Here is a 70,379-nt window from a genome sequence, read left to right on the forward strand (position 1 = left end):
GAATGCACGGGCTAGCTTCCTTATTCTTTCTAATTCCCTTATTCATTAAACAACATTATTGATGATTCTACTTTAATTTTGCAATTTTTTTCTATGAATTAATCATCAATAATCTACAATAATTCCTTGAATGTGAGTTACTTGTTATCCAAATTTGTGCAATTTTAGTTAATTGGAAACCATAAACACCTTTTTAACCCCTTTTTAACTCTTAACTACTTTAACCTTCTAACTTTTCTATTAGCTTCCAACTAACCACTTTGACACCACTTTAAGGCATGGTTACTATTTTTTTCTGATTAATAAAGAATTCTGCATATCATAAGATTTTGGATTGCGATTTTTACTCTCTAACTTTTCACTTGCATACAATCCAAAATCTTACAATTCCTTAACTCACTTCATACTTCTCTTGCTCTTTTGCCACTCTGTGCGTATATTGCTAAAATTCTATTTGCCTACCTATCTTCCTGCTTTACTTCTTAAATTATATCCTGAAATTTCTGCTTTTCAGGATGTCTGACTCTAAAAACAAAGGTAAAGGCAAAGCAACCACTGGCAAAAGGAAACGAGGAGAATTCTCTACCTCTATTTTTGATATCCTCTATGACAATTCCTGGCGGGAAAAAAACTTTATCCCGCAGGAAAAGGCTGATCAGTTGGTACTTGCCACTGACCCAGAAAAATTTGTAAACAAATACTGTGAGCTGAAGTACCCAGTTTTTGCCACCTCCAGGAACCTATACCTGGAAAGGACACTCAAAATTCCAGAAGAACTCAAACAATACACTTCAGACCAAATCAAACATAGAGTCTAGTTCTTTTTGGAGAGAAACTTGACTGAGATCAACTCATCCTGGGTTAGAGAATTATACTGTAACTACTTTAAAACATCCCTGGATGCAGTACAGCACAGAGGCAAACAAATTCTGGTCATTGAGGAAGCAATAGAAGAAATCCTTCAGCTCCTACCTAAGTCAGATCAACCGGATGGTTACCAAAAGGCTGAAGAGGATATGAGATTCATGAGATTTGATTGGGACGTAGTAAAGCAAACTATAGCTCTTGATCCTACTGTCCCATGGGTCATGGGCAAGTCCACAATAAACCCAAAGGGAATAAAGATTATTTATCTGAATGATGAGGCTCGGCTTTGGCAGTAGATTTTGAGTAACTACGTGATGCCGATCACTCATGAGACAGAGGTGCCAGCTGCTATGATTACCCTCACCTGGTATGTGATAGAGGGAAAGGACTTATATCTACTCTGCTTCATCCGGTATTACATGGCCAGAGTCCATGTCAGAGGCACCCTCCTTTTTCCATACTTGATTACTCAGTTGGGCCGCCACGCTGAGGTGCCCTGGGAGATTGTTGATGAAAAGTCAACCACCGCAGACTACAAGAAGATCATCCCTCACGGCAGAAAGTTTCAGGCTTTGGGCTACTGACCTCCCTTTCTCACTGACTATGCTGAGGCAGCCACATCCTCTACTGCTCCTTCTACCCCTGCTGCACCAGCCACTACCACAGCACCTCCACCTGCTTCAGAGCCCGTCTACCACCTTGTGCACCACCTATTTGAGCGCCTCGACCAAATGGGGCGCCGCAACAAGCGGTGATACGAGAGGACTGAGCGTCGCAGCAAGCGTCGCTATGAGCACTTAAAGTTGATGATCTGATCCGGCAGTGACATCCCCTCCAAGTATGACACACCATCAGAGCCATCTAATGCAGAGGTGGACGATCATGAGGAGGAGGCACATGCAGAGACTGAGCAGGGAGGACCTAAGCAGGCTGCACCACATCATGAGGAGCCACATCAGATACAGTCCACAGATCAAGAGGTTTTCCTACAGATAGAGCCTCTGCTTCAGCAGGCAGCTCCTCCGACACTCATAAAGACTGCAGACCCTCAGTTTACCACCAAGACACCAGCAGCACATCCTTCCGGAGATGACACTTCTTCACACCCAGCTTGATTGAGCATCGATGACGATGCTATAATTTAAGTGTGGGGAGGTCGCCATCTCTGGCGAATCTTTGTGGTGAACCACTACACACTCTTCTATCTTATTTGTTTATTTTTCTGTATTTTATTTTATTTTATTTTTATTTTATCTTATCTTATTTTTGTCTTTTAGTACTTGCACATTTTTCTTTTGCTTTTGCTATATTTTTATTTTATTTTTGTATTTTTTACTTTGGGCTATATATATCTTAGATATTTAGTTTAATTTGAACTTTTAGCTTATTAGTTATAGAATATGTGGATTAATTTGTATAGTTTACCCTTTTAGCATATGATAAGTTGGTTTAATTAAAAATACAAAAGTAAACTAGAAGCTTTAGCGTAACAGAATCAAAATAATACACAGACCTTGTATATATATAGCAATACATGTTGGTTAGTTAACAACATTTCTTCAAGGAAGAACACTAAATTTTACAAAGAGCCATCCTAAGATTCACATTGAGAATAATGTGAACTTTTGGTTTCTACTTGCATGACATACATAACTGATATATGATTTTTGAGCCAAAAAACACACAACCCGTGAGTTTTTGAGCTAATTGTATGGTTACATTCAACCATAAATTTCATTCTTGTGTGTTTTGCCATTCTTTTCTATGCTTGCAATCTTTACTTTGTTTTAACCTATATGTCCAATATAGAATGTAGATACATACCCGCATATGATTGAGACCATCATTTGAATTTTTGCTCACTTATCCCAAATAAGCTTACTTTTTACGTCACCCTTGTTAGCCCCCTTGAGCCTTTTAAATCCCCTTTTGTTCTATAACCACATCACTAGCCTTAAGCAAAAAAACAAATTAAAAACCCCAAGTTGAATCCTTGGTTAGCTTCAGATAGAGATTGTGTATCAACTAAGTGTGGAAAAACATGGGAACATGGGTTGACAAGAAAAGATTAAATTAATAAAATAATCAGAAATTTGGGAGCATGCTCGTGTGAAACCAAATTAAACTAAAATGCCATGTGCATTGATATATGTTATTTTTGCTTTAAAAAAATCTTTTTAATTAAATAAATAAATAAGGGGACAAAATTACCCCAATAATGATTTTAGTAGAGAAATCAATGCACACGAAAATAAAATCAAAAATAAAAATTGGTACATAGGTATGCAAAACAAAAGTGGGAAAATTGGGAAGACCAAGATAATTTTAAATTTTTTATAGAGTATGTATATGTTAGGTGAGATCTTAGACTAATCAAGGATTCAATTTATAGCTCACTTAGCCTTATATATATACCCTTACCTTTATCTTGGTCCCATTACAACCTTCAAAAAGACCTCATGATGTTTGTATATACACATTATATATTTGTTGATTGGTTAGATGAAGAACAAAGTTTTAGAAAGCATGAATAGAAAATAATAGAGTGATTAACCCCAAACACTGAGTGACTAGAGAGTAAACACAAAATCCAGTGAGGGTTAAATAGCTCATTCCCATATATCCATGTTTAAATTGTTAATTGTCTTGCAAGATTGTGAAATATTTTAACCCAACTCAATTGTGAACATGTTTTAATATGGTTTGGCCTTAATTGTACATATATGATTCCTTGAAAATATGAAGCAAATTAACCACATGTAAGCTTTATATATATAGGTGGATAATAATTAGAATTGCATGATTCATTTAGGTAGATTGTATTTAGAATAGATTGCATTGCATAAGATTCCACCATTTTACCTTTACTCTTTCTCTTGGATTTAGCATGAGGACATGCTATTGTTTAAGTGTGGGGAGGTTGAAAAATCCCTATTTTATGACTTATCTTGTGCTTAAATTGAGTATTTTTATCAAATCTTCACCCACTTATTCATGTAAATGGCATGGTTTTATTATTCCTTCCTTATTTTATGATATATGAGAAAACATGTTTCCTATGCTTTAAAAATATTAAATTTAATTATCCTTTATTACCATTCGATGCCGTGATTTGTGTGTTAAGTATTTTCAGATTTCATAGGGCAGGAATGACTTAGAGGACAGAAAAGAAACACGCAAAAATGGAAGAAACGCACAAAATGGAATTTTGGAAGAATCGGTAGCGACGCGAACGCATGGACGACGCGACCGCGTGCCTTGCGCAAAATTGCATCGACGCGAACGCGTGAATGACGCGGATGCGTGACTAGCGCAAAACACAACTGATGCGAATGCGTGACTTACGCAAAAGCGTGGAAGAGAAAAACTCCAAATGATGCAGACGTGTGACCCACGCGAACGCGTGACGGACTCCACGTGCAGAAAATTACAGAAGTTGGCCCCAGCGATTTCTGGACCCTTTTCGGTCCAGATCCAAGCCCAGAAAACACAGATTAGAGGCTATAAAGTGGGAGAATCCATCCATTCATTTAACAATTCATACACAACATTCATCATTCATAATTCTAGGTTTTTAGATGTAGTTTTTAGAGAGAGAGGTTCTCTCCTCTCTCTTAGGATTAGGATTTAGGATTTCTATTATGTTTAAGTTACTTCTTTTCAAATTACAGGTTCAATGTTCCTTTTTTTATTTTCTCAATTTGATTTATGAACTCTTTATGTTTAGATTGATTTCCTATTTAATACAATTTGAGGTATTTCATATTTATGATTTTAATTTAGCTTTTTACACTCTTAGCTTTGGTTGAGTATTTGGTGACACTTGAGTTATCAAACTCAGCTGATGATTGAAAATTGGAATTCTTTGCTGATTGATTTGAATTCCCCAAACTCTAGTCTTTTCTTAGGAATTGACCAGGACTTGAGGAATCAAATTGATTTATCTACTTACCATACCTTCATAGTTAGAGGTTGACCAAGCGGGAGCAAAAGCCAATTCTCATCACAATTGATAAGGATAACTAGGATAGGACTTCCAGTTCTCATACCTTGCTAAGAGCTTTATTAGTTATTAATTTAATTTCTTGCAATTTACTTTTCTTGTTCAACCTATTTAAAAACCCCAAAAAGATACTTTTTCTATAACCAATAATAAATCATACTTCCATGCAATTCCTTGAGAAGACGACGCGAGGTTTGAATACTTCAGTTATTTATTTTTATTGGGTTTGCTTAAGTGACAAACAAAACTTTTGTATGAAAGAATTCTCTGTTGGTTTAGAAACTATACTTACAATGCGATTATATTTTTAAATTTCTTTACCGATAGAAATCAGATCGTCAAACACCATTCTCTTGAAAGATGATTCCCACCAGCTTTGTAAACTCCAACTAGAATAGCAATCCTCTAAAGTAATTGTTCCGGGGGTTACCTGAAACGTGCAGCTCGGTCGTCTGGAGATGCCCGAGGTGGGGGTCAGGGACCCGAGCTTGATGTGCCGAGCGGTTGATGGTTGTACCTGCAATGACACTCCGATGCTTAAGTTAGCATGGGTCCAAGCAGATATGTGTAGAATATGGAATGTGTCTCATACCTGGGTGTTCCAGTGTATTTATAGTAGTTGGCTGTGATCTTCCCTGGATAAGATATTCTTATCTTTATCTTATCTTTCGGGAGTTTTATCCCTATCTTTGTGGAACCACCTTCCTTAGGCCTTTTCGGCCTTTAGGTTTTGGGCTGCGTTCCTTCTGATGTGCCCTCCTTGCCTTTAATGTCCGAGGTCCGACCTTTAGGCGTGGGTTTTAGGACGAGGTCGGACCTTTCATGGATTTACCGAGTTGGGGGAGCCCGGTCAGGGTATGAACAGTGCCCCTGCCCGAGTTCGTCCTTTTTGGGAGGTCGAGCTCGGGCATAGTAGTTTTTCAAATTTTCAAAAAATGGCCGTTTCTGCATTTATTGTTTGTTACCGTTTTTCCTCGATTTTCGTTCCGGCTTTCGTGAAGGCTTTATTTATTTGCTCCCTTTCCTTTTTCTTCGTTTATTCTGTTCCTTTCTTGTTTTTCTAAGTTTTCGCCATCTCTTTTTCGAGCGCCGCTTCTTCTTTTTCTTTGTTCTTCTTCCCTGATTCTTTCCGTGCATTTTTCCGGGGTTTCCTCTGCGACGTCGTTTCGTGCTTCTTGCTTCCGGAGTTTGCCGCCTTCGTTTCTTTGCCTCGGAGCTCCTCGCCTTCGTTTCTACTTTTCAGGTTTGTTTTCCATGTTTTTACTTTCTTGTGATCATATGCTTCTGTTCTTTGTGTGGCTTTTTGTTTTGTCTCTTTATGCCTGGGTTGCCCCGAAAAAGAGGCGCCGCCATTGCTGTTGTTTGTATATGGGGGGGCTCTTTTTTGTTCTCTGGTGTTCTTCGGTCCGGGTTGCTGCATTTTCTTCGCGGGGTTTTTGTTTTCTTGCATTGCTGAATGGGTTTTTGCTTTCTGTTGTATTCTTCTTTGTAGGTAGGAATTTATGTCTCGAAAGGTTCTTCAAGCGGTGTCGACCAAGATTCCGAGTGGTCTTGGTTGGGTAGATCCTCTTCCTTTGAGAATCCCTTCTGTGGTAGATTCTGAATATTTAGCTAGGTTCCGTAGGCACAGTAGCATATGTGAAAATAGAGAGTCTGAGAGGGATTATGAATTAGTGGCCCCAGATTCCGAGGAGAGAGTGTGCTTCCCGCCTTTAGAGAGTTCCGAGAAGCTCTTCTTTTATGCTTATGATTGTTTTTTCTCTAAGCTGGGTGTCCGACTTCCTTTTACCGACCTGGAGTCCGAGGTGTTGTGGTCTTGTAACCTTGCCCCTACGCAGCTCCATCCAAATTCTTGGGCGTTTTTGAAGTTGTTTCAACTTTTGTGTCAGTTTTTGGGGGTCCCTCCCTCTATTTCTCTTTTTTCCTATTTGTTTGTGTTGACGAAGCCGGGGTCGGGTGGAGGGAAGGTATCTTGGGTTTCTTTTAGGGCTAACCAGGGAAGGAAGTTTTGTACCCTTTATGATGAGTCTTTTCATGATTTCAAGAACTTTTATTTCAAGGTCCGGGCTACTGGAGACGTCCGACCTTTCTTTCTAGATGAGAGTGGGGAGCCTTCTTTTCCTCTTTGTTGGCAGGAGAATGTAGTGTCTGTTAAATATACCTTTGAGAGTCTAGATGAGGTTGAGCAGGCTTTTGTGGGTGTGGTGAGCAGTTTATGGGGTCGGGCACCTCACTTGGATACGAAGAAAATGTTGGGAGATCCAAGCCTTCTCCGTTCCGAGTTAGGTAGTTCCCGGCCTCTTTCGAGATTCATCTTTTTCTTAGTATTTTGGTCTTGTTTGTTTTGGTGGATTTTCTGTTGTGGTAACTCCTTTTCTTTTATTTCTGCAGAGATGTCTTCTCAGGCGGATTCCATGAAGTATCTTCGTCGGACGAAGAAGTCTGTGGCCGCTCGGAATATTGAAGCTGGGGGGGCTTCTGCCCGATCTTCTCCGGAGAAGTCTACTGTGGGTGTTCAGACTCGGTCGAAGACTATTCCGACTCCCCAGTTCCGAGCTATAACTCAAGACCCTCCGACCTCCGGGCCTGCTACCTCTTCTCCTCCCCCGTTCTCGGGTCCTCCTCCCAAGAAGCAGAAGACCTCTCAAGAGCCTGCGGGTTTTAATGACAAGGATTTCGATGCTCTTGGTTGGATTGAACAGCATATTCTTCCTCAGACCTTTATTTCTACTGATGATGTGTCTATGGAGCACCATTTTCAGTATATGGCGCGGAGTTGTGTTCGGATGGCTAGTCTTCATGCTGCTATTGCCCGAGAGTTCAAGAAATCTCCCCTTGGCGCGACCAGTTCCCGACTTGAGAAGGCTCAGTCTGAGCTCGAGAAGATTAGTGAGCTGAAGGCTGCTAGGATTGCTGAGTTGGAAGCATCTTTAGAGAAGGAGAAAGCTAAGGCTACCGCGGCTGTGGCGGCAGCGAATGCATCTGAGGGGATGGCGAAGGCAGCGAAGGAAAATTGTACTCGGGCACTTGCCGAGCTTGTGGAGACGAAGGAGAAGTTGCAATCTGCTCAGAATGACTTTTACGAGCTAGAAGGGCATGTGGCGAAGGGTATGGATGCTATGTATGAAAATTTGAAGGCTCAGGTCCGGGTTCTTGCTCCTGACCTGGATCTGAGCTTATTTAGTATGGATAACGTTGTTGTGGAGGGAGAGATTGTTCCTGCTCCCAACGAGGATGAGGTTCCGGTGTCCGACCCCAAGGTTCCGGTGTCCGACCCCAAGGTTCCGGTGTCCGTCCCCGAGGTTCCGGTTGCGAACCCGACTTCACCTTTGGTCGGGGATGGGTCTGGTGCGGAGGTTTTGAACCGGGATGATGGTGCTGTCGATGCTGTCCCGATTTCTATGTTTCTTCCGCAGCCTTCTGTTGATGCGGCGACCGGAAAGGATCTTGATCCTCTGTAATCCCTTTATCTTTTGGGTTTTTGCCCGGCCTGTGGGCTCTTTTGTTTTTTGGATGGTTTCTGTGGATGCTTTGGACACCTTTTTTTGCTTTTAGCCACTTGCAGTGACTTTTTTAGCTTATCATGCGGTGTTTTTGTTCGCGTTTTGACTTGTTTGTTCCGCTTTTATGCTTTTTAGTTGTTTTTGGATAACAACTTTTTAGCTAGCGTTTGATCTCGTTTTTTCGCTCGTACTTTTTTAGTTGTTTTTGTATAGCAACTTTTTAGTAAGCGTTTTCGAAATCTTTGTCTTCGCCGTTTAGACTTTTTGTTCCGCTTTTATGCTTTTTAGTTGTTTTTTGGATAACAACCTTTTAGCTAGCGCTTGATTTCGTTTTTTCGCTCGTACTTTTTTAGTTGTTTTTGTATAGCAACTTTTTAGTAAGCGTTTTCGAAATCTTTGTCTTCGCCGTTTAGACTTTTTGTTCCGCTTTTATGCTTTTTAGTTGTTTTTTGGATAACAACCTTTTAGCTAGCGCTTGATTTCGTTTTTTCGCTCGTACTTTTTTAGTTGTTTTTGTATAGCAACTTTTTAGTAGGCGTTTTCGAAATCTTTGTCTTCGCCGTTTTAAGGCTTCCTTCTCGGGTCCGAGCTTTTTATCGGACCTCGGGTGGCGCGGTCGAGTACACCCTTTGTTGGTCCGACCTTGTCTTTGGTCGGCCTTTTAAGTTATTTTTGTAATCTCTTTTTATTTGGCTTTTTTGAGCCTTTTTCAGAGTTACTTTTATAACTTCTCACATTAATTTGAACCTCGTCGCTTTATCTTTGCCGACCTTGTGTGGTCTCTTGGCAAATGATTTTTTGCGTTTTGTCGAGCATAAATTAATGCGCCTTGACGGGGTACTTTTCAGGATTTGTTTTATCACGAGAAGGAACAAAAGAAAATAGAAAAATTTGATTAGTATTAAAAAAGAAAGAATATTTACAAAGTGTTTACCCTTGACTAGGTCGGGTGCCTTATCTGACCGGGTGTCTCATTAAAAAACCCCTGTAGGGAAAAAGAGTACACCTCGGGTCAGATTTTTCTAGCTGTAGTACCGTTTTAGGTTACAGGCGTGCCAGGCCCTGGGCAGCTCATTGCCTTCTAGGTCGGATATCTTGTAATAGCCTGTTCCTAAGACTTCAGTTACTTTGTAGGGTCCTTTCCAATTTGCGGCTAGCTTTCCTTCTCCCGACTTTTGTGTTCCGATGTCATTTCGGATTAGAATTAGGTCGTGAGTGGAGAAGCTTCGTTTTATTACTTTCTGATTGTATCTGAGGGCCGTTCGCCGTTTTAAGGCTTCTTCTCGGATTCGGGCCCTTTCTCGGACCTCGGGTAGGAGGTCGAGTTCTTCCTTTTGTGCCTGCGGGTTACCTTCTTCGTTGTAGAAGATGACTCTGGGTGACCTTTCATCTATTTCGATAGGAATCATTGCCTCCATCCCATAGGCTAGTCGAAATGGCGATTCTCCCGTTGTAGAGTGTGGAGTTGTCCGATATGCCCATAATACCTGGGGGAGCTCCTCGGCCCATGCCCCTTTGGCCTCTTGGAGTCTTCGTTTTAACCCGGCCAAGATGACTTTATTTGCGGCCTCTGCTTGTCCGTTGGCTTGTGGGTGCTCGACTGAGGTGAATTGCTGTTTGATTTTTAGTTCGGCCACCAAGTTCTGAAAACTTGTGTCCGTGAACTGTGTTCCATTGTCTGTGGTAATGGAGTAGGGGACTCCGAACCTTGTGACAATGTTTTTGTATAGGAATTTCCGGCTTTTCTGAGCCGTAATGGTGGCTAAAGGTTCAGCTTCGATCCACTTCGTGAAATAGTCGACCCCTACTATGAGGTATTTGACTTGCCCCGGTCCTTGGGGGAATGGGCCGAGTAGGTCGAGTCCCCATTTTGCGAAGGGCCATGGTGCGGTGATGCTGATAAGGTCTTCGGGTGGTGCCTTGTGAAAATTGGCGTGTTTTTGGCAGGGGGGGCATATTTTCACAAACTCCGTTGCGTCTCTTTACAAAGTTGGCCAGTAGAACCCGGCTCGGACTACTTTCTTGGATAATGCCCGAGCTCCGAGGTGGTTCCCACACATGCCTCCGTGGACTTCTTCGAGGACGCTCTTTGTTTCTGAGGTCGGGACGCACCTAAGGAGGGGGCTTGCGAATCCTCTTCTGTATAATACGTCGTGAATTAGTGTGTAATTCTGGGCGTCTTTCGTGAGTCTTTTGGCTTCCTTTCTTTCGGCGGGGAGAGTTCCCGACTTCAGGTAGCTGAGTATGGGGGTCATCCATCCTTGCTGCTGGTCTGATATATTTAGCGTTTCTTCCTCTCTTAGCACGGAGGGAGATTGTAAGGTTTCCTGGAGGAGACTTCTGTTGTTGCCTCCTGGTTTGGTGCTGGCAAGTTTTGAGAGGGCGTCTGCCCGGGCGTTTTGTTCCCGAGGTATGTGCTGGATCTGTATCTCTGGAAAGTGGCGTAATTGTGCCTGTGTTTGGTTCAGGTATTTTTTCATAGTTGGGTCTTTGGCCTGGTAGCTTCCATTTACTTGTGATGTGACGACCTGGGAGTCGCTGAAGATTGTGATTTTCCGGGCTCCGACCTCTTCGGCTAGCTTTAGACCTGCTAGTAGGGCTTCGTATTCGGCTTGATTGTTTGAAGCTTGGAACTCGAATTTTAGGGATAGTTCTATCCGCGTTCCTTGGTCGCTTTCGAGTATAACCCCGGCTCCACTTCCAGTTTTGTTTGAGGACCCGTCGACATATAGGTTCCATGAGAGTGGGGTTCCAGGGGTCTCAGTGTATTCTGCGATGAAGTCGGCTAGATACTGAGACTTTATGGCAGTCCGGGTTTCATAGTGGAGGTCGAACTCGGACAGTTCCACCGCCCATTGCAGTATTCGTCCTGCCAGGTCTGTCTTTTGGAGGATGTGTCTCATGGGTTGGTTTGTCCGGACTTTGATGGTGTGGGCTTGAAAGTAGGGACGGAGCCTCCGAGCTGTGAACACTAGGGCGTAGGCGAACTTTTCTATCTTCTGATAGTTTAATTCGGCCCCTTGTAGTGCCTTGCTTACAAAGTATATGGGGTGTTGTCCTTGGTCATTTTCTCGTATTAATGCTGAAGCGACTGCTCGATGTCCAACCGAGAGGTATAGTACGAGTTCTTCTCCTTTTAGAGGTCGGGTTAGGATTGGTGGCTGCCCGAGGAATTCCTTGAATTCTTGGAAGGCCTTTTCGCATTCTGGAGTCCATGAGAAGGGTTTCCCTTTCTTTAGGAGTGAGTAGAGAGGCAGTGACTTTATTGCTGATCCTGCCAAGAATCTTGATAGTGCGGCTAGCCTTCCATTCAGTTGTTGTACTTCCTTGACACATGTCGGGCTCTTCATATTGAGTATCGCTTGGCATTTGTCCGGGTTCGCTTCGATGCCCCTTTGAGTCAGCATGAAGCCTAAGAACTTTCCGGCTTCTGCGGCGAAGGTGCACTTCGTCGGGTTAAGTCTCATGTTGTGTTTTCTGAGGGTGCCGAAGATGCTGGTGAGGTCGGTCAGTAAGTTTTTGTCCTCTTGTGTCTTTACCAGCATGTCGTCGACGTACACCTCTAGCTGTAGTCCGATGTGCTCTGAGAACACTTTGTTCATTAGCCTCTGGTAGGTTGCCCCTGCGTTCTTCAGCCCGAAGGGCATTACTACGTAGCAGTAGTTTGCCCTTGGGGTTATGAACGAGTTCTTTTCTTGGTCGGGTCCGTACATCGGGATTTGATTGTATCCCGAGTATGCGTCCATGAAGGAGAGATATCTGTAGCATGAGGCTGCGTCTACTAAGGCGTCGATGTTTGGTAGTGGATATGGGTCTTTGGGGCAGGCTTTGTTGAGATCTGTGTAATCGACGCACATCCTCCATTTTCCGTTGGGCTTTTTTACCAGGACCACGTTTGCAAGCCATAGGGGATATTTTACTTCCCTAATGAATCCTGCATCTAGTAGTGCTTGTACTTCTTCTCCTATTGCTTGCATACGCTCGGGTCCGAGCTTCCAACGCCTTTGTTGGACAGGTCGGGATCCCGGGTAAACTGATAGCTTATGGCACATCAGGTCGGGATTTATTCCTGGCATGTCGGAGGCTTTCCAGGCGAAGAGGTCGGAGTTTTCCTTTAAGAGGTTTATGAGTTCCTCTTTTAGGCCCGTTTTGAGGTTTGCTCCTATGTTTGTGATTTTTTCAGGTGTGTTCCCAATCTGGACTTGTTCGGTTTCTCCCTCTGGTTGTGGTCGTAGATCTTCTCGGGACTGAACTCGTCCGAGTTCTATCGTGTTGACCTCTTTCCCTTTCAGGCTCAGGCTTTCGTTATAGCATCGCCGCGCTAATTTTTGGTCGCCTTTTAGAGTAGCGATTCCCTTTGCGGTAGGGAACTTCATACAGAGGTGTGGGGTCGAGACTATAGCCCCCAGCCTGTTTAGGGTTGGTCGCCCAATGAGGGCATTGTATGCCGAAGTGACGTCGACTATAATGTAGTCGATGCTTAATGTTTTAGATTGTTCGCCTTTTCCAAAGGTAGTGTGTAGCGAGATGTATCCTAAGGGATGGATCGGGGTATCCCCTAGCCCAAATAGGTCGGTAGGATAGGCCTTTAGTTCTTTTTCTTCAAGTTCGAGCTTGTCGAATGCCGATTTGAACAGGATATCTGCTGAGCTTCCCTGGTCAATCAGGGTTCGATGTAAGTTGGCGTTTGCTAGGATAATGGTGACTACCATCGGATCGTCGTGCCCGGGAATTATCCCTTGAGCATCTTCTCGGGTAAATGAGATAGTAGGTAACTCGGGCAGGGGATTGTCTTCTCGGACATGATAGACTTCCTTGAGGTGTCTTTTTCGCGAGGATCTGGATGTTCCTCCGCCTGCAAAACCTCCATTTATCATGTGAACGTGTCTATCAGGAGTTCGTGGGTTTTGTTCGGCCCGACCTTCGTTATCTCCCCGCCTTCTCTTTCTGGTCTCTTCTCCTTTCTCTGCTATGTATCTGTCGAGCTTTCCTTCTCTCGCCAGCTTTTCTATAACATTTTTTAGGTCGTAGCAGTCGTTAGTAGAATGACCGTAGAGTTTGTGATATTCACAGTATTCAGACCGATCTCTTCCCGCTCTCTTGTGTTTTAGAGGTCGGGGCGGTGGGATCTTTTCGGTGTGGCATACTTCTCTGTAGACGTCTACCAGGGAGACTCGGAGGGGGGTGTAGTTGTGGTACTTCCGGGGCTTGTCCGAGTTGGATTCTTCTTTCTTTTTCTGTTCCCGATCTCGATCTCGGAGTGGGTAGGTTGCTTCCTTCCTAGAAGAGTCTCTTAGCTGGGAGGTTTCCTCCATGTTGATATATTTTTCTGCCCGCTCCTGCACCTCGTATAAGGAGGTCGGGTATCGTTTGGATAGGGATTGGCTAAACGGTCCCTCTTTTAGACCGTTTGCTAGTCCCATGATGGCTGCTTCAGTGGGCAAGTGTTGTATTTCCAGGCAGGCTTTGTTGAATCGCTCCATGTATTCTCGGAGAGTTTCTTGGTTACCCTGTTTGATCCCGAGTAGACTGGGGGCATGTTTTGCCTTGTCCTTTTGAATAGAGAACCTTGTTAGGAATTTTTTGGTTAGGTCTTCGAAGCTGGTGATTGATCTTGGTGGCAGGTTGTCGAACCACTTCATGGCCGACTTGGTGAGAGTGGTGGGGAAGGCTTTGCACCGAATTGCGTCGGAGGCGTCAACTAGGTACATTCTGCTTCTGAAGTTGCTGAGGTGGTGACTTGGATCGGTGGTGCCGTCGTAGAGATCCATATCGGGTGGTTTGAAGTTTCGCGGTACCTTCTCCTTCATGATCTCTTGCGTGAAGGGATCATGGTTGCCTTCGGGGGTGGTGTCGCGTTTTGTCCGATCTTTCAGGTTGGCCTCTATTTTCCGCAGTTTTTCTTCTAATTCTCTGCGCTTGCGAGTCTCCCTTCTCAGATCTTGCTCAGTTTCTTTTTGCTTCTTTATGTCCTCTTCGAGTTGTTTCAGTCGGTTTTGTTGTGCCCGGACTGCTTCTAGAATTTCCGAGCCCTTTTCTTTTTCGGGATTTTGTGGATCTTTGTTTGGGAGTGATGTCTTTGGGCGATTCTGTTTGTTTCCTCCTGGAGTGCATGGTGATAGAGGGCGGTCCGGTCGTTCTCCGGTGTCAACTTCCTCCTCTTGTTCTGATGCAGCGTGGTCGTTGTTGAGAGGGTCGTCCGCCATGATAGAGGGATGACTTCCAGGTCCCCGGCAACGGCGCCAATGTTCCGGGGGTTACCTGAAACGTGCAGCTCGGTCGTCTGGAGATGCCTGAGGTGGGGGTCAGGGACCCGAGCTTGATGTGCCGAGCGGTTGATGGTTGTACCTGCAATGACACTCCGATGCTTAAGTTAGCATGGGTCCAAGCAGATATGTGTAGAATATGGAATGTGTCTCATACCTGGGTGTTCCAGTGTATTTATAGTAGTTGGCTGTGATCTTCCCTGGATAAGATATTCTTATCTTTATCTTATCTTTCGGGAGTTTTATCCCTATCTTTGTGGAACCACCTTCCTTAGGCCTTTTCGGCCTTTAGGTTTTGGGCTGCGTTCCTTCTAATGTGCCCTCCTTGCCTTTAATGTCCGAGGTCCGACCTTTAGGCGTGGGTTTTAGGACGAGGTCGGACCTTTCATGGATTTACCGAGTTGGGGGAGCCCGGTCAGGGTATGAACAGTAATCATTTGAGTTTGTTGGAGCAATAATTTTTAGCCACCTTTATTAGCCTATTTTTCATTTGTCTTTTGTTAAACCATATTTTATCTTGATGATTTGTAAATGTGGAGTGCAGATCAGGAGCACCCTTTGTTCACATGTTACCTAGTACTTACTACTTACTCTTGTGTTTTTTTATTTTATATTTTCTACTACTTTTAGTTTGGTCGTTGTAGAAAAAGTGATAGATTTAATGCTCTAATAATTGTTTTACAAGAAAAGGTCTTTACACTATTTGGTCATATTCTTTTATTCTCCATTATAGAGAAATTTGGTGTAGGTTATTATACTTGGAACATTTAGGTGCTATTAGAAAAGGATTTGAGGTTTCGACACCACTTGATATTTTTTTCTATTCCAAATATATATTGAAGCGAACATAAACATATAAAATAAATTTATCTATATCGAATTTTATGTGTTTATTCTAAACTAATTTAGTATAAGATTTGCATTTAAAATATGACATATTATTATATATAGGGTATGAAGTTGAAACTATTATGAATGCATTTGTTTTTATCACTTTCTCATGTAATTTGTCCTTGTAATGTCCTGCTGGTCTGTTACCAAGTCCTGTTAGTCTTAGTGAATTTTATTCTATTTTTAATTTTGATTTGCACAGCATTCATGACACGTTAATTCCTACAACTTATGCTTTACTCAGGCACTGATTTTTGCCATCTTTAAGATCAGTGATAATTAATTACTCTATTTTTACCTACATTAAATTTGTTTATTTTATTTCCTAGTCTTTAAGGTTTGATGCTTATATATTTTTAATTTTGAGTATCTTAGAGGCAACATATTGGATGTGTTTTCTGACTATAGGAAAGAAGTTGAGGATCATCTTCTAAAGTTGTAAGTACAAACACTCTATTGTTAGGGATTCATTCATTATAGTGATATAAATATGAATGTTTGTATGGTTGATTCAACAATTGAATATTTGTTACACCAAATTAAGTTAAACCCTTCTCTTACAGATGCTTGGCTATGTTTAGGTAACTGCATTTGAAAGAAAGGAGATTTATCTACTACAAAGAACTGCCTTAGTCTTGCATTAAACAAGGTGATTTACTACTAGCTTTACATGAGTTATGCTGCTGTAAACTAATACTTTTGAAACTTACCATTAGTTGTAGAGCCAAGGGTCATATTAGTTCTTATAAGAATGGAATATTTTTATCAACTCGGAGTTTTGAATTTGAGTATGTTATTTTTTCAAGAATAAACCTCTACTTGGTGGCTGTAACCTTTCTTTATTCAATTTCAGTTTCTCTTTGAGTTGAAAAATATTCTATTTAGTGAGATGATGATAGATAATGGTTATTTAAGCAGGGTCCTGACAAAAAAATCTTTGTCAATTGTCAATGCTTAAAAGAAGAATGTCTCAAGATAATGGATTTCTTTGTACTTTCTTATTGCTTGAAGTTTTGCTCTTGATTTCTATAGTCATTTTAACTTGGTTTGAGTGTTTGACATACCTGAATGAGCCTTGCTTTTTACTTGCTAAATTTTTCTACTTGTCTAAATAGTTCTTTTTACAGGTTAATAGATATCTAGAAAACTATGATAGGGCTCTTACTGGATTTGAGGCGACTGCTCTAAAGAATTCAGGACTCAATATTTCAGGGGAAGTTCAGAAGATTGTCAATTTTCTTGACAAGGTGGACAATCTTTTAAGGGTAATAATATTGTCCTGTGGTTCTATAGTAGTAATTTAAACTTATTGATTAGTTGAAGGATTTTTCTTAGCTTAGTGTTTGACCATTCAGAATACTTTTCATCTCTGATGTTGGTATTTCAAAAAATATTAGTTAATTTAGACTCCAAATTAACTTGTAATAAAATATCATTTGACAAAAGCAATAGTTGATTTATATGAGAATTTTAATTGTAATTATTATGTATAGAAAATTTACGAGTTAAGCGAGTGGCTTCTTTGGCATCATCGTTGGCTGCTGTTAATTTTGAGAGTCTTTTTTTATCAATTGGTCTCAATACATAACCTGCTAAAATTTTTGTTGAGCTTGCCTTTAAAGTTTTACTGTGTTTATTAAGAACTAACTAGATTCATATCTATCTTCTGCCTCAAGTAAACTCATTACAAAAGAGAGTTACTGGTGCACGAAATTGCAATAACACTTTTGCAATCCCGCACAACTAACCAGCAAGTGCACTGGGTCGTCCAAGTAATACCTTGCGTGAGCAAGGGTCGATCCCACGGAGATTGTCGGCTTGAAGCAAGCTATGGTTATCTTGTAGATCTTAGTCAGGATATCAGAAATTATCAGGATTGATTGTGAAAAGCAAAAGAACATGAAATGACTACTTGTAATGCAGTAATGGAGAACAGGTTGAGGTTTTGGAGATGCTCCATCTTTTGAATCTCTGCTTTCCTACTGTCTTCTTCATCAAACACGCAAGGCTCTTTCCATGGCAAGCTGTATGTAGGGTTTCACCGTTGTCAGTGGCTACCTCCCATCCTCTCAGTGAAAATACGTCCCGATGCTCTGTCACAGCATGGCTAATCATCTGTCGGTTCTCGTTCAGGCCGGAATAGAATCCAGTGATTCTTTTGCGTCTGTCACTAACGCCCCGCCTTCAGGAGTTTGAAGCACGTCACAGTCATTCAATCATTGAATCCTACTCAGAATACCACAGACAAGGTTTAGACCTTCCGGATTCTCTTGAATGCCGCCATCAGTTCTAGCTTATACCACGAAGATTCCGGTTAAAGAATCCAAGAGATATCTACTTAATCTAAAATAGAATGGAGGTGGTTGTCAGGCACACGTTCATAGTTGAGAACATGATGAGTGTCACGGATCATCACATTCATTCGGGTTAAAAGCAAGTGATATCTTAGAATGGAAGCAAGCATGATTGAATAAGAAACAGTAGTAATTGCATTAATCCATCAAGACACAGCAGAGCTCCTCACCCCCAACCATGGGGTTTAGAGACTCATGCTGTGGAAGGTACACAAAGAAACGTGTAAAGTGTCATGAGGTCATAAGGTACAGATACAATGTCAAAAGATCCTATTAATAGTAAACTAGTAACCTAAGGTATTACAGAAATGAGTAAATGACAGAAAAATCCACTTCCGGGCCCACTTGGTGTGTGCTTGGGCTGAGCAATGAAGCATTTTCGTGTAGAGACCTTTTCTGGAGTTAAACGCCAGCTTTCATGCCAGTTTGGGCGTTTAACTCCAAGTTTTATGCCAGTTCCGGCGTTTAACGCTGGAATTTCTAAGGCCAAATTGCTACGCCGGTTTGGGCCATCAAATCTTGGGCAAAGTATGGACTATCATATATTGCTGGAAAGCCCAGGATGTCTACTTTCCAACGCCGTTGAGAGCGCGCCAATTGGGCTTCTGTAGCTCCAGAAAATCCACTTCGAGTGCAGGGAGGTCAGAATCCAACAGCATCTGCAGTCCTTTTCAGTCTCTGGATCAGATTTTTGCTCAGGACCCTCAATTTCAGCCAGAAAATACCTGAAATCACAGAAAAACACACAAACTCATAGTAAAGTCCAGAAAAGTGAATTTTAACTAAAAACTAATAAAAATATACTAAAAACTAACTAAAAGATACTAAAAACATACTAAAAACAATGCCAAAAAGTGTACAAATTATCCGCTCATCACAACACCAAACTTAAATTGTTGCTTGTCCCCAAGCAACTGAAAATAAAAATAGGATAAAAAGAAGAGAATATACTATAGACTCCAAAATATCAAAGAAACATAGTTCCAATTAGATGAGCGGGACTAGTAGCTTTTTGCCTCCGAACAGTTTTGGCATCTCACTCTATCCTTTGAAGTTCAGAATGATTGGCATCTATGAGAACTCAGAACTCAGATAATGTTATTGATTCTCCTAGTTAAGTGTAATGATTCTTGAACATAGCTAGTGTATGAGTCTTGGCTGTGGCCCAAAGCACTCTGTCTTCCAGTATTACCACCGGATACATACATGTCACAGACACATAATTGGGTGAACCTTTTTAGATTGTGACTCAGCTTTGCTAGAGTCCCCAATTAGAGGTGTCCAGGGTTCTTAAGCACACTCTTTTTGCCTTGGTTCACAACTTTATTCCTTTCTCTTTTTTTCTTTTTCTTTTCTTCTCTTTTTTTTCGAAAATTTTTTTTTTCACTGCTTTTTCTTGCTTCAAGAATCAATTTGATGATTTTTCAGATCCTCAATAACAGTTCTCTTTCTCCTCATTCTTTCAAGAGCCAACAATTTTTAACATTCTCAAAACAACAAATTCAAGAGACATATGCACTGTTCAAGCATTCATTCAGAAAACAAAAAGTATTGTCACCACATCAAACTAATTCAACTAGTTTCAGGGATAAATTTCGAAATCCTGTACTTCTTGTTCTTTTGTGATTAAAGCATTTTTCATTTAAGAGAGGTGATGGATTCATAGGACATTCATAACTTTAAGGCAGAATATTTAAATTTTATTAATTATGAATTAAGAACAAGACTCAAAAATAAATATAAGATTAGACTATAAAATAAAATAAAATAAAAAAACGCAAAAATAGGCTCCTAATGATAGAGGTTTTCACAGAGTTAGGACTCAACAACCTTGATTTTGAGAAGTGGATGCTCCCTCAGCTTGAGAGGAGAGCTTTTGGCGTTTCATCTCTTGGAGTTCACGCCCCTGCTTCTCTTGTTCCTTCCATTGACTTCTTGGTGATTGGATGTTCAATGGGTATGAATTCATCTGCTTCTATCTTTACCCCAGCCTCTTTGCAAAGCAAGGAGATCAGGCTTGGGTAAGCTAATTTGGTTACAGTGGAATTCTTATTTGCAATTGTGTAGATCTCACAAGCAATCAAATGATGCACCTCCACTTCTTTTCCAAGCATAATGCAATGAATCATCACTGCTCTCTTGATGGTGACCTCAGAACGGTTGCTAGTGGGCAATATGGAACGCCCAATAAAGTCTAGCCAACCTCTTGCAATTGGTTTGAGGTCTCCTCTCTTGAGTTGGTTTGGGACACCCTTTGAATTGGTTATCCATTTAGTTCCAGGGAGGCATATGTCCTCTAGAACTTGATCCAACCCTTTATCTGCTCTCACCATTCTCCTATTGAAGGAGTCAGGATCATCTTGCAGTTGAGGTAACTTGAAGATTTTTCTTATTTTGTCCAGATGGAAGTACACAACTTTCCCTCTGACCATGGTTCTGTAGGTATGGTAAGCGGTTCCAGTCATTCTCTGCTTATCTGTTAGCCACAGATTTGAGTAGAATTCCTGAACCATGTTCCTTCCAACCTTTGTCTCAGGATTGGTTAGAACTTCCCATCCTCTGTTTCGAATTTGCTCTTGGATCCCCGGATATTCATCTTCTTTCAGATCAAATTTTACTTCCGGGATCACTGACCTCAGACCCATTATTTTGTGATAATGGTCTTCATGTTCTTTAGTTAAGAACTTCTCTTGATTCCAAAGATTCTTTGGATTATTCTCTTTCTTGCCTCTTAAATTGGTTTGTTTTCCCTTAGGAGCCATGATATTGATGAACCTTGGCTTAGTGATCACGGAAAAGCACACCAAACTTAGAGGTTTGCTTGTCCTCAAGCAAAAGAAAGGAAAGAAGAGAGAGAGGAAGAGGAAATTCGAATGGTGTGGTGGAATAATGGGGAAAAACGTGTATTTATAATGGTGGGGAGAAGAGATTTCGAAAAAAATAAGAATTTGAAAGAAAATTTGAGAAGATATGGAAAGGATTTAAGAAAAGGGTGAGTTTTTGAAGAAGATTTGGGATTAATTTGAAATAGATTTGAAGAATGGTTTTGATTTGTGAAGATTTGAAAGTGAATGATGAGAGGTTGAAGTGCATTTATGTAGAAGAGTATGGGTAAGAAAAGGAAAGTTTGAAAAAATTTGAGTTGAAAAACGAAATAGTGGTCCCCCCACCTTTCTGGCGTTAAACGCCCAGAATGTCACTCATTCTGGCGTTTAACGCCCATTTGCTACCCCTTTTGGGCGTTTAACGCCCAGCCAGGTGCCCTGGCTGGCGTTAAACGCCAGAAATCCTTTATCACTGGGCGTTTTTCTAAACGCTCAGGATGCTGCACACCTGGCGTTAAACGCCCAGAATGGTGCCCATTCTGGCGTTTAACGCCCAAAATGGCACCATTCCTGGCGTTAAACGCCCAGAATGGTACCCATTCTGGCGTTTAACGCCCAAAATGCCCCTTACTGGCGTTTTTTCGCCAGTAAGCTCATTTTCTCTGCTTTTTGAGCTGAATCCTTTTGTAACTCTGTGAATTCCTTCATTTTAGATACTTGCCTCTGTAAGAACTAATCATATACCCTCCTAATGACTGGGTTGCCTCCCAGCAAGCGCTTCTTTACTGTCTTTAGCTGGACCTTTGCTGAGAATCACTCAAGCCTCAGTTTTGAGCATTCCTACTCAAAATTTCCTTCAAGATAATGCTTGATTCTCTGTCCATTAACAATGAACTTCTTGTCAGAATCAATATCCTGAAGCTCAACATATCCATATGGTGACACTCCTGTGATCACATACGGACCCCTCCATCGGGATTTGAGTTTTCCTGGAAACAGTTTGAGCCTGGAGTTGAAGAGCAGGACTTTTTGTCCTGGCTCAAAGACTCTGGTTGACAACTTCTTGTCATGACACTTCTTTGCCTTTTCCTTATAAATTTTTGCATTTTCAAAGGCATTGAGTCTGAACTCTTCTAGCTCATTTAGCTGGAGCAGTCTTTTCTCACCAGCTAACTGAGCATCCATGTTTAGGAATCTGGTTGCCCAATAGGCTTTATGTTCCAGTTCCACAGACAAATGACAGGCCTTCCCATACACCAGTTGGTATGGAGAGGTTCCTATAGGAGTCTTGAATGCTGTTCTGTATGCCCACAGAGCATCATCCAAGCTCTTTGCCCAATCCTTTCTTCGGGCTATCACAGTCCGTTCTAGGATTCTTTTTAGCTCTCTGTTAGAGACTTCTGCTTGCCCATTTGTCTGTGGATGATACGGAGTTGCCACTTTATGGCTAATTCCATATCTGACCATAGCAGAGTATAGCTGTTTGTTGCAGAAATGAGTGCCCCCATCACTGATTAGTACTCTGGGAACACCAAACCTGCTGAAGATGTTTTTCTGGAGGAATTTTAGCACGGTCTTGGTATCATTAGTGGGTGTAGCAATTGCTTCTACCCACTTAGATACATAGTCCACTGCCACCAGAATGTAAGTGTTTGAGTATGATGGTGGGAATGGCCCCATAAAGTCAATTCCCCATACATCAAACAATTCTATCTCTAATATCCCTTGTTGAGGCATGGCATATCCGTGAGGCAGGTTACCAGCTCTTTGGCAACTGTCACAGTTACGCACAAACTCTCGGGAATCTTTATAGAGAGTAGGCCAGTAGAAGCCACACTAGAGGACTTTAGTGGCTGTTCGCTCACTTCCAAAATGTCCTCCATAATGTGATCCATGGCAGTGCCATAGGATCTTCTGTGCTTCTTCTCTGGGTACACATCTGCGGATCACTCCGTCAGCACATCTCTTAAAGAGATATGGCTCATCCCAGAGGTAGTACTTGGCATCTGAAATTAATTTCTTTCTTTGCACACTACTGTACTCCTTGGGTATGAACCTCACAGCTTTATAATTTGCAATATCTGCAAACCATGGAGCTTCCTGAATGGCAAAGAGTTGCTCATCTGGGAAAGTCTCAGAGATCTCAGTAGAAGGGAGGGACGCCCTAGCTACTGGTTCTATTCTGGACAGATGATCAGCCACTTGGTTCTCTGTCCCTTTTCTGTCTCTTATTTCTATATCAAACTCTTACAGAAGCAACACCCATCTGATAAGCCTGGGTTTTGAATCCTGCTTTGTGAGTAAGTATTTAAGAGCAGCATGGTCAGTGTACACAACCACTTTGGATCCCACTAGATAAGATCTAAACTTGTCAATGGCATAGACCACTGCAAGTAATTCTTTTTCTGTGGTTGTGTAATTCTTCTGTGCATCATTTAGAACACGGCTAGCATAATAAATGACGTGCAGAAGTTTATTATGCCTCTGTCCCAACACTGCACCAATGGCATGATCACTGGCATCACACATTAATTCAAATGGCAATGTCCAATCTGGTGCAGAGATGATTGGTGCTGTGACCAACTTAGCTTTCAGGGTCTCAAACGCCTGCAGACACTGTGTGTCAAACACAAATGGTGTGTCAGCAGCTAGCAGGTTACTCAAAGGTTTTGCAATTTTCGAAAAATCCTTTATAAACCTTCTATAGAATCCTGCATGCCCCAGAAAGCTTCTGATTGCCTTAACATTGGCAGGTGGTGGTAATTTTTCAATTACCTCTACCTTTGCCTTATCCACCTCTATTCCCCTGCTTGAAATTTTGTGCCCAAGGACAATTCCTTCAGTCACCATAAAGTGGCATTTCTCCCAGTTCAAAACCAGGTTAGTCTCTTGGCATCTTTTCAGGACAAGTGATAGGTGGTTAAGACAGGAGCTGAATGAGTCTCCATATACTGAGAAGTCATCTATGAAGACTTCCAGAAATTTCTCTACCATATCTGAGAAGATAGAGAGCATGCACCTCTGAAAGGTTGCAGGTGCATTGCACAGACCAAAAGGCATCCTCCTGTAGGCAAACACGCCAGAAGGGCAAGTAAATACTATTTTCTCTTGGTCCTGAGGATCTACTGCAATTTGGTTGTAGCCTGAATAGCCATCCAAAAAGCAGTAATAATCATGACCAGCTAGTCTTTCTAGCATTTGGTCTATGAATGGTAAAGGAAAATGATCCTTTCTGGTGGCTGTATTGAGCCTTCTGTAGTCAATACACATGCGCCACCCTGTGACTGTTCTTGTAGGAACCAGTTCATTCTTTTCATTATGAACCACTGTCATGCCTCCCTTTTTGGGAACAACTTGGACAGGGCTCACCCAGGGGCTATCAGAAATAGGATAAATAATCCCAGCCTCTAGTAATTTAGTGACCTCTTTCTGCACCACCTCCTTCATGGCTGGATTTAGCCTCCTCTGTGGTTGGACCACTGGTTTGGCATTATCCTCCAACAGGATCTTGTGCATGCATCTAGCTGGGCTAATGCCCTTAAGATCACTTATGGACCACCCAAGAGCTGTCTTGTGTGTCCTTAGCACTTGAATCAGTGCTTCCTCTTCCTGTGGATTCAAAGCAGAGCTTATAATCACTAGAAAAGTGTCACCCTCTCCCAGAAATGCATATTTCAGGGATGGTGGTAGAGGTTTGAGTTCAGGTTTGGGAGGTTTATCCTCCTCCTGAGGAATTTTCGAAAATTCCTTTGTTTCCTCTGGTTCTTCTTGATTAGGTTGGGCATCCTTGAAGATGTCCTCAAGCTCTGATTCTAGGCTTTCAGTCATATTGATCTCTTCTACCAGAGAGTCAATAATGTCAGCGCCCAGGCAGTCATCTGGTGTGTCTGGATGCTGCATAGCTTTTACAGCATTCAACTTGAACTCATCCTCATTGACTCTCAGGGTTACTTCCCCTTTTTGTACATCAATGAGAGTTCGTCCAGTTGCTAGGAAGGGTCTTCCTAGAATGAGAGTTGCACTTTTGTGTTCCTCCATTTCCAGCACCACAAAGTCAGTTGGAAAGGCAAATGGCCCAACCTTGACAATCATATCCTCTATTATGCCTGATGGGTGTTTAATGGAGCCATCAGCAAGTTGGAGGCATATCCTGGTTGGTTTGACTTCTCCAGCCAACCCAAGCTTTCTGATAGTGGATGCAGGTATTAGATTGATGCTTGCTCCAAGATCACATAGGGCTGTCTTGGTGCAAGCGCCCTCTAATGTGCATGGTATCATAAAGCTTCCAGGGTCTTGAAGCTTTTCTGGTAAGCTTTTCAGAATGACTGCACTGCATTCTTCAGTGAGAAACACTTTTTCAGTTTCTCTCCAATCCTTCTTATGACTTAAGATCTCTTTCATGAACTTGGCATAAGAAGGTATTTGCTCAAGTGCCTCTGCAAACGGAATCTTTATTTCAAGAGTCCTTAGATAGTCTGCAAAGCGAGCAAATTGCTTATCCTGTTCCGCTTTGCGGAGTTTCTGAGGATAAGGCATCTTGGCTTGATATTCTTCAACCTTAGATGCTGCAGGTTTATTCCTTACAGAAGTGGTTGAAGAAGCCTTGTTAGAGGGGTTATTATCAGCACTCTTAGGTGTCTGATCCCCCCTTGGCGTTGAACGCCAGGGATGGGTGAAGATTGGGCGTTAAACGCCAACTTCTCCCCCTTTTCTGGCGTTTGAACGCCAGAACTGGGCAAGGAATGGGCGTTTAACGCCAGCTTTCCTTCCCTTTCTGGCGTTTGAACGCCAACAACTTTCCTCTCTGGGCTCTTACTGTCCTCAGAGAGATTTTGAACAGTGGTTTGGTCATCCTCTGTCAACTGTTCCTTAATTGACTTTTTGCTCTTTTGAGCAGTGTTATTCAGTGTTTTCCCACTCCTCAGTTGAACTGCTTGACATTCTTCTGTTATCTGTTTAGATATTTGCTGTTTTGCTTGATTCAACTGCAGTTCTATGTTCTTGTTAGCAACTTTAGTATCATGGAGCATTTCTTCGAATTCTGCTAACTGTTCTGTCATCAGGAGCAATTGTTGATTAAGCTCATTCATCTGTTCTTGAGGATTAGGATCATTGACTACTGCCATGACATCCTCTTTTGGAGAGAACTCATTGCTAGAATATAAGTGTTGGTTTCTAGCAACAGTGTCTATAAGCTCTTGAGCTTCTTCAATTGTCTTCCTCATGTGTATAGATCCACCAGCTGAGTGGTCTAAAGATATCTGAGCTTTTTCTGTAAGCCCATAGTAGAAGATGTCTAACTGTACCCACTCTGAAAACATTTCAGAGGGGCATTTTCTAAGCATACCTCTATACCTCTCCCAGGCATTATAAAGGGATTCATTATCCTCTTGTTTAAAGCCTTGGATGTCCAGCCTTAGCTGTGTCATCCTCTTTGGAGGGTAAAAGTGATTCAGGAATTTGTCTGATAACTGTTTCCATGTCTTTATGCTTGCTGTAGGTTGGTTATTCAACCACCTTTTAGCTTGATCTTTTACAGCAAATGGAAACAGTAATAGTCTGTAGACATCCTGATCTACCTCTTTATCATGTACTGTGTCAGCAATTTGTAAGAACTGTGCCAGAAACTCAGTAGGCTCTTCCTGTGGAAGACCGGAATACTGGCAATTTTGCTGCACTATGATAATGAGTTGAGGATTTAGCTCAAAGCTGCTTGCTTTGATGGGAGGTGTACAGATGCTACTCCCATATGCAGCTGTAATGGGGTTAGCATATGACCCCAGAGTCCTTTTGGACTGATTAATCCCACTTAAGTCCATAATGGACAAAAGGGAAATGATAATGATTACAAAGAGATAAATTTTGTTTGTTTTTTTTTTGAACGAAAATTAAAATAAAAACAAAAGGAAATTAAAATAAAAATTCGAAAATCACAAAGAGAATAAGATCAAAGCAAATTGAGAACTGAATCAATTAGTTAATTAAAAAGATTTTGAAAACAACAGTTAAAAAGATATGATTGAAAAATTTTTATGAAAAAGATTTGATTTTTAAAAAGAGGAAAGAGAAAAACACAAGATGACACCAAACTTAAAATTTTAGAAAATCAAACACTAATTTTTTCGAAAATTTTAAAGAGAAAAACACAAAGAGGACACCAAACTTAGAATTTTTATGAATCAAAAAGGGATTAAGAACATGCAAAATTGAAAAACTAAAAGAAAAACAAATGCATGCAATTGACACCAAACTTAAAATATGAAACTAGACTCAACTAAAAGACTCTAAACCAACAAAAGTAAAACAGTCCTAATCTAAGCAACAAGATAAGTCGTCAGTTGTCCAAACTCGAACAATCCCCGGCAACGGCGCCAAAAACTTGGTGCACGAAATTGCAATAACACTTTTGCAATCCCGCACAACTAACCAGCAAGTGCACTGGGTCGTCCAAGTAATACCTTGCGTGAGCAAGGGTCGATCCCACGGAGATTGTCGGCTTGAAGCAAGCTATGGTTATCTTGTAGATCTTAGTCAGGATATCAGAAATTATCAGGATTGATTGTGAAAAGCAAAAGAACATGAAATGACTACTTGTAATGCAGTAATGGAGAACAGGTTGAGGTTTTGGAGATGCTCCATCTTTTGAATCTCTGCTTTCCTACTGTCTTCTTCATCAAACACGCAAGGCTCCTTCCATGGCAAGCTGTATGTAGGGTTTCACCGTTGTCAGTGGCTACCTCCCATCCTCTCAGTGAAAATACGTCCCGATGCTCTGTAACAGCATGGCTAATCATCTGTCGGTTCTCGTTCAGGCCGGAATAGAATCCAGTGATTCTTTTGCGTCTGTCACTAACGCCCCGCCTTCAGGAGTTTGAAGCACGTCACAGTCATTCAATCATTGAATCCTACTCAGAATACCACAGACAAGGTTTAGACCTTCCGGATTCTCTTGAATGCCGCCATCAGTTCTAGCTTATACCACGAAGATTCCGGTTAAAGAATCCAAGAGATATCTACTTAATCTAAAATAGAACGGAGGTGGTTGTCAGGCACACGTTCATAGTTGAGAACATGATGAGTGTCACGGATCATCACATTCATCCGGGTTAAGAGCAAGTGATATCTTAGAATGGAAGCAAGCATGATTGAATAAGAAACAGTAGTAATTGCATTAATCCATCAAGACACAGCAGAGCTCCTCACCCCCAACCATGGGGTTTAGAGACTCATGCTGTGGAAGGTACACAAAGAAACGTGTAAAGTGTCATGAGGTCATAAGGTACAGATACAATGTCAAAAGATCCTATTAATAGTAAACTAGTAACCTAAGGTATTACAGAAATGAGTAAATGACAAAAAAATCCACTTCCGGGCCCACTTGGTGTGTGCTTGGGCTGAGCAATGAAGCATTTTCGTGTAGAGACCTTTTCTGGAGTTAAACGCCAGCTTTCATGCCAGTTTGGGCGTTTAACTCCAAGTTTTATGCCAGTTCCGGCGTTTAACGCTGGAATTTCTAAGGCCGAATTGCTACGCCGGTTTGGGCCATCAAATCTTGGGCAAAGTATGGACTATCATATATTGCTGGAAAGCCCAGGATGTCTACTTTCCAACGCCGTTGAGAGCGCGCCAATTGGGCTTCTGTAGCTCCAGAAAATCCACTTCGAGTGCAGGGAGGTCAGAATCCAACAGCATCTGCAGTCCTTTTCAGTCTCTGGATCAGATTTTTGCTCAGGACCCTCAATTTCAGCCAGAAAATACCTGAAATCACAGAAAAATACACAAACTCATAGTAAAGTCCAGAAAAGTGAATTTTAACTAAAAACTAATAAAAATATACTAAAAACTAACTAAAAGATACTAAAAACATACTAAAAACAATGCCAAAAAATGTACAAATTATCCGCTCATCAGTTACCATGGACTTCCTATCAGAGGATCTATAAATTTATTCTGCCTCACACTATAGGATCTGAAAATATTGCAACATTGATGAATGAATTGGTAAAGTTATTTGATTTTGTTATTCTTTTTTTTTGTTTCCTGTCTTCCATTTTTTTCTATGCAGGATTGCTATTCAATTTAGTTGTAAAAGTTATTTGACTTTGTTATTCTATTAGGCCAAGAATGGAATCGAGCCTTCACAACATATTGGCATATTAATATTATATTTTTTTATCTAGTAAATTCTTAAGTCATTATTGGCATAATGATAACAAAAAATTTCTTACAGGTGTGTGACACTTTGATCAAAGACTTCTCCACAAGAAAGCTTGAAGAGTGAAGACAACATGCTTTTCTATTGTTATTCTTTCTTGAAGTTTTGTGATATATTTTATTATCATTGTAAATGCTAGTGCTTAGAAATTAAATATTATTTGTAAACATTTGATTGTAATTTTATAATCACAAATTTATTTTCTTGGATGTTACTATTTCAATTTTTTACATTTTCAAACCTATTTTTTAGTATATATATGTAGACTTATTATTGATATTATGTTTGATAAAATATTTTATTCTATAATAATTAATTTTAGTATATTTATATTATGTGCAAATAGTAAAAATTGTCTTAACAAATAATTTGAGATTTTAGAAAAAAAAAGATAGGTTGTTAGCTCTAATAAAATGAGTATAATATAATTAAAAAATTGACGTAAAGTTTTAGCGGCAATAACAATGATAACTAAAAATGAATAACATTATAATCTTATAATTATTTTTAGTGGCTATATAAATTGTCGAAAAAATGGCCATAAAAAGTTATAACTTTTAGTGGCCATTGAAATGGACTTTATCGGCAATTGTATAATTGCTGCTGAAATCTTTTAGCGACAAAACATAAGTTGGCTAATTTCTAATTGTCGGTAAATGTATTAGTGTCTATTTTTATTGCCGCTAAAAGTAAAATAAATGGTGGCTAAAAGTGATTTTTCTAGTAGCGTTAATATGCCTATGTTTATGGTGGCTATGGTGACTATGCAAATGTTTTAAAAATTAAAGTCATTTTTTATTTTGGTAACACGTTTTTTTAGCAACACTTTTTAAAAAGTGTTGCTCAATGATAAAAAAGCGTTACTTTAACTTGAGCAACACTATTTGAAACATTATAGCCGCCATAACCACCATAACATATGCATACTAGAATCACTCATCATATGTAGTAGATAGCAATATAGTCATATTGGGACACAACAACGTAGACAAAATAAATGAATGGAATGAAAACCATTTACCTCTCATCAAATGTTTCATAACATGATAACATGATAGGGAAGACAATGTGTACCTTTGGAGACAGTAACCCTCATTTGTCCTCCATTTTCATTTAAAAAATGCTTTTCATTTCCTTTTCATCTTCATCACGAATCCTTGTTAATTATTTATGCGCGGGAAGGTGAATGTCAATGGATATTACTTTTAATTTAAAAAAAATTAAAAAATAACATCACAATTATAAAATAAATCACATCCAACATAATCTAAACCAATTCAATATAATCCAATACAATCAACATAATCTAACTTACAAACTAAAAATACATAACATATTCATTATAGTAATAGATATCAATTTAAAAGAAAATAGCATAAAAAAATCTATGGAGATTAAACGGGTCTCCAGAGAATGAGGGCCTATGCATTCATTCTTGTCTATATTTATTTGTAGAGACAGATCACAAAAATTTTGTGGATAGTCCCGTAGATATCCATTCTAGCGGATATTTTTGCCATGTTCAGAAATAAATTCAAAAGTGCAAGTGGGACAGAAATCCATGTCCTCACCTTATCATTAAAATCCATAAGCATAGTCATATGTCTCAACCATTCATAGTTCCTCCGATAATCACCAAGATCCATCACATTCTAAAGAACCTGATTAATCACTAACTCTACAATTTCATCTATTTCTCTTTACCTTCCCATAATTATTCATCCACTAGTTTGGTTTGGGACATTCTATACGGTTTGTGTTTTTACGACTTTTGACACGATTCTATAGATATATGGATTGGGTTCTGAAAATTCTGATGCCTCACAGATGTCACTTTTCATTGCGCATGCGGCATACCCTCACGTATGGACCCTATGCGACCACTTTAAAACTAAAAGTTTTCTTTTTGTGGACGTGTGTTGTCTCTGTGCACATGGTGCATCACGTACACAACATATGCGCAATTGTCCTACCTCCCAAAATTCTATATTTTTTCCTTTTAAACACCTAACTTTAAAATTTCATACATAATTCTACAAAATTCAGATAATCTCTATTCTTTAAATGTTTAAAACAAGATTTAACAGCCTGTACAATAGAATTATCACATATAAATTCAAATTTCATAATTCAAATGGAAAGAGATCAAACATAGCTAAGTTTATGCAAGATTTTCTGCGTACTCCCCAACATATCACTTCTCATTTTAATTCCATTTTTTTCAGCCCATTTCTTTTCATCCAATTTTACGCACATACCAATTTCATTAAAAAAGCTTGAAAGAAGTAGAAATGGAGGATGGCCCCAACAAATGAAAGATAGAGGATTATGAGACTTAAGTTCCTCCTTCCATTCTCTGTCTCTTCTTTATTCATGCTTGTCACTCTCTCTTGAGGAGAAATTGTATTTAATTTTATTGTATGAAGAGAGACTAGGTTTAGATAAGTATTTTTGGAGTATTTAATAAGTGTGAGCGGACTCTTAGGTTACATCCAAGGCTCAAAGTTTTATGAACACTTGCTTTGGATCCATAACTTTTGCATCTTTTGTTAATTAAACCCCAAAGCCTCAACTTAAATTAATTCTTACCAAATTATTTACTTACCAACCCCAACTTAATAACCAACTAATTTTTTAGATTTTACATAATGCACATAATGTATTTGTATTTTATGGAAGGGAGTCTAACCTAATAATCAAAGCAGACCAAAATAAAAAGAAGAGATTAGCATGGATGAAAATATATAGATATCCATACAAATTACTTATAGTATAAACTAAATTAAAAATTTGTTAAAACCTCATAAAGATAGAGATTCACATTGGCTAATAAATTGAGACAATAATAGAAAAGGAGGTATATTATTCCTATGGAGACCTATTAATTTCTCAATGAGAAATTATAATATAAATCTAGTTAGTTATTGTTGGTTTTGTAATATGCATAATATGTATGGTATCTAGGAAATACTATCATAGACGTGTCATTGAAAATACATAAAGAATTTTATATGTTAAAAATAACTTGGTTTTAGAATAACAGATTTTTATGTTAATTTTAAACTTTGTCTTGTATTTTCTAATAAGTGAATTATGTATCTTTCTATTTTAACTTTCATGGTGTTGGATTATATTATTATTATTTTATTAATTTTTTTATTGATATTGAATAAACATAGATCACATGGTAGATAAAATTATTCACAAATTATTTCATGATTCAAGTGTACACATGACTTCTATACTTTATTGGTCACATCTATTATTTCGTCAATAAAAATGTGTTTTCATCAGTAAAACTGTACTACAAATATTACGTTTTTTTTTCACCCTAACACTATATAGTGAGTGATGTAGTTAATTAGTGATTAGGTGGATATTTGACTAATATTTTTAAATTAAAATTGATATTAAAAATTCTTTTACCTTCATCCTCCATTCCTCCCTCCATCTTACCCTAATCAGAAATTGAAAAATTGTGAAATCCTAACAAAGAAGAATAGCCTTACAGAGACATTACAATTCAAACTTTACTTTTGAACAATTACCATAAACAACAATAAATCATACATTTTTAACCCTAAGCAAATATCCTGTATCATTTTTCTGTTGTACTTTAATTCTTCATTAAATCTGAGTAATTGTGGATAGCAATTTATTCACGTACAAATTCATCCTCTACTACAATAAATATGACCTTTAGCAATGCTAAATTTTATAACGCCTTAAAACCGTTCTCTTAGATAATTTGAGATAACGATTTTTGGTAGTGTTACTGTTGAATTCAATTTTTCATTATTTTATAGCAACAAATTAAAATTGTTCTCTTTAACTATTTTAAAGAACGGTTTTATAACCGTTACCATGATTTGTTTTTAAGCAACAATTTTTTGTTGTTGTTTAAATAATTGTACAAAAGAAACGCATAAAAACCGTTGTCAAAATGCTACACTTTAAAACTGTTCTATTAGATGGTCTTAGACAACGATTTTTACAGTGTTGCTGCTGAAGTTCAATTTTTCATTACCTTATAACAACAAAATAAAACCATTCTCTATGACCATTTTAAAGAACGGTTTTATAACCATTACAACAATTGTTTATCAAACAACAATTTTCTAATATTATTTAAATAATTATAAAAGTTAAAAGATACATATAAAAATAATTGTAAATAATTATATGAATTTAAACAATTTTTTCTATAAATACTAATTTATAAAATACTAAAAAACTATTATTATAAATATATAACAAATATTGCTTTTAGAAAAAATAAAATTAAAATAAATTTATAATAAATATTATATATTTTTGTTATAAATCTATAACAAATATTATTATAGAAAAAAATAAAATTAAAATAAATTTAGAATAAATATTATATATTTATTAAAAAATCCCCCTTTAAATTAAATCCTAACATAACCAAGGAACTCTCTTCAGAACAAAACAACATCAGCGTGCGCGATCTTCCTCCTTGCTCCCTATACCATCAACCCTAACCCACACCAACTTGTAACATCCCGTTGTCAAAAGTCACATAAGGCAATGGTGTTAAAACTGTTATCAAAGATGATTACAAAATGGCAATGGTATTAAAACTATTGCCAAAAAATGACACCAACGGTAACGCTTTAAAACTGTTGTCTTAGGCGACTACAAAATGACAATGGTATTAAAATCGTTGCAAAAAAACGACACCAATGGTAACGCTTTAAAACCGTTGACTTTATGAATAATAAAACTACAACAGTTTAAAACCGTTGCCTATCTAGTTGTGGTTTTAAACCGTTACATCATGAAAGAGAACGGTTTTAAACTGTTGCTTATTTAGTAATGATTCTAAACTGTTCTTTAAAAATTTCTTTCAAACCATTGTCTATGCCAGTAACTATGGCAACGATTTTTTTTGTTACCGTTACCTTAGGTAAAAAATCGTTGTCAATGAGCATTGGTAACGGCCGCATATACCACAGGGCAAAACCAGTTACCAAAGCGTTGTCTAAGATTTTAGGAACGGTTTTTTAATTCATGGCAACAGTTTTTTACCATTGCGAAAATCCTTATTTGTTGTAGTCCTCCTATAGTGCATCAACAATTAGTTCTTTTTTTTGGAACATGAATCTTTCTATGAACTTTCTTCAATCCTCTGCCGCAATTCAGAGAAGGAGTAGAAGAGAAAGAAAGTCATGAAACAAAAATAAATTATAACAGCAATGCAACGCCACAACATACCTACTACCGCGGACATCGAAGAAACAATCTTCTAAAATTTTATTCCGTTCTAAACTCCAACATTACTGCATCAAGCTATACAAACACTTTCTATTATTGTAGCCAAACTACTCCTTCTTGTTCCTCAGTAATGCAGACGAGCCACTAGAAATATTGGTGTAACTAAGGGTTATAAGACTCTTCTTCTATTGAATTATAGTCATTTTGTCTTCGTTAGGATTTTTCAATTTTTAGTTATAGAATGAAGGAAAGAGGATAAAAGTAAAAAAATTTTTAATCTCAATTATAATTTAAAAATATTAATTAAATATCTACCTAATCATAAATAATCATATCATTCACCGTACAGTGTTAAGGTGGAAGAAAATGTAATAATACCTATATAATTTTACTAATGAAGACACATTTTCATTGGCAAAATGATAGATGTGATTAATTGAATATATAATTCATATATATACTTAATTCATTAAGGTAGCATTTGGAAAAGAGACAGAGATTGAGAGATGAGACTGAGAGATAAAAACTGAGAGATAGAGATTGAAATAAGTATTGTATTTGGTGTAAAGTGGGAGACAAAAATAAAAATAAAAATGAAACTCTAATTTAATTTACACAAAGAGTAAAGTTGGAATTAATTAATTGAAATAGGGTATTTTTTAGGTATAAATTGTTATTAAATTTTCAGTTTCTGTCCCAAAAAAGTTTAGTTTCCTGTATTCCCATTTTTTAGAGGTACTGAAATACTGAAATTTTGGAAACAAAGACTGAAATTTTAATACCAATCTTTGGACTAACAAATATTAGGGGTGAGCACGTGTAGCGGGTATCTGATTACCCGTCCGAACCCGAATCGAACCAATTAAATTGGTTCTGGAACCAAGGGGTAATCGGGTCCAACCCAAACCAAACCGATGGCCTTTGTTAGTAATTAGTTCGGATATCGATTCTAGAGGTGCGAAATCCGAACCAACCCACAAACCCGATCATATATTAATTAAATAAAAAAATTAAAAATATATATGGCTTTTCTATTAGACAATGATTATTCACTATTAATATGTTTGGATTTTAATGAGTTTAGTTTTTAATGTATTTGGTATTTAACATGTTTGGATTATTTTTATTGATGTTACATGTTTATTGCACTTGTTGAATTTTTAAGATAAAATTTTGGTTTGTTTTTTTTATGAATTTCAAAGTCATCGGGTACCCAATTACCCGAACCGAAGAAATCCGTTCTTAATCGATTTGGTTTGGTTCGGGTACATGTACAAAAAATCGCAAATCCAAACCAAACTGAACCAATTACATTTTGATCGGTTCGGTTCTAATTTTACCATAAACCCGAACCAAATCGACCCGTGCTCACCCCTAACAAATATGATACTGAATGTCAATCTTCCAGTTTTTGTCTCAATATCTCAAAACAAACGCTGCCTAAATGATTCGTGTATAATTTTATTCAATGTGCAATTCTTTGTGTACATTTTGTTCATTTTTCTTAATCGATATTTGCGAATATTTGTCTTTCTTGCAAGCCAATAAAAAAGGATCCCTCCATGAGAATGAAAAAAAAATATGGTCTCAACAAAAATGATGGTGGAAGAGAAATAATTGTTAAGAAAAATGAAAGAATTGTTGTGATAAGAACAAATGTGTGGATGCCCATTTATGACTTGGGCAGTTAATTGAAGGAATCATCTTTCCAAAGATGAATTCATATTAATTGAAAGTTGAAAATGAAGTCCCTTTATGTGTATAATTAGGAGGTTAAGCCTCTGTTAATAATACAATATCAACAATAATCTTCCCTCTCTCTCTATATTGTCTTCTCTTTTTCATACGTTGATATATAATAATAGTGAATATATAAATTACTTCTATTATTATAGTGAGATAATTATATTAGTGAATATCAAAATTAGAGTCTTCTATTTACATTTTATTTTATATTATATCTTCCTTATTTATTTATTCTATAACACGTTATCAGCACGAAGCTCTAATGAAATTTTAGAAAGACTCCAGGTAACAAATTTTTATTATGTCAAAGCTCTCTCATCTTGAATTTAATGCTCTTGATATATTTAGGAACAATTATTTATCATGGATATTTTATGCTAAAATCCATCTTGATTCAATGGATCTTGGAGATACCATTAAGGCTGAAAATAATACATCCCTGAAGGATAAAGCCACAGCTATGATTTTCCTTCGTTGTCATCGTGACATATGATAGAAAAATGAATATCTCACATTAAAAGATCTTGCAAATCTGTGGAAAGACCCTTAAGAAAGGTACAATCATGTGATACTTTCTCAAGCTCGATATGTTAGAAAAAACTTTCTTGACCTTCCATGCCTCAAATGTGCTCCAGTAGCAGCAGTATCGAGAAAAAAGATTTAAAAATATTCTGAGCTAATTTCTTGCCTTCTTGTTGCTGAGCGTAACAATGAGTTACTCTTAAGAAATCATGAATCGCACCCAGCTAGCGCCGCCCTATTTCCTGAAATAAATATGGCAAATCATAACTCCAGAAGAGGTAAACGGCAAGGTTTTTGGTAGCAAGAAAAATTATGGAAGGAAAATGAATTATGTTCACAAGAAATGATCTCACCAAAAGTGGGATAAAGAAATAAATATTGGGCAAAATAAATCAACAGAGGATAAGTGTTTCCGTTGTGGTGGAAAGGGCCATTGGTCATGTACCTGTCGTACCCCAAGGCACCTAGTCGATCTTTACCATGCATATTTGAAAAAGGATGACAAAGGAAAGGAAACAAATTTTGTTTCAAATGATGCTGAAAATTCCACCACTCATTATAATGTATCTGATTTCTTTGAGGATCCTGAAGGAAATATTGGTCATTTGATCAATGATGGAATAGTTTAATATGTGAGATTGTTAAGTATTTATGTAAATAAATAATGTAAAGAACTTATTGTTAAGTTTTATTCTCTATGTATTTAAGTTTCAAATATGATGTATATAAATAATGAAATATTAATGTTCATGAGTTTTGAAATCATTAAATGTGTCAAGTTTTAAAATAAAATTTCAAGTATATGACATTATTTTTATGTACAGTGTTTCTTAGAAAAATAATTTCGATTAAGTATTCAATTTAACTGTGCATACTACTCATTTTATTATTATTTGTCTTTGAAGAAAATGGCAATGATATATAATGAAGATGTATGCCTTGCGGATAGTGCAAGTTCGCACACTATTCTCAAAAGTGATATATATTTTACCCATCTTGTGCCAAAAGAGGAATATGTTAATACTATTATTGGCTCAGGCAATGTGATAGAAGGCTTCGGAAGAGCTATAATTTTGTTTTCTGGAGGAACAAAATTTATAATAAATAATGCACTATTATCTACCAAGTCCCTGAGGAACTTGTTGAGTTTCAAAGATATTCGCCGAAATGGATATCATGTTGAGACAATGAACGAGAGAAATCATGAGTATTTATGTATCACAACTCATGATTCAAATAAGAAAGTTATATTAGAAAAATTACCCTCACTTTCATCTGGGTTGTATTATACCAAAATTAGTACAATTGAATCACATGCCATTCTAAACCAGAAGTTTACTAGCCCAAATGAATTCATAACTTGGTATGATAGATTGGGTCATCCAGGAACAATCATGATGAGAAGAATTATTGAAAACTCCCATGGACATTCACTAAAGAACCAGAAGATTCTTAAAGCTAGTGAATTTTGTTGTGCTACATGTTCTCAATTAGGGAAGTTAATTTTAAGGCCATCACCAGTAAAGATTGGATTTGAGTCCCCTTAATTCTTAAAAAGGATTCAAGGTGATATATGTGGACCTATTCATCCACCATGTGGATCTTTTAGATATTTTATGGTCCTGATAGACGCATCTTCGAGATGGTCACATGTGTGCTGATTGTCTTCTCGCAACATGGCGTTTGCGAGATTACTGTCTTAAATTATTCGATTAAAAGCACAATTTCCAGAAAATCCAATCAAAGCAATTCGTCTTGATAATGCTGGTGAATTTACTTTCCAAGCCTTTGATGCTTGTTGTATGGCTAATGGTATAAGTGTTGAACATCCAGTAGCTCATGTTCACACACAAAATGGGTTAGCAGAATCACTTATTAAACGCCTCCAATTAATTGCTAGACCCTTACTTATGAGAACAAATCTTCCAACCTCGATTTGGGGCATGCTATTTTATACGCCGCAGCACTTATTCGTTTGAGGCCAACGAGTTACCATCAGTTCTCTCCTATGCAATTAGCCTTTGGCCAGCAGCCAAATGTTTCCCATTTAAGAATATTTGGGTGTGCGATATATGTTTCCATTGCACCACCTAATCGCACCAAAATGGGACTCCAAAGAAAATTGGGGATATATGTTGGATATGATTCTCCCTCTATAGTGAGGTATCTTGAGATACAAACTGGAGATGTATTTAAAGCCCGGTTTGCGGATTGTCATTTTGATGAATTAAAATTTTCAACATTAGAGGGAGAGAATAAACTTCCTTAAAAGGAACTTAATTAGAATACATCATCGTTGATGCATTTAGATCCTCAATCAGTGCAATGTGAACTAGAAGTTCAAAAGATTATACATTTGCAAAGAATAACAAATGAATTGCCTGATGCATTTTCCAATACAAAGAGGATAACCAAATCTTATATACCAGCGAAAAATGCCCCAATTCAAATTGATGTCCCAGTAGAACAAGTAGCCATTGAAGCAAATTCACGCCAGAAGCGTGGCAGGCCTGTCGGTTATAATGACAAAAATTCTCGAAAGAGAAAAGAGGTAAATGCTATTCCTGTTGAAAAAGACATAGTAAAGACGCCTGCAATTGTCCAAAATTCCGATATAGTTTTAACGCCAGAAGACGTTTAGGTACCTGAAAATTGTGAAAATGACGAGATCTCGATAAATTATGTCTTTACAGGAGAGCAATGGGACCGAAATAAGACAATTGTCAATGAAATATTTGCATATAATGTGGCATTAAATATCATGCATGAAAGTAAGGATCTTGATCCAAGATCAGTCGAAGAATGTCGACAAAGGAATGATTGGCCAAAATGGAAAAAAGCCATGAAGGTTGAGTTAGACTCACTTGCAAAACGTGAAGTCTTTGGACCTGTAGTCCGTACACCAGAAGATGTAAAACCTGTTGGATACCGATGGGTATTTATGAGAAAACAAAATGAGAAAAATAAAGTTGTACGCTACAAAGCTCGACTTGTAGCACAAGGTTTTTCACAGAGACCCGGTATAGATTATGAAGAAATGTATTCCCCTGTAGTGGATGCGATAACATTGCATTATTTGGTCAGTTTATCTGCATATCATAAACTACATATGCATTTAATGGATGTGGTAACATCCTATTTATACGGCTCATTAGATCGGGATATCTATATGAAAGTCCCTGAAGGACTAAAGATATCTAAACCATCCAATGAATATTTGCAAGGGTTATACTCAGTCAAATTGCAAAGATCTTTATATGGTCTAAAGCAATCTGGACAAATGTGGCATAATCGTCTTACTGAGTATCTGGCCAAAAATGGATTCAAGAATGATGATATCTGTCCGTGTGTTTTCATAAGAAATCTGCATTTGGATTCATTATAATTGCTGTGTACATTGATTTAAATATCATTGAAACTCCTGAAGAGATTCCAACAATTATAAAAACTCTAAAAAAAGAGTTTGAGATGAAAGATCTTGGAAAGATTAAATTTTGTCTCGGCCTGCAGACCGAGCATACAAAAAATGGGATCTTTATTCCTCAAACGATATACACAGAAAAGATCTTGAAGAGATTTTATATGGATAAGTCACATCCATTAAGTACCCCAATGATCGTAAGATCTTTGGATATGGAAAATGATCAATTCCGTCCTAAAGAAGAGAATGAAAATATCATTGGTCCTGAAGTACCATATCTTAGTGCCATTGGAGCGCTAATGTATCTTGCAAATAATACACGACCGATATATCATTTGCTGTGAATTTATTAGCAAGGTATAGTTCTTCTCTAACCAGAAGACATTGGAACGGAATCAAACAAATCTTTCGATATCTTCATGGGACGGTTGATATGGGATTGTTTTATCCCTGTGGATCCAAGTCACAACTAGTTGGCTATGCAGATGCTGGCTACTTGTCTGATCCACATAAAGGGAGATCTCAAACAGGATACCTGTTTACATATGATAGAACAGCTATATCATGGACGTCCACGAAATAGACAATTGCAACAACATCTTCTAATCATGATGAAATACTAGCGATACATGAAGCAAGTCGCGAGTGTTTTTGGCTCAGGAGTTTGATCAAATATATTCTGTTATCATGTGGACTGATTGATCATAAGATAGCTCCAATTGTCCTGTTTGAAGATAATACAACATGCATTGCTCAACTTAAGGGCAGATATATCAAAGGCGATAGAACAAAGCATATTTCTCCCAAATTCTTCTTCACTCATGATCTTCAAAATCAATGGACAATTGATATCCAACAGATCCGCTCAAGTGACAATCTGACAGATTTATTCACAAAGTCACTCACAAAATCCTCTTTTAAAAGATTGATACATGAGATTGGGATGCGTCGATTTCAAGACATTAAATGATGTCGACAAGGGGGGAGACTGTACTCTTTTTTCCTTCGTCAGGTTTTTTCCCATTGGATTTTTCTTGACAAGATTTTTAACGAAGCAGTCCCCATCAAAAGATATTGTACTTTTTTTCCTTCACTAAAGTTTTTTCCTATTAGGTTTTTCTTTAGTAAGATTTTAATGAAGAATAATTCTAAATGATCATCCAAAGGAGAGTGTTGTGATAAAAACAAATGTGTGGATGCCCATTTATGACTTAGGCGGTTAATTGAAGGAATCATCTTTTCAAAGATGAATTCATATTAATTAAAAGTTGAAAATGAAGTCCCTTATGTGTATAAATAGGAGGTTAAGCCTCCGTTAATAATACAACATGAATAACATCTTTCCTCTTTCTCTATATTATCTTCTCTTTTTCATACGTTGATATATAATAATAATGAATATATAAATTATTTCTATTATTATAGTGAAATAATTATATTAATGAATATCAAAACTAGAGCCTTCTATTTACATTTTATTTTATATTATATCTTCTTTATTTATTTATGAACTAATCATGTGGCTAATTTAAATAAGTAAAAGAGAGTTTTCTTTTTAACATCCAATTATTAAAATCTGAATGGCTAGAACGAAAGCTTCCCCTCGTATTCCTTTTTAAAACCAAAAACCAAAGAATAAAAATGGAAAAATCAAAGGTAAAAAAAAAGTCACATCATTGTCATTTAAAAGCAAAAGAAACAAAAAAAAAACCCACTAAAAAAAATCTTTTTATTTTTCGTATTTATATATAAAACGAAGAGAGAGCACTGACCAGTGCAGTGCCCACACTACCAAACCCCCCCCCCTTCTCTCTCTCTCTCTCTCTCTCTCTCCAAACCCTAAAAACTCCAATCTTTCCCCCCACTTTTCTCAGGTGTACAATCTCTCTCTCTATCTCTCTCACAAAACTCGACATTTTTTAATTTTGGTACCAAATTCTTCAAAATCCCCAAATTTTCATACCCGAACAAAACCTGAACCAAATGGGGAAGTACATGAAGAAATCGAAGATGGGAGGCGAAGTTGCAGTCATGGAGGTGTCATCATCTTCTTCTGCTCCTTCTCCAATGGGAGTTCGCACACGAGCCAAAACCCTCGCGCTTCAGAAATCTCCTCCTTCTCCGCCGCCGTCTTCCGCAGCTGCTCCGTCGTTCGACTACATTCAGTTACGAAGCCGCCGTCTCCAGAAGGTTCTTGTCCGCCCTAAGAACCAGCCGCCGGCCAAGCAGTCCGGCTTTTGCGGCGGCGCGGCGGGAGTCACCTCTCGGATGCTGACCGAGCAGAAGAGGATTTCCATTGACGCTGAGGAGAACGCTGAGTTTTCGTTTGGGGAAAACACTTTGGAAGCTGAAGCAAGAGATAGGTACATATATAAAAAAGAAATTAATCTTTTCATTCTCTCATGGAAGTTGTTTGTTTTTATTCTATTTTGTTTTAATTTTTCTGTTTTTTTATTCTTATTTCTTTGATTTTTTAGTTTTATTTGTGTATATGCTGAAAATTTAGCACATTTTACTTGGAATTCAAATTATCGAGGGTTGGAAGGAAAAGAAGACATTATTTTTATTTTTTTCTTTTGAATTTTTAATTTCCTGTGTACTTGCATGTATGTTTTGTGTTTGTTTTTGGAATTTTTTTGTAATTTCTTTTTTTTTTTCCGGTTCAAAGTGTATTATTAAGGAAGGGAAAGAATTTCGGTGTTATTACTTGCCGCTGCCAATTTGCATTTTTTTAGAAATTAGTTTTGTTTATTTTGTTGAAGAAGTCACAACTCGCAAAATAATTAAAGAAATCTAACTACCATGTGTAGTCTCTTTCATTGAGGTCTTATTTTTTTTTTTTTAATTTGTGGTGACTATGATTTTTATACTCTTTCAGAACTGAGTACTGAAGAACGTGGAAGGTCTTTTAGGTTGCTAGTATATATGTAAATTGGGTAACTTTTTATGGGTTCTACAGTTTTGTCTACCGCACTTTTCGAATGGTTTTTTCTTATTTTGTTTATAAATAAATATATATAAAAATTTTAAGTTTTGTTGTTTCGGTGTTTTGATATTTGCGAACTCGTTAAAAAAATTGGAATAGCGCATAATCTCTCAAAATATGGTTTATTGTTCTTAAACCCAATTTGTTGTTGCTGTTGTTTTACTTAAATTAAATAATATGCTCAAACGAACAAACCAATAATGAAGCTAGTGTTGTTGATGTGCTATTATATATTTATTCATTTTCGCCTTTGTTACAGTGTTGATGCTGTTTCAATCATTTTTTTATTATCATTTTATAAGTCATTTAATTTAATTCCTCCGCAAATGGAAACCGCCCAAGTTGAAAACTGTAACTAATGATTAAAATTATCTGTTAGCTAATTTTGATTCTAGATTCAAGACTCGGTTATTATTTTGAGTCCTTTTCTTATTTTTAGATTTTCACTATAAAATAAATTCTTCAAGATAGTATTCATGAAATTTGAAAATGTTTACTGCAATGAGCCTGTGAATCCATCATGTATTTCTTTGTTCTTGTTTCTCTTCCCACTTTGATTGTCCTCTGATCTGCAAAGATGCCTCATGGAGTTTAGTGCTCCATAATTGCCATTGTTGAAAACCCAAAATTTGACTTTATCAATAGTGTGTAGTACTAGCAGCAATAACTCTTATGCCTTGTGTCACTGTCATCTTAAATTGTAAAATGTTAATGGCCCTTTGCTGCAGTCTGAATAAGTGTTTATGGAACCCCTGTATTTGGGTTTTGCAGTGTGTGGAGAAAAGATTCTTAATTTTAAGTGCTTGAGCCCACTGGGTCAGAGGTTGTCCTGTAAAAATGCCAGATCTTTTCGAATTATCAACTTGTCTCTAATTCTATGCAATGCATCTGAACAGGGGAGATTGTGGAAAATTTGTTTTTGCCCTTGTTGTGTTCTGTATTTTTTTTTTCCACTACAAAATAACATGTTATGCTGTCAGCAGTTAGCATGCATGCAGCTGGTACTGCAGAAACTTTTAATGATTTTTTATGTTGTTAGCCAATGCTGCTTGTATTTGTGCATGATGGTGGTTATTATTATTATTTTTTTCCTGCCAACGATATTTTGATTAGTGTTTTTGTTTGGATGATTCAGGAGCACAAGGGAAAGCACACCATGCAGTTTAATAAGGGATTCAAATGCCATTGAGACACCTGGTTCAACCACAAGGCAAAGGACATCATCAACTTTCACAAGCCCAATGATCCTTGAACACATTCAAAGAAATATTCCAACTACTTATGAGATGGAGGAGTTCTTTGCTTGTGCAGAGAAGCAGCAACAAAAAATATTTATGGACAAGTATATATATGCTCACGGCTCTCTTATTTTAATTTAATTTATTTATTTCTTGCATAATAAATAATTGTAATTATACTTTCATAAATGTGTAATCTTATGTTTCCAATTTTGATTTTTGCAGGTACAATTATGACATTGTCAATGATGTACCTCTCTCAGGACGGTATGAATGGGTCCAAGTACATCACTAGCCTCAAGCTTTCATAGTCATATGGGGTTCTGTGGCCTTCAACTTCAATTGATTTCAAGAACTTATTATGACTTGTAATTTAACAACTAGCTAGTAGCTTTTAACTAACCAATTAGGATTTACTTGATGCTCTTTTACAACAAGAAAAAAGGGTTAGTAACGTGTCTAGTGTTTTTGTATTTGGGGGAAGTGGGGTATATCTAGTTGGTAGTTGCTAGGTTAGCTTTTATGTAATTTCATTATGTCTGTAATTTGGTAGCTATGGACCATCATGTGGAGAATTAATGTAGAGTACTTATCCTTTGTCACAGTCTCAAAATTTAGCTCTATTCTAGTTACCTCAAAGAAGAGTGGCTTGAAAATTGTGAACTCAGAACCTATACAAGATTATCAAAGTACTTGGAATCTAATGGCGATAAATGCATCGAAGACTAAATCTTTTTTATTTCTTTTTTCTTTTCTTTAATAAAAAAATGCAAAGCTTAGTTACCAATTTACCATGGAAGTAATCGGTATGTTTGAATATTGAAATTTATTTTGGCTTTAATAATTTTGTCCATATGAAATGTGTCTTTTTGTTTTGCTAATGTGATGGAAGGCAAAATGTTGGTAAATAACGGCCATGGAACCACAAACTAATCTAAACCAATCATTTTTATGACTTAATTATCATCGAGTTCAAATTGAGGCAAAATGTCTTGAGAAACGTAATATTTATGTGCAATACAAATGACCATCATATTCCAAACATTTCGTTAGTTAAATGGCTTAGTTAATTTTCCTTTGGTGAAATGGCTCCGCAAAAGTTTCTCCTCCTTTTTCCAAGAGTATTGCTCTATCTATCTGGCAAAAGCCTGACTATTCCAAAATGCAAAGAACCTCATACTAGAAAGAGGAATGCTTTTAAAACTACAACACTTGAAATCTGTGGTAGGGTTAGACACTACAAGACTGTGGCCAAATATTATTCATATTGACGATATGGAAAGCCAATGTCAAAACTTGAAATATGCTGTGTCATTATATTATCGGAAACAATTTCATGCAAACAAATTAAAAATAAAATTGAACAACCTACCAAGTAAACTTTGGGGGAAATAAAAAGGTAAATCTGGAATGGACAATGCGATCATGTAAATTGGTGCATATGCGCCAAAATAATCCAATGGTACCAATTTTAGCATGATTTTACATAAATTATTTCCATTAAATCTATGCTGCTAAATTATCTTAGGACGGCAACCCACTTGGGTTAGTCGAATGGTTAGTTCCTTCGTCCTCTTAAATAAATATCGGGGGTTCGAATATCACCTTATGTATATAACAACTCATTGGCCTACCGGATTAGGGGATACCGAGGGCAACAAAAAAATAAAAAGACGATCTTAGTGCAGCATGCATCTAAGACTTAGTCGGTAACTATCTATCTAGTATTGATGCCCCATGCCCCCATCCTAGTTAAATCCACAAGTCCAAATAGAGTTTGTATGTTAGTCCACTATTTCTTGTTCTACCAAAAGATATAAAGAGGGAAGACAAATACTAGAAACCAAACAAAGATAAATTTCATCCTTCATTCATTGGTGTTAATCACATAAAAGAAGCATGTTTGATAAAAATCAAGGCACGGCAAGTCATCTGCCACAGTGGTTCAGCTGTTACTTGTTGGATCTGTGGTTTTGATTTTTTTCATGGAACCTAAACATTTCATTTACAGAAGTAGCATACCTCCTTCCCAAATCTATCTTCAGAATTTTTCAAGGATTCAGCACTATTTCACCATCTGCAAATTACCTCAAGAATCAAAGATCTTGGTCAGCAAGTAAAATTGACAGAAAATACTAGAAATCAACTTAAAACCAATATGATAATACCATTGAATAGCTTTTTAAGACTTGAAATATATTAGTCCGTTTATCACCAAAAAAGAGTTAATACCTAACCTTTTTTAACTACTAAACAATAGATGTGCTTTCAAACTATGATGGTGGTTGAGGCTCTAGAAAGTTCCCAGGCTTTGTTTCAGACATTTCAACCTCGTATGGACTGTTGTCTGAAGATTTCTCATCCTCCATTGCCATCTTTTTCAGCTTTTCCCGTTGAATGGCACGCAGCTCATATCTGATTAGCAATGAAATGGGGAAGGGGTGATAGTTTGTTACAGTATGTCTTAGTAACTTCTCTCCTATAGGCTATATGTATATGTGTAAGCATTGTGATTGTATGCATGCACAAAATATGATTTGTGGAAAAAGAATGAAAATTTCGAAAGCGTATGCTTTATGCACAAGAGAAAAATTTTGGCAAGAAATTCAAAGGAACTTCAGTTTTCATAACTTGTAAATGTGTCATGAAATTAACAAGAACGTGCATAACTTACTCGACAACATAACTCCTGGCAACCTTAAAGTATATTTTCCAAAATTGCTCTTCTTTCAAATGGCGGGGACACAGTGAATATCTTAGTTGAGAAATTTCCTGAAATATATCAAACTAGAATTATTTAAGATGTTACTAATAATTGCTTCATTTTCATTATTTTTTTTTTTTTTTGCTTTTTTCCACCCTACTATAAGATTATATAGTTATTCATAGCTTTTAGAATAAAGTCAAATTGTGAAGCTGTTAATAATATAAGTAACATGCATACTCACACTGGCCTAACAGACGAATGCAACCATTAGTTGTGAATTTAGCCTAACCACCAAGTGTTCATAAATTTGGATAAATATATCGGGAGAAAAATAGTTTATCAGATAAAGTTCTCTGATAACTCTATGCAGCGCATACAGCTTATGACAATAATGATTCAAACTTATGTTAAAGCCGTCACAGCACAGATAAAAATTATTAATATAAAATTGAATATCAATCATTGCTGTCGATTCAGAAAACCAGTATGAACTCAGTAATCAAATCATAGATGACTAAACATTTGTACAGAATGGTGAAAAAGTTCTTATTTGCCCTTGCAATCTCAAACTAGATTTGTCAAAACTCAAAAAATGCCTATTCTTTTACTTGTGCCAACTTTCGATTGGGGGACACAAAGGGGTCAAAAAAGAGGACAATTGGAAAAATGAACCAAATTCTAAAGAAAAAAGAAAGGGACAAATTTAACTGCCAGAGACAGCCCAGAAAGTCATTCTTATTTAGGTCCTGGGAACCGGTGGGAGGAGTTTGAGAAACATTTGAGCACTGTTGTAACTTCTGCAATAGTAGAACAAATACCCCAAACAGCAGGCTTCCCAGGACCTAACTGCCACATGAACTAAATAGCTGTGCTATGCTATGAAGTATAAAGAGATATGATCTAAAAGGAGCCAAATGGGATTTGATGTAATTTTGCTGGATGTTCACTTTGAAATAGGCATAAATTACAGAGTAAAAGTGTGTGTACAGTGCCAGTTCATTCATCAATCACTTCAGAGAGGAGTATTTGTCTAAGCATTTATTCTATTAGAAAAGGTTAATGCATCTAGACTCTAGAGTAAAATCAGGTTAGCAAATATCACTTAAAAAGGATATTACATTTTCCTAGAACAAGCCCAAATTGGGGAAAGCACATGGTAGTTGCTCGCTCATAATAACTATGCAATCCGTTCAAATATCTAACAATGTCACACCAAATTTTTCCCAAAACTTTAACAAGGAAAAATCTATAGCTAAAGTTTCTAGTGATACACTCCAACCAAATGCCTGATGCTTGTGCTAGCATAGCTCACCTTCACAAAGCCCTTAATATCCTAATTCTCATCCAAACTCGTAAAAACAGAAAATACTTCATTCATTCACGGACAATTGAGATGGGTATCAAGTCAGAATCTAAAACCTAAATATAGCAAAAATCAAGAAAACAGTTCATTTCACAAATTAGTCTAGTGTGTGCATGAGACTCCCACACCTAGAGAGATACATATACGAAGGAGATGTACCCAATCATACTCCCACAACTAGATAGACTATTTTGAGGATTTGAGCTCATGACCACTAGGTCAAAAGGTAACAAAGCATTCAAAACTTACCCAATCAGTCATTTGGACAAACATTTAGGCTGCATTTAAAGGGAGATAGAGCTGAGAGACAGAGACTAAATTAAGTCTCTGTATTGTATTTGGTATAAAATATACAAGACTGAGTTATGTCTTAATATCATGTTTGGTTTAAGATAAATATAGAGACTAAGGGGTAGATTTGAAATTCGAAAAGTTAAATGAAAATATCTTCAAAAAAAAATGTTATTAATATTTCAATCTCCGACCCTAGAAATTTCAGTTTCTCTGTCCCCACTTTCTACTGAAGGACTGAAATTTTGTGTCTCGGAATTGAAATTTTAGTTTCAGTCTCTAGTCACCAAACACAATAGACAATACTCAGTCCTAGTCCCTCAGTCTTAGTCCCAGCCTAGGAAACAAACGCAGAGTTAAGGCCAGAAAATGCCACAAGTTAGAGTTAGGTACTAAAACATTGCCAAAATAATTTGCTTTCTCTTGATATAAAGTGCTTCAAAAATGAACAAGAAAGCTCAAGCAATTGTAAGGAGATATAATAAATCAGTTATCAGATACCAAAGTCCTCTACTTCTATAAGCTGTACAGGCGAAAAGGACTGCTAGTTTAAAGTTTTAGGATTCAAAATAGTTCATCATCACAGTTCACAAGAACAATGGGAAGAGAATCTTGAAATTCCAAGGATGAAGTGGAAAAAACTAACCTTGACTCTTGAGAGTATCAAAACTGCATGTCTCTCCTGCCACTGAGATAGATCCTTTCTAACTTTGGTTGAAGTCGATCGAGGCTCTTCGCCATTGGCGGAATCATCTTCATCTACACCCAAACAAACAAATAAAATGACAATCAATAGAAGAAAGTGAAAGAAATAACCCAACACAACACTACAAACACAGTAACAAGATTTTTTTTTTGTCATAAGCACCATAACCTCTCATTTCATTTCACTTGAACGCTAAAATTAAGGAAATTTATGTAGCCTGGGGTTCCAAAACTATGAAGATAGATAACCTTCATCGAAGTGAATGTTCAATTATTAAACCCTCATTTTTTTTTCCTGCTCCATTTCTTCAATATTGGAATCAAACAGGGGAAAAAGGAAGTAAATAAATAGGAAAAAAGGGTATAACCTTGGAGAGGGAAATTCTTAAAGGTGTCAATGGTGAAGGACTTGAGGTGGTTTATCAAATCTTGAGTGATTCCATAAATTTGTTCTTCTGATTCTTGTTGAGATTCTTTGGAGTTGGATTGTGAACTGGGATTTGAGACTGCGCTATTGTTAGTTGAGCTCCGAGAAAGGTTGCGTCTGAACCACTCCATTTGAATCGTTGATTTTTCTTCATCAACAGGAGGAGCTGGAAGCTTACGAATTTTTACGGTTTAAAGTTTCAGTGGAGAGAGCGAGTAAGTGAGATAATATGATTGGACGATTGTGAATGAAGAAAATGATGAACTCAGTTGAATTCTCCAAATTACTTACTTATTTCTCCTTAATTTATCACCATAAAATATATAAAAATAGTTGAATAGTTATCTCAAATTATAGTGTAAAAAACTAAAAAACTCAATAGAATTTTCTTTTTCTTTTTTTTAATATGCTACTGATATAAAGAAAAAAAAAACTGTTTAAAGAAATGGTGAATCGTTACTATGTAGTGAGGGCAAATAATGAAATAATACGAGAAAATTTTTATTGTAATAGTAATTTGAGAGTAATATATAATAGAATAATATTATCAATTAAGGAATAGTAATATATCTCCTCATCTTGGGGTGAATGCTGTGATCTATTTAACCAATTTTGGGTTTTGGTCATGGCAGCTTCTTAGTTTGTTTTGGAAATCATGGGTTGTTAATTTCATTACAGCGGCCCAAACCTTAATACTGTCCGAAAGGAACTAGTTATTCTCTTATTCATAATTTCATATTGACCATAAAAATATCTTGTAATTCTCCGTGGCGAGAAAAAAAAGTATTGTAGTTCTAGGCGCCTTCTAAGCTTCCTTAGCAGGCCACCGTTTTTAAAATGCTCCCTCTCAGACCAAAAATATCAAAACCATATCCATTGGATTGAGAAAAAAAAATTTAGTCAGGTAATTCAAACCATATACACCTCTTGCCGTTATTTCAATATGGATTGTAATATACTCTTTTTCTTTACCAACTAAGTTCAATGAGAGCATGACCTTTTTGGGCCTTTATGATAGTTGTTCAGTAGTTGACTATTTTAACTCTTACATAGTTACATGAGTTGTCTACGTACATAGGAAATTAGAAAGAGCAATGTCCGTGAGAACTCAATAATGTATTGAATATGATATGATATGATTAATATTTATTATTTATTTCCTTTTCCATCATTGATAGATAATGTAGGGATGCTTTTTCATAAATGGCATCGTCGCAATCATTCTTATTATGCACACCGCCTAGCGCGTGCAATAGGCTAATGATTGGAAAGCTTGTCTATAGAGAGTATAGACTACAGTCATACCCTACAATATGAAGGCAACTCCTCGCATTCACTTACACCGTCATACTGGTACTCTGTCACAATCACAAAAACGTAAGCTTTCAGTTTGGTTATTTAGTGTTGTCAATTTTAGAATTTTTTTTGGGATTTTTTTATAGTAATTTTTAATTTGCCAAGTTAAAAACTATTTCTGGTAAGTATTAGTAAAAACTAATTCTGTTAAATATTAAAAAAATAAAAATAAAAATTTATATAAAATAATTTTCTTAAAAAATTAAATTTTTTTATAACAAAGAGATTATAATAACATTTTTTTTATAAAAAAAAATACACCTCTCTAAATATATTAAAAGACTTCTCAAAATTTTTTTATATTTTTCTTTTTAGATGACTTCTCTTTTATTCAATGCTTTTGTTATCTAATAAAATTATTTATTTATATTAAAATTCTTCTCACTTTAATTATACAACAACAAAAAGTAAATAATAGATATTATTTTTTATCATTAATATTCAATGACTTATAAATAGGAAAATTTTTCTTCTTTCATTTTGTTTGACTTTTGTTTCCTTTTTTGTTTTTATAAAAAAATTAGTTTTACTATTTTTTACGATCTCCTACTTAAAATTAATTTTGATATTAAAAGTTTCACAATTTCATGTTGGTCATGTATTTAATAAGTCATAGGAAAAATTGCACTATTCAAACTTATCAATATTGATTAACTTTGTCATGGCATTTGTTAGGTTATTTTTAGTATAAAATTTTTGCATACTCACACTCTTTTCTTCTATTACTTTTCGAACAAAGTGATATTATATTCCAATGTATTTTGTCCTTGAATGAAAGGCAGGATTTCTTGCAATATGCAAGGCACCTTGACACAATACAATACACAGAAATCTTCTGTTTGTGCATAAGTTTTTCCATCAATCTTTAGATCTAAATAGCTTCTTTGCATGCTAGTGTAGCTGCCATATATTCAGTTTCTGTAGTAGATAAAGTTATAATATTCTGTAAAATAGCTAGCTCACAGCTTCTCCTGCAAATATAAACACATATTCTATAATAGATTTTGTTTATCAAGATTACCTGCAAAATCTAAATTGACATATTCATTTACAATGAATTTTGATCCTCCAAAATATAATGCAACATCCGAAGTCCCTTAGATGTATCTTAGGATCCTCTTAATAGCGTTCTAATGCTCTTTATCTGGATATGCTATAAATTGACTTATCACCGCAATTGCTTGAGCAATATCTGGCCTTGTACAGATCATGGCATACATAAGGCTTCCTACCGTTGATGCATACGGTACTCGAGATATTTTCATCCTTTCTACTTCACTTCTAGAGCACATACTTGAGGATAATTTAAAATTCATAGGAAGTTGGGTTGAAATTGACTTATATTCTTGCATGTTGAAGCGTTATAAGATCTTCAAATAATTTTTTTTTGCGATAGCCAAATCTTCCTATTTCTTTTGTCTCGGTGGATTTATATCCCTAAAGTCTTATTTGCTGGTCCCAAGTCTTTTATATCAAACTCTCTAACCAACTGTGCTTTCAATTCTTGGATTTGATTTTTGTTGGGGCCAACCACTAATATGTCATCCACATACAACAGTAGAATGATTAAATCATTATCACCAGACTTCTTATAGTTGTAACACCTTACCCCTCAAAGCCTTATGCTTGAGTCATAAATCAATGAGAGTTTGGTGTTATGACACAAAGCTGAGATATAAATACTTATGTATAGAAAAAATATTAAACTAAAAGTCTGTAAGAGAATTTAAATCTCAGATAAAAGACAATTCGCCGATCATTCATACTTAATAATAATATGTGTGTGTGTGTGTGTGCGCGTGCGCGCGTCGGGAGGAAGGTAGATAAATAAAAACTTGAATGAAGAATAAGAGTAAGAGAGATATATAAATATATAAATATCTACTAGTCTTGGCTCACAAAGATTAGACCAGCTAGAGTTACCACAATAAAACAGTTGATATACATAACCTATCGCTCCAAAAATACATCATAAACTTCTAAAGGCAAGTCTTTAAAATAAATACATCATATAATTTTTTTCAAAAGAAGGAGAGATTCTAAAACTTAAACAGAAACAAAAGTCTTCTTCGTCGTCTTCCAGATAAGACTTCCACTCACAGAGGAGTGCTGTGACCTGCATTTAAAAAACAGAAATAATTTTCACAATGGGTGAGAACATCATCCTTTACAGGATTCTCAGTAGGACAATAAAGAACCCGCTAGCCAATCCTAATCTCTAATCCCACAAGGTTCAAGCCTAGAGTTCGTATTAACCATAACATGGCAACTTGCTTAAGGGATTATAGTCTATCTCTTTATCTTAATTTCACAAAAACCCCCCAATTACCACATCTCATTAGGAATAGCCCTCAGTGTCACCATGATGTGAATTTCGAATATCACAAACTAACCAGCAAGTGCACTGGGTCATACTAAGTAATAACTCAGGTGAGTGAGTGTCGATCCCACAAGGATTAATGAATTGAGCAACCATAATTGGATGATTATAATAGTCAGACAAGCCAATCCGAGTATTTTGTGTTCCAAGTATCATAAAGTAATGAATAAGAGAATATAAGAAGGCAAGTAATCAACGGTTGGTGAAAATAGTATGAGAAAATAGCTAATGTTTTGGAGATGTTAAATTTCTAGATTAATGGTTCTTATCACTCACTTTAATCATGTAAAGGTTCAATTCATGGAAAACCTTAATTGATTAAACTCTAATTCCTTAGTAATTTAATCTCTTCTAACCAAACCAACTGCCAATTCCTTGGTCACTCAATCTAGATTAGAAGTTTAAGTCCAATCCTAGTTTATGAGCCACACAAATCCTTGGTACCCAAAGATAAGATGATTATATGTCATGTTTCACGTTAAGTCCAGGTAATTAGAGAATTGTGAGGAATTGATTTCAAGATGTTATTCAAGTGATTTAACTTTTCCAAGATTCAACAAGAATTCAATTAGAAAGAGAGTTATTTTCCAATATACTCTAATTCCTAGGATGAAGAACGAAATTAATCTTTGAAAATAAACCAATGCATTGATTAAGAGAAGAATGACAATAATATTAATCCATTAAAATAACAGAGCTCCTAACCTTAACAATGGAAGTTTAGTTGCTCATGGTGCGGAAAAATCCTAGTAGAGAAAAGTGTAAAAGTGCGGAGAAGAGAGAAGAAGAAGAAGAAGAAGCCCTAGGCTAAAGATATCTTCTCCTTTTATATCTAATCCTAATTGATACAAAATTTAAATTCCAAAACCTAAAAATATCTTTTCTTAATTCAAAACTTATTTAAAAATCAAATTAAAGCAAAGGATTTGGTGCTGAATCATGTGGGGACCACTCTGATTCACGCTTTTGGCACCAAACACTGGGTTGGTGGCATTTGGCACCACTTGGGCAGCAACTTTTCATGCAAAACGAGGTCCCTAGTGCCAAACGCTGGGTTATGGCATTGGTGCCACCATGGCAGAGGAGAATGGGAGCTTTCTGTGTCCCGGCATCAAACGCTGGTGAGGTGGCATTTGAAATTGAAGCCTTTTCTTCTCTCTAAATTTTGTCAAACTTTCTCGAATGCTACCTGTAATCAACCAAATTGTAAAACAACTCAAAGTAGCATTCATGGTGGCTTAAACACCTAAATCTTAAAATAATTCAACAAATCTGCATGCAATTCACTAAGAAAAGATAAGAAAGATGCTCGTACATCATAACACTAAACTTGAATTGTTGCTTGTTGTAAGACCTAGAATTTTTAGAAAGTTTTATTATGAGCTAATTCCAAATCATTTATTCATTAACAACTTAAATTTTAAAATTTATTTTATTAAAGATAATTAAAAAAAGTTTTGATAAATTGAATTTGAAATAAATTAAGGGTTTTATCTAACTTTATAAATATTGAGTATTTTTCTGTTTACAATTTAAAGTTTTAAAAATTTGAAAATAATAAGGTTTTGATTATTTAAATTAGAATTTTATCTAATTTTATAATAATTGAATAATTTTCTATATTTAAATTTATAAAGCTTAACAGTTGTAAAATAATAAGAATTTTAAATGATTTAATTTAAATAATTAATATTTTTGTAATTTAATATTTAAAGCTTTATGAACAAAGGAAACTAATTATATTATCTCATATTTTCAATTAGAGTATTTGATTGAAAAATAATTAGTAATTTGATACAACAAATAATATTTTTAAAGTAATTTTAAGGAATTAAATTGGATTTCAAATTAATACTCTATACCCTAATTTCATTAAAATTAATTAAATCCAAATTAATCCCAAATTAATTCCTAACCCTAAAATTCAAAACACACCCTAACCCTAACCTAACCTAGCCACCGCCTCACTGCCACTCCCCTAACCCAGCCCCATCCCTTCAGAAAGAAAGAAAGAAAGAAAGAAAACGGAGAAAGAAGAGGGCGAAACGGAGAAAGAAAAGAGAAGTGAGGGGGGAATAGAGAAGAAGGAGAGGGAAGAGAGGAAGGAGCTAGCCATCGCTGCTATTGGAGCCGCGTCACCGTCGAACTTGCCGCTGTTACCGAGAGGAAGCCCGCCACCATCGCATCGCCGTGCCGTCAGGAAGCAAGAACCGCAAAGGTAGAGGGGTTGCCGATGCACTAGTTGCCATTGCTATTGAAGGTGGAACCATCGGGGAAGAGAGATGCGACAGAGAGAGAGGGTCCGCGAAGGGATCGCCGCCGTTTGTGCCTCCCGTCGTCGTCAGCTTTGTACAGAGCTCCCATGGATGTCGCCGTCGAGCTGTCCTGTCGCCGCCAAATCTATTGACGCCGCTGATGGCGAAGAAAGAGAGAGACACGCGGGATGAAAGGAGAGGAGGAGTGTTGCCACCGTTTGTGCTTCACCGCCACTACTGTTCAAAGCTGTCCTGCCGCGGTTGTGGTTACCGAAAACTGTAGCAGAAGCCTCTGTTTTCTTGGGTTTTGATTATTGCGAGTTACTCTGCATCAGTAAAAGTCCCCGGAGCTTCTTCCACTTGCTTGTCTCATTTCTCTTTAGCTGTAGTAAGTTATTATAGCCTTGATATCCTTACGCTATTATTTTGCTATAAATTATTGAGAATTTCACGATGTTAACGTTCTATAGTCAAGTTTCAGTAATTTCATGGTTGAAATAAAAGTTGTTTTTGTTGTTGCGGAAGTAAACGAAGCTGTAGATGCAGTTATCGCTGTGTGCGAGCTGAGAAAAAAGGGTTTCTTTGACGCGGTTGGTTTATAGGTTTCGATTATTCGAGGTAGGGACACTTTCCTTAAACTTATTTTACTTTCAAGAATTGTTACAAGTCGATATTAATGCGAAAAGTATATTTTTATGATTTTGTAAATCTTATGAATTCAATTGAGTTGCCCTAGATGATTGTAGTTGTTTGTCTGGTGAAATTATTGACTATTTGAAAAGGTTGAATATTTAGAGTTATTGATTTTGTTAAATCGGCAGTTGGCGAATTAGTTTTCTTGAGATTTGGAAATATTTTGTTATTAAAAATGAGTTGACTTTTGAAAAGATTTAATATTGAAATTTAGTTTAATTTTGAAAATGATTTGATTTTTTAAAGGATTTAATATTGAAATTGGTTTGATTGGAAGAGATTTAATATTGAAATTTGGTTTGATAGTGAACCTAATTTGATATTGGAATTTGGTTTAAAACAAATTTGAAAAGGATTTGATACTGAAAATGGTTTGATTATTGAAAATGATTTGCTATTTGGAAATGATTGAGAAGGGTTTGAGGAATGTTTGGATGGGACCCGAGAAGGGTGGCAGAGTTCAAGTTTTAGAGGAGATGTTGTCGAAACTTTTATTGAGAAAATTGAAAGCTTCGTTTGAAGTGATTATTTAGAAAGATTTGGTTTTAAAGATTATATGTTTTAAGTTTGATTTATTTAAAAAGAATGAATTATGTTCTAAGTTTGAATTGTTGATGAATGAAATAGGAGGTGTGATAATAAGGAATGAAAAATTTGAGATTCAATGGGATATGAGACTTCCAAAATTGAGACAAATTGTTGACCCTTTGTACGTAAGATGTGATCGGGCACTTTAACTCATCGGATTTCCCCATGGACATGCATGTATATATAAATTTGAGCTTGGGGTTTGTCTCCCCTATGGATGAGCTTGGGATTTTTTTCCATGGATATTATTGAGCTTGGGAATCGCATACAGAGGGATTGTCCAATAGTTAGCTACCAAGACATGTTGAGTTGGCTATATAACCGACAGATGATATCATCAGCCATAGGACATGTATATATCATATGCGTTTGTATGTTTTGCTTGGGTGTGCATTGTTTTGGTTTGCCTATTTGTTTAACTATGCTTATCTTCTATTTGGCCTACTTGCTGTATTTGCATCTTATTTGTATTTTTCTTGTTTGTATTGTATATGTGTGCAACTGAGAGATCCCTCATGTTGGTGGTGGTAAAGCTAAGGATTGTTTTCCTAATATGATGATTTGATTGTTGATTTGATTGAGTTGCTTGAGTTGGGGGCCGTGATTGGTTTCCGATTGAGGTTTTAGTAAAGTATGAAAAATCAAGCTGGTTCAGCATAGACTTAATGAACATATACTTGGAACAGGTTGGTCATTTATACAGTCTAGAAAACTGATTAAAATTTTCCTATAAGAAAAGAAAGGTTTTGGATTTCTGGATAATTAAATATTGGTTTTGAAATGATCTTTGGATGATTAGCCGTTGGATTTTAAAAAAGATTCATAGGATAAACGATAGTCACTGTCTTGAAATCAATTCTTCTCTTTGTACGTATCTTCTTATGACAATTTTTAAACCCTCTACTGAGAACCCTTTTGAGAACGATGTTCTCACCCCCTATAATTTTATCTTTTTAGGACGAACGAGGAAGCTTGCGGAGTTTTTGTTAAGTTCCTTGATATATTATTTTTGTTTGTATACATATGTTATAGACTTTTCCTCGCCTTTATTATTCCTTTATTATATAATATTTGTAAGTTACTTGAGTAAGAGGTTTTGTATATATGTATATGCTTATATATTTTCAGTTAAAAAGTATTTCCGTTTTTATTAAAAAGAAAATAGCGATACGGTTTCGAGTTAAAGACTCATATTTTATTATTAAATATATGAAGTTATCATAATACTTCTCACTATCAGAGTGGCATAGCCAGAAGCTTGACATTCTAATAGTAAGGGTGTTACACTTGTTCTCAAGCAACTGAAAATAATATGAACCTGAGATGTAGGTTTGCACGAGAGTTGAGTTTTCAATTTAGCTCCTATGTATCCTCTGAGTGGGGCTAACAACACTGTGATAATGAATTTTCTCGGCACCTCACTATCCCTTGAAGCTCAAGAGTGCTGATGTCCTTCGAAACTAGAATCCGGATAGTATTATGAGTTCTCTTTCTTTTAGCTTTTGATTAATCCTTGAACACATCATTTTCTTGTCTTTTCTTTGGTGATTTGCACCTTGAGCCTAGCCGTGACTCTAAATATTTTATCTCAAGTTTTGTTTGACACATAAATACCACAAGCACTTAACTGGGAAACGCTTTGAGTTTTGATATTTTTTATTGAACTTTTCCAGTCAGCGGTACTTAGAGCCTTTGGTATACTCTTTCCTATACTTGACTTTGACTCTAAGTACTCTGTCTCAAGAGTTCCTTGCACAGTCACACCACAAGCATATAGTTAGGAAAATAACTCTTTGATCTTTTGATCATTCTTAATTTTCGTAGCCATTGATGCTCAAAGTCTTGGGCCTTGCCTTTTATTTTATTTTTCTTTTGTTGTTTTTTTTCTTCAATGATTAATTTTTTGCTTAAATTAGAGAATTCATAATACTTATCTAAATTTATGTCTCTCATATATCAACGTCCTTTGATTCAAATTCAAATATGTACTGTTCTTATTATGCATTCAAGGTCATAGATAAATACCACCACATCTAATTAAATAAGACAACTCTTGAATATAACTCAATTTCTCATGCATTACACTTCTTCTTTTCTTTTCTTTTTGGATTCAAACTCAATGAGCGATACATGAGACATCTTTTAAAAGATAGAAATAAAAAACAACTAAACAACTAACTAAAGCTAGAAGATTAAAAATACTGAAGATCATGCAAAAGATAGAAAATAAGCAACAGAAAATAAGAAAATAACATAATAATAGCAGAAGGAAAATAGGAATTGAAAAAGAAACTAAACCACCTCAGTCATCATGGTGAGTGTCTCTCTCCTCAGGTGTACTCCGTACAGTCCTCTTAGTCGCCCTATATCTTGTCTCATCTGAAGAAGCTCATAGCACTCAGTCTCTTGCTCAACCACAATCTGATGGAGAAGGACATTGTGACTATCTTGGCTCATTCTCATATGCTCAAGAGAGGATGTCAGCTACTGCCAGTACTCTTGAGATGGAAAGTGTAAGACCCAAAATTTTTAGAAAATCTTATTATGAGTTAATTTTAATTTATTTATTTATTAAAGATTTTATTTTCAAAAATTCTTCTATTAAAGCAACTAAACCAAGTTTTGATAATTAAGCTAGAAATTTTATTTAATTTTATAATTATTGAGCAATTTTCTATATTTAAATTATAAATTTTAGTAGTTTAAAAGAATAAGAATTTTATATGATTTAATTTAAATAATTGAGATTTTAGAATTTAATACTTTAATTTTATAAACAAAGAAAATAAATTATATTATCTCTAATTTTAAATTAGAATACTTAATTAAAAGCTAATTAGTTAATTGATAATTAAGTAATATTTTTAAAATAATTTTAAGGGATTAAATTGGATTTCAAATCAATACAATATACCTTAATTTTATCTAACCCTAACCCCTAACACTAACAGCAGCCGCCATCTTTTTTCTTTCCAAACTCCAGCTTCAACACAAACACACACACAACGCGAGATCAGAGAAGAGAGGGAGAGCTGTGATCAAAAGAGAGGAAGAGCCACGCTGCTCCCACTGTCCAGCTGCCTCGCCATCGCCATCGCATCACCGCCAAGCCATCACAGGAGAGAGAGATGCGTCTGAGAGAGATAAAGAGAGAGATCTAGAGGGGTCTGCTGCGAACTCGCCAACAGGGGAGCCTGCATCACCATAGCCTCGCGGCTGCTCCCATCGCCGTTGGATCCGTCACGCGCATCATCGACCAAGGAGCGCCTCTGACCTATCGCTGCTGCCACTAGGTTTTACCGCTGCCGCTATGCCTTGTCATTGCTATCAGAGCCGCCATGAATAAGAGAAGGAAGGGGCGCTGCTTCACGCCGTCGCCGTCGCCGTCGCCAAGATCCGCCGTGGAGAGGAACGGGAATGGAAAAGAAAATAGGGAGGCTGCTATTGGGGGATTTGGGGAAAATGGCTCTGTTCTGCCACTACCTCTGGGTTTTGCAAGTTGTCGGAGTCTTCAGCCGCCAGAGCCACTGCCGGGGGTTGCCACTACTTGATTTAATCATTTCTTCTTAGTTTTGGTAAGCATTTTTGTTTTGAAAAGCTCTTTAGTCACTATTCTGTTATTTTACGCTGAGATTTTTTTGCGTTAATTATTATAAGATTAAGTTTCGATTATTATATGTTGCGAATAGAGTTGCTGTGGTTGCTGCGAAAGTGGTTTGGAATTGAGGTTGCGGCTGCCACCCTTGCAGGTCGAGAGAAAATAAAGTTTTGTTGCGTAATTGAGTTACGATTGAAGTAAGGGCACTTTTTGTAAACTCATTTTATTTTCAAAAAATTTTATAAATCGATATTGATGCAAAGATATATTTTGGTAATTATGAGAGTCTTATGGATTAAACTGAGTTACACTAGATAATTGAACTGAGTTGCAAAGATATATTATTAATCTCAACTTATTTCCTCTCCCTCTCTCCCTCCCTCCCTTCTTCCCCCTTCTCTCTCTAATACCAAAATCAGCAATTGGCCAAAGTGTCGTAGAAACATAAACAACCAACTATATACCACAAAAGAGTAAAACACACCCAAACCAATTTTTCATTATCTAAACTATTATCTAATCTACTACCACTATAGACCAAACAAAATAATTTTGTTCTTTATTTTTATTTTTTATTTTTAAATTAAATATATTAATTATTGTTATTATTGTTGAATGTATTGATGGTGAAGAAAAATTTGAGAAGTGGAGAAGATGGAGGTGTTTTGGGGGACACCATTGATTAATGTAAATATGAAATTTTTAGGAGTGGTTGATTTTTCTTGTTGATTTTTTTCTCTTTTTCTTTGGCTCTGTGATTGAGCCAAAAATGAAAGCATATAGTGCCGATGAATATTAGGATTATCTGTTTAAGGTGGTGTTGATTGAGGATTCTGTGTGAAAAAATTGAATATTTTTATCGAAATTCACGAAGAATAAGCAGCATGCACTTATAAGAGGTTAGAGAGATTAGAGAGATGAGGGTAAAATGGTCTAAAATTTATTTTTTTTTTAATAAAATGATAATTTTAAAAATAATTTAACGTTAAAGATGATTTTGAATAACAAAAAATATTAAGGATAATTTCGATTTTTATCCTAAACTATGTGGATCAAAATAGTACTTATCCCTTAAAACAAATTATCTGAAGTAGCTGCATGATTGAACTTATTTATAATCTAATCTTAATTTTTTTTGAAAAAAATAACAGTTTAATTGAAATAGGCTTAAAAATAAAGCAAAAGGTGTGACTGAGTTGAGGTGGTTGTGGGACCGAACTTTGTAGGGGCTATTGGTGGTGGCATCATTGAAATTCGTAAGGCTTGGTAATGATGATGGGACTGACCCTCGCAAGAGATGGTGTTGGCAGAATTGAGTCTCGAACAGCACGAAGAAGTTTACACTTTGCTATACAACACATCGGCGTGAGAAGAACAAAAGTAGTGTAGTATAGAAGAAGTATAGCAAAGTAGCGTCTGCATGGAGAAACAGAAGTAGAGCAAACCAAAACTGACGCAGGAAAAAAGATTAAATGAGATTAGTGATGGTGGATAGTACGAAAGAGATAGGGATTGAGACTAAAAGATGGCTGAGAGGTCTACCCTAGTTAGAGGTCTGGAGAATGAGAATACTGAAAATGAAATGACACTACAGATTGATTGATTATTGTTTTGTTTGACATCCCTCATCGGATCGTACCGGGTGATTCGGGCCGTGGCCTGAACTCAGTTGAGTTCTTCCTAAGTGATATTATTTTCTGGGTCTGACTTGAGCCACTTTAGAATTGGGCCAAATTTTTTCAAAAAGGAGACTTATTTACCCCAATTGAAACTAAAACAACCAAAGTTAACCTAATGTGAAAATTAAAATAATGTAATTAACTAATTAACCTAACTAACTAAATTACCTAAATAATTTAACCTAATTAACCTAATCACTCTAACTAACTAACTAGTTATCCTATATATACCTAACAAGTCTTAATCTCTAATTAAACCAAATTAACATAAACTAATTCATCACATTTACTAAAAATAAACTAATCTAAATAAAAAATTGTTAATAATTTAAAATTATCTAATCTACTTTTTTATAATTTCAAAACTAATAAAAAATTTGCAAACAATAAAGCATTGTTCTTAAAGAGGCTACCTGCAAAAAATTAAAGAAGTTTTCAAAATTAAGAGTATATACCTATTTTGGTCCTTAAAGAATTTTAGACTAGACATTTTAATCTCCAATTAAAATTAATTACTCGATTGGTCCCTAACAATTAACTCCGTCAATCACTTAGCTCCTTTATTCTGTCAACTCTAACAGAAGATAAAATAGTCCTTGACAATTCTAACAGGAGACAAAATGGTCCCTGATCTCCTTTATTCGGAAACGATGCTGTTCTCTTCCAATTTTTATCATACCTAACATAACACTAACAGTCTAACACTGTAATTTCAAACTACACAATGCACACTCTACAACTTTAATGTTCACAAGAAAAAAAAAATCCTCAACTTGTTCTCAACCAATTCATACTTAGGAAATTAATAACTATGTCTCTCAACTACTTGTCGTCTTTGATGGATCCCATGAATCTAGACAGCAAATCTGATTTGTTAAGACTCATCGTCGTCGTTGCCATCTCCCTCCTCCTCTGTCCTATCATCTCCATGACCACATTGTCCACCACTCTGATCGCTTCCTTCAGCTTCTTCTCTGAACTAATATTTAGTAATCGCTTCAGTTTTCATATGAGTGGCAATGGCGACATTGCTCGTTGTATTGATAGCTTGGATGCGAGGTCGAAACTATCTGCCAACTTGAACTCCGGGAAAGAAGGAATGAAGCACTCGATGTCTATTTCAAGTGAGAATTTGCATATGATATTGAAAGAGAATCTTCTCATGATGTCCTAATATCCAACAATCTATATTACTTGCCGGAGAGTGGAGAAAGGTGTGTCCTTGGGATAGTTGTGAAACTTGGTATTGAGGATGTCGTGGACGTTGTCGGGGTTAGAGGTGATGTTATTGAGGACATGGAAATAGATGCTTCTGGTGGGTGAAGTGCAAAAGAGGTGGATGTACCAGTCACAGAGATTTAGAAAGTGTGTGGTTTATGACATGTTAAGGTAGGTGCGACACGTGTGGCAATTACACCATGGCTTAATCTTGAAGCTAAAGAGGAGGAAGGAAAAAATGGAAAAGAAGACTGTAAAGGGGAAGAATGAGAGTATGAATGTTAGAAGTATGCAAGATATGATAAAAATTGGACAAGAACAGTATCGTTTTCGAATAAAGGGGTCAGAGATCATTTTGTTCCTTGTTAAAGTTGTCAGGGATCATTTTGTCCCCTGTCAGAGTTGTCAGGGATTATTTTGTCTTCCGTTAGAGTTGACGGAGCCTTAAGTAACTGACGGAATTGATTGTTAGGAACCGATCGAATAATTAATTTTAATTGAGAATTAAAGTGTCTGATCTAAAATTTTTTGAGAACCAAAATGAATATATATATACACCAAAATTAATGACGGTACTTAGCGAAATTGGCCCTTGCAAAGTAAGAGTTCCTCTTTCTTACCAATAGAAAATAAAATTATCTCTAACCTACCCGACTCAAATTAAAAACAACAGCAAATGAAAAATTCAAATTATATACCATATAAAACATCTAAATTTAGAAACTCATTTTCTACATCAATAAATTAAAAATGCACTTATAGTAGGAGAGACAAGGAAAGTACAAGTTGCGTGAGGTAGGAATAGATTAGTGAAGAAGATTGCACAAATTAACACAAAACAAATTATATATAAATCCAATTACATAACATAAAATTATATAAAATTAAAAAAAATTATTAAACCCTAAACTAAAACTATAAAGAAAAAAATCTAAATTAGAACAATTTAATAAAAAATAAACCTTAAATCAAATTACACGGAAATTACACAAATTGAAGAAGGCAGGAGTTTTAAAAAAGGAGGCAAGTGTGTTTGTATTTATGGCAGAGACTGTGAGCGACAAACACATAGAAAAATAACATAACGGTAATTGTTGATGGACGTAGGAAAGAGAGAGAGAGAGGGGAGAGAGAGGGAGGTATTTGGGTGAACATGAAGGTTACAACGGTGATAGTGATGAGACAATGCTTGGGATGGAGGTAGAAGGAGATAGAAGAAGACTTTGGAATCTAAAACTTGAAGGGTAAAGGTTTGGGAAAAAGTTTGATTATGTGAGGAATCAATAAAAGTCACAAGAGAAAAAAGATAAGAGAGATAAGTTTGAAAAAAGGTTATAATATTCATTTTTAATTTTTTAATGAAATTTTTTGATAGCTTGAACTAAGATTAGTTTTTAATTTTTAAGTTGGTTTAACACTTAGAGATTTAACTAGAATTAGTTGAAGTTTAGTGGTGATTTGGAGATATAAACTCAAATGAAATTTATGCAATTTTATTTTTTAAAAAAATTGGGTTAGCAGTTAGAGCTGACTTGATTTTGGTAGAAGTTTAGTGGTTGCGAGTTTGGTGTAACTTTTAGAATACTAAATAAATTAGGGTTGCAATTTATTAATATTGATATTTGTAATCTGATTAATTATAGTAAAAATTTTACTAATAATATAACAAAGACCGAATGTAGATTCATTGCATAAAAAAAACACTAAATCAGAATACATAGTGATGTCATCTCTTTTTCTTTTAGCATAACTCGAGATGAGACAAATTTTACAAACTTAACAGCAAAAAAATTTAAAGTTATAAATTCAGGAAGGATTCTTGATTCAACTCCTTCTCAACCCATCCAAACACTTCAATGGTGAACTTGATTGGGGTCAACGTTTCCGTTTAGACCATATTTTCTAAGGCATGCTTTCTTTAAATCAATCAATGGTTCGTTTTATTATGACAATAAGCACAACAGATGAATTTACTTTTGAACTATTTTCAGAGGCTGTTTCAATATATCTTCAGATATTCTCAAAGTATGGTATTTAACTTCGTCCAAGCATTATTTTCAGATTTTGGAGCCATTTATCGTGCATATCGTCATGTCTATATATATATAAGTAGCAGCACTATTTTATGTTATCCAAAAAACACTATCCCTAATTTTCGGTAAAAGTTGTAGCATTTTTTAACAATGTAGCATCACTCATTTGATATGATGATTGTTCTTAGCTAGTATTTGACATCTCCCCATAACAAATTAAAGAATGATTATTACTTTAGTTATTATACTCTTTTTTCTTTTTGGTCTGGGAGTTTTACTCTGCTGCTGCCTAAAAGCCTCTCTCCAACTTAGTTTGAAAAGCAGCTTATGCGCATGCATTTTACAATTGTTATATATTTACTTTTTGATCTACCTGTGGCTATTTTTCTTTTAAATTTGGATGATTTTAACGTGAAATACAAAAATATTTAATTATTTTAGTAGTTTATACGGTTATAATAACAACACAAAATGTTATTGACGTTTTATAATAAAAATATTTTTTTAATTATGAAAAAATTGACATTTCATAAAAACTCACAACAATATATAACACATAATTTGGATTATTTTTGAGAAATTCACTCCTGTTAATCCAATATTAAAAAAAAAATTAGTTCGCCTACCTATTGATATATTTACATTTGCATTTTTTTCTCTTAAAAGATTATTGAACTTATTTGTTAATAAAAGGATCTTTTAGAAATTAATCATGTTTCATGCATGCACATAAAAGATTAGGTCTCGATAAATCATCATTAATATGTATTTGGTGTTTTATAAATAGTTTTCATTATGATATTAAAAAAAAAAATCGAATATGACAAATTTGCATCGATTGTTTTTATAGTTGATTATTTTATAAATAGTTTTCATTATTTTATTAAAAAAACCTAACTACTAATGTGTCTCCTAAACGAAAATTAGAACCCTACTTGATTAACACAGCTATAACTTCTAATAATCTTTAAAGTGAGATTTGATTCTATCATTTTTTATAGTAATTTTTTTTCAAACAGATTAAAGACTAATTTATCATAAATATAGATTAACAGACTAACTACTTAACTAACTCAACTTAATTTGATTTTAACAATGTATACTTCATGTGATATAGATAAAATGCGAGTAGCAAAAGAGTGTTTGGGGGGAGGTATTTTTTGTTAAAAAGGTGGGTAAATAAATGAGTATGAGAAATTGTCCCATTTGTTCCAATACAATGAGTTGACGATGAAAAGTTGGTACATAAAAATCAACTACCAATACACATGTCCATGACTTTAGGGATCCTGCCCACCATGCATAGAGTCATGTTTACCACATACACACATGCCTGCTAAATACTTTGACTTAATTAGACCCTCTAACATTTTATTGTTTCCATCTACATGAAATAGCGGTGGAAGATATCATATCATATTATATCATCATTAACATATATATTATCATATCAACGCGGTTATAGTCATCAAGGATATCAAATGAGACCATACTTCAAATTCAATTACTCAAAGAGGTGTCCCACTTTAGGTGGTGAATAATCATATGTAATAAAAATTGATTGAAAGACCAAATTAAACCATCTAATTTAAAATTTTTTAGAAATTAATTTATCTATATTTATTATTCTAAAATTATTTAAAGTGATAAAAACAAATCTAACAGTTCTTTTAATTATTTTTATGTTAAAAAATGATCCTCTAAAACGTGGGTATTTACAATAAATGACCCAACAACATTAGATTATATAAGTTTTAATATTAGGTTTGGCTATTCTAAACAATGATTTTTGTAAACAATTTGAATAATAAAATTTAGAATTGACCTAATAAAGTAAAAAAAAAATACTTCACTCTAAATTATCTCCTAAACCTTAATATTAGGATAATCATTTACATACATAGTAAATTGAACATCCAACTATTGTTAATTGAACATGAATAAATCGAATCAAAAGAAATAACCATCTAATTAAAAATAATGAATATAATCATCTGTATACCTATTGAATTGAACATCCGACATATGTATTGTTAACATTATTTAGTATTTTCATTGTCTATCTATACTTTTTCATTAATATTAAATTAGAACTGAAATTAAGTAGATCTAATTGAAATTAAAAAATTAACTTATAGATAAAAAATATTTTATATTTATAAATTATTTAGAGATTTAATTCTTAATAAATATGAGACGTAGTGTAATAGTTAAAGACAAATTATTGACTAGATATAATATTTATATTCAAAATAAGATTTAGATTTCCACCTTTTTGATATTAAAAGATTAGTTGATGAGCCACGTAACCACATATCACAATTAGATGGCTAGAAGCCTAGAACCACATCTTAATGCAAGTAGTGTTTTAGTGTTCCTTTTCCCTTTTCTTTTGAAAACCTTTATGTTTTGCTTTCTTTCACGTGGAAAAGGAAATCAAATGCGCTTGCAAAAAGGGTTAGCAGGCTTTTTCTTTTTGGTTTTATTTTTTCGAACACGATTTTCTAATTTGCGAATCCAAAGCCATACAACTTTGAATTCCTTTTTTGCAGATATATATGCAATGCATTATTTCAAGTTGGTTTCTCTGAATGTACCCCGTTGGTTCATGTTCTGCTCAAAATTAACATAATGTTATTGTTAATTATTATACTCTCCTTATACTTTTGAAATAATAAAACAATATAAACAGATACCAATATTCTTAGCCCATGATGAATCATGTTTATAACACTACTCATAATAATGCATAGAAGGGGACCAAAACTAAAAAGAACCAAAAAGTTTAATTTGACCTTTCAAATTGCAATTGTATCTTAGTTTAGAATTAGAAAAAAACAATTTAATCTTTTCATAGGCCTATAACATTCAAAAGTTTTTTTCTCTTTAAAAAAATTATATTCTATAAAAGAAGTGCTCAATATATACAGCATAAAGTTAGAAGATCAAGAACCATAAAATTAGAAGAGCAAATCATCAATTATATCAACTCCACAAAATTATTTCTGCCATTCCTATCAGCAACAACCAATAATAAAGTCATACTACTTTTAACAACTTCTTTAAGATTGTTTAATTACTTCGTCTATTTTTCCTCTTCTACATATTTTCTGTAAAAAAAAAAAAAAATTATTTCTGCTATCAATCTAAAGTTGATCGACCAATAAGACCAAACCTAGAGAACAATACTTGGGGTGGAACCAAGTCCTTACCTTCCAAACACTTCTAGTAAAAGTATAAATCATCACAATATCCTTCCATAATCTCTCTGCTTGCAACACCTTCACAGAAGATTTTGACTTTGTAATATATGTAATCATTTTGGGTAATATAAAGTATATTTTCTGTTTTTTAAATTTGTCAAAAATTTTAAAAATATATTGAAGTTTTATTTTATGTTAATTTTGTTTTATAAATTTTTAATTTATATCAAATATATTTCTAATAGCTAATTTTTCAAAAAATTTAGAACCAATTCAACAATAATTTTACAAAAATAACCTTTAATATAACTTAACCTAAATATTATTGTTGGATTGTCCTAAATTTTTAAAAATTTAGCGATTAAGGATATGATTGATAGAAATAAAATATTTTGTAAAATAATTAAAAAATATTTTTAAAATTTTTAAAAAGTTTTTTAAAAAATATTTTTTATCCAATTTTTTTACTCAAATCTTTACACAATGCTATTTTCACTCTCTTTGGTTAGTCTAACTTAACACTCTCTCAAGCTGGTTTTACTCTCCGCTGTTGGAAGTTTGAGACCCACAAATTACTTGATCGACCACAAACTTCCATCTGAATCATAGACTTCATGAAACTCCACTTTATTAATTAGCAAAACAATCTTCTTTTCTAAGCCAATGCACTTCCTCGTTTGCTATAAGGATCTCATCATGTATTTGTGTTTCTTATTTTGTGTGTGAATCTCCAACGAACCAGCTTTATATATTTGCCACCACCTTATATAAACCCAACGCCCTTATTGGTGTACAATCAGAAATTTCCTTCGGTGTATCCGCCTTAGAAGTTTAACATTATTACCCACGTCACATTTAATTGCAAAAAACTCCAAAATAAATGCAAATCAATCACAATCTCTTTATTTGACCTTTCTTGGCCTAATTCTTTATTAACGTTACTATTTATTTATAAATATAAAACACTGAGATAAAAATCTACAAAATACAAAATTATATTTGATAAGTGAAATATAAACACAATATTATATTTTAAGATATTAAATTAGTATATTTTATATTTTTAATAAGAGCAGTATAGAGATACTAATAATAAGAGATATATATAATTTTTTTGTTTTTGTTATAATTTTTAAATTTATAGTTTTTATTATTATATATTTTTTTAAATTTGTGTGAAAAAATAAATTAGACTTTTCATAAATTTTTTATATTATATTTAATTTATCATTAAATAAAATATAAAATACTTATTTCTGTGTTTTATTCTTTATATCATATATTATCAGTATCGTGTTTTATTCTATTATAAAATCAAATATAACTTAAGATATTTATCAATTTTTGCAAAAATCATTTTTATCATATTTAAATAGAATATATGTTAAAATATAAAATATATATTAAAAATTAGTAGTTAATTTAATGATTGATTTTGTATGTATATATAATATTTTTTATAAAATAATTCCTTTAGTGCTCCATTAAGTAGCCTACTATCATCCTGCTATCATTCTTTTCTTTGCCATTTTCTCCGTTCATCATCCTAACAAACATACCCTAAAACTTGTGAAACGAGGATTTATTGAATTTATAATTTAGAAATTTTTTTAATAGTTTATTTATTAGACTTTTTGAGCTTAGTATTGAAAGGACCTTCTAACAAACAAATTAAAATAAGGAACTTTTACACATATGAAACATGTAACATGTAACCTGATATATTGTATCCTGTCTTATTTAGAAAGGTTTGATCTTAACCGTACATTAAAATTAAGGTATTGATTAGAAAAAATAATATATCAGAA

The 70,379-nt window shown here is 35.6% G+C and overlaps 2 protein-coding genes across 2 annotated transcripts; one reads left to right on the top strand and one right to left on the bottom strand.

Annotated features, from left to right (window-relative positions):
- Positions 1-41,641: 41,641 nt before the first annotated feature.
- On the top strand, positions 41,642-44,679 carry LOC130960506 (cyclin-dependent kinase inhibitor 3). Its single transcript, XM_057885918.1, has 3 exons — positions 41,642-42,214; positions 43,973-44,179; positions 44,301-44,679. Exons 1-3 carry the CDS (start codon positions 41,835-41,837, stop codon positions 44,368-44,370), a joined length of 657 nt encoding a protein of 218 aa, XP_057741901.1. The 5' UTR covers positions 41,642-41,834; the 3' UTR covers positions 44,371-44,679.
- A 1,233-nt stretch (positions 44,680-45,912) lies between these two features.
- Positions 45,913-49,844, bottom strand: LOC130960692 (uncharacterized). The gene is made up of 5 exons (XM_057886138.1): positions 49,510-49,844; positions 49,083-49,195; positions 46,750-46,847; positions 46,313-46,490; positions 45,913-46,152 (listed from the first exon to the last, which is right to left on the bottom strand). Exons 1-4 carry the CDS (start codon positions 49,697-49,699, stop codon positions 46,349-46,351), a joined length of 543 nt encoding a protein of 180 aa, XP_057742121.1. The 5' UTR covers positions 49,700-49,844; the 3' UTR covers positions 45,913-46,152; positions 46,313-46,348.
- Positions 49,845-70,379: the final 20,535 nt, after the last annotated feature.

This window comes from Arachis stenosperma, chromosome 2 (assembly GCF_014773155.1).
Source record: "Arachis stenosperma cultivar V10309 chromosome 2, arast.V10309.gnm1.PFL2, whole genome shotgun sequence".
NCBI lineage: Eukaryota > Viridiplantae > Streptophyta > Magnoliopsida > Fabales > Fabaceae > Arachis > Arachis stenosperma.

Coding starts and splice junctions, on each gene's coding strand:
- LOC130960506 (XM_057885918.1), top strand. CDS start 41,835: ATGGGGAAGTACATGAAGAAATCGAAGATGGGAGGCGAAGTTGCAGTC. Junction 42,215..43,972: donor GAAGCTGAAGCAAGAGATAG/GTACATATATAA, acceptor TGGATGATTCAG/GAGCACAAGGGAAAGCACAC. Junction 44,180..44,300: donor CAAAAAATATTTATGGACAA/GTATATATATGC, acceptor TGATTTTTGCAG/GTACAATTATGACATTGTCA.
- LOC130960692 (XM_057886138.1), bottom strand. CDS start 49,699: ATGGAGTGGTTCAGACGCAACCTTTCTCGGAGCTCAACTAACAATAGC. Junction 49,196..49,509: donor TAAGAATTTCCCTCTCCAAG/GTTATACCCTTT, acceptor GTTTGGGTGTAG/ATGAAGATGATTCCGCCAAT. Junction 46,491..46,749: donor GCCAGGAGTTATGTTGTCGA/GTAAGTTATGCA, acceptor ATTGCTAATCAG/ATATGAGCTGCGTGCCATTC.